Source organism: Mus caroli, unplaced genomic scaffold (genome assembly GCF_978045245.1).
Source record: "Mus caroli unplaced genomic scaffold, Mus_caroli_1 scaffold_19, whole genome shotgun sequence".
Taxonomy (NCBI): domain Eukaryota; kingdom Metazoa; phylum Chordata; class Mammalia; order Rodentia; family Muridae; genus Mus; species Mus caroli.
Genome location: NW_028227274.1, coordinates 17,286,984 through 17,359,072, shown reverse-complemented (window position 1 = coordinate 17,359,072; position 72,089 = coordinate 17,286,984). Strand labels below are relative to the sequence as shown.

The following is a 72,089-nucleotide window of genomic DNA, read 5'->3' as shown; positions in this document are numbered from 1 at the left end:
GCAATGGTCTAAGACTATTTCTTTTCACTTCTTAATATGTTCTTGTCCACTGGGTCAGAGAGCTCCATAAAGAAACACCAAGAAAGATATTTCTGACGGTGCCACTTTGCTGTGAGTGTGGTGTATGTGTAAAGTGTATTCATGTGCAGTGCACATAGATAAACACATCTAGGCTAGAGGAGGATGTCGGGTGTCCTACTGTATGACTCTGCACCCTGTTCCTTTGAGGCAAAGTTTTCCACTGAACCTGGTGCTAGGATGATGTCCTTCATGCCCCTTGAGATCCTACTTTTTCTGTTCCCCACATTATAAGGGTTACAGGAACATGTAACCACACCAGACTTTTTACATAGGTGTTGGGAGCCAAACTTAGAGTCTCAATATTACACACCATGCACTCTTACCCTCTGTGAGGCACCTTACCAGCCATGTCACTTTGTGACATCCCAGTTAGAGCAGAGGAGAAGGCCTTAGTTCCCAGGTATGTGCATTAGTGATGGTGTGCTCCATTTCCCCTGAGCAGCACTTCCCTCCATTTCGTGACCCAGTCTCCTTCCTCTTAGTTCCATGTTTCAGGGTGATAGTTTAATTATAATATTCACACCAAGGCCTAAGTGGTTCAGATGAAGCTGCAGACTTCTTAAGACTGATTTAAATATCAGTTTAAGAATGTTCATTTGTCTACTGATGAAGGCACAAGTCCATCTGTTGGAGGAGAGAGTGGGAGGGAAAGGAGAGACGAAAGGGCACAGTACCTTGTAGACAATGGGGGAGACCTTACCCTATGGGTTCTTCTCTGTCCTAGTTCTACATTCTGTGATGTGGTTAAGTGTGGACTGTGCTTCTACAACTTGTTTATAAATAAACATCCAAAATGCCCTAAATCTCATATCTGACTTAGAGAAACCCCAGTCTTTATTTTTTTCACATAATGCTAGGAAGAGGGAGATAGCCTTAGCAATTTTGTTATTGGCAATTTTTCACAGAAGTTTTATGTGCTGAATATTCTCTGAAAAAAAAAGAAGGCTAGCAGATGGTCACAACAGCATCAAAAGGCTCTTTGACAGTATTTTCCTCCAAGAGAGGAAACAAGGGACTAGGTCCTGATGTACTACAAACCACTGAACTGTAGTTTGTAGTTATCATTTTGTACAACTAGAGATATAATTTTAATAGAATAAATTAAAACTGTAATTTAAGCTGAAAATGTCAGTAATTTGAAACATATTTATACTTGATATAACTATGTTAAGTATTTTCTTTCTGAGACACGGTTTCATGTAGTCCAGGCCGACCTCAGACTAACCATATAATCAAGAGTAACTTTGGACTCCCAATCCTTTAGCTTTTGTCTCTTGAGGGCTGGGATTAAAAGTGTGTGGCATATTATTTTACTCATTGCTGGGGATAGAAGGCAGAACTTTTTGCATGCCAGGCAAACACTCTACCAATGGAGCTATATTCCTAGCCCAGAGAACAAATATTTTTAGCTTCAGACAATAAAAATGTGCATAGATGCCTCACATTTTGATAACAGTTGCTTTACTATAGCACACTTTTTGGTGTTGGTCAAGTGAAACTTGTAATAAGCGTCATGATGCTAAGATGCAGTGTGCTTTTAATTGTATTAGTCTGGTTGACACAGTCTTTTCCAGTTTCTATGTCTGTAATCCAAAAGTTTGAGTCATTTCATAGAGCCAATGCAATATACTTTTTGAGTTTGCTGAGGTTCTGTTTCTTGCATCATCTGAATAATAATGTCTTTGGTGACAGGTGCTGCTGACTCGAGCACCAATCTCTGTCTGTGACTGGCATGGGAAAACCTACAGGTATGTGTTTGCATCTGTAGTCACCAAATACTTACTGAGCACACACAGCATGTCATGCTTGGCATTTGAAAGAGGGATTGTGGGATGGCTAAAATGGACGTGAGGAATGGGACCTCTGAGTTCATATGCACAGCTTTGTCAGAAAACACAAGGCTTAAATTATACTTTTCACTGACTTTTGATAAGAAGTTCAGAAGAGAAAGAGGTAGAGCAGATTCATTTTCTTGGCAAATACAGAAATTTTGAGATATCAAAATGAATAGTACATTAGCCATGACAAAAATGAAGGTTCCTAGTTCTTTTGAAGTGGGAACTGCCTATATAAGAAGATGCTGATCACAGATAAGTAAGGGGCTCGTGAGTCCTGACTCTGGCTGAGGTATTTTTTAAAAAGTTGATGGCTGCCAGGGAGTGGAGAGTCAGTTTTCTTTAAGGGTGTGGCCCTGGTAGATTGACTGTCCTTCATTGGATGGTCCCATATCCATTCAAATGTGTGCAATAGAACAGACAGGGTTGTTAAGAAAAAAAATAATAGAGGACATGGAGTTGAGGTGGGGGTGTCTATAGGGTATGAATTGGATCCATGGAGAGTTAGGGAGAAGTTTTCAAATGATGCAAATACATTATATATATATGTATAAAATTTTTTAAGAATTAATAAAATATTACAATGACAATTAAAATAAAAACTAAGGCAAATATATTTGCTGGCCAAATGGTTATTTTGGCAGTATTTAACCTGCATAGTGAGAGGGACATCTACATGTTATGAGGCTCCTCATCCCTTTGTAGGCTGTTTAGTAGCAATGTTCATTGTGTTTAATTCAGATTAATCTGAGTAGAAAGTTTGGCTTTCTCCGGTTAAGTGCTTGCTGTCTGCAGATGCAAGGACTTACATTCAACTAAACAAGTAGTCAGAAGGAGCCAAGTTTCTGCCTTTCCATTTTATTTCTTTCAGTAATAGAATATTTGGGTCATTGAAGCACCCTGAATTGTGGAAAAGCCCTCATGTCAGAGAGTTTGGGAAAGTGAGCATGATGCTGTGATAGTCCCACATTTATTTGAAACAATTCATTCTATAATTTTCTTTCAGTGTGATAAAAAGGGTATGGAGGAGAAGTGAATGGATAGAGAGTTTAAGTTCTGGAGCATTTCCCAGGCTCTCTGGCATCTTATGGGGTACAGAGGTGGATGTGCCCACATGTATCATTCATTTCACAGAGCTCCCCTAAGAAAACTGTGCAGTGAGTACCAGTCTCTGAATTCCTTACTTGAAGCTTGGACAGGGTGAGCATAGCTAGCAATTGCTCACCATTCACTATTGCTAGTTCTTGTCTTTTCAAGATATGTCTATAGATGTGGAACTACACACTTATATAAATCTGATGAACTTGTACCCAATCTAGAATTATTTTGAGAATGGCAGGCCAAATGCCATAATTATGTACCAACAAAATGTATACACTGACACTCTCTGTGTAAATCTGGACTTTTAGTCACCATCATTTAAAGACATCAGGGAGTTCTTGCTAAGAACAGACTATCTTTGAGATCAGAGAGTCATTGTATCCCAGTCATCCCTCTCATAACCTTTGTCTATGTGAAATAAGAGAAAATGTCATTTTATAGTTTCTTCTCAAGACATTTTACCATTTACCCAAGGGATGTTTTCTGACAAACTTTCCATGGTTCTCCACAAAATTCGAAGGGATGATTTCTTAACACCCCAGTACAGAAGTAAATATGTAGCTCAGGCCTCGTGTCTTGTGATTTCTGCTCATAGGGTAGGACACTTTCTCATAGTGTATCAAGGCTGAATAGGCTGTGAGTGTTATTTAAAGTCCCCTACTATTTCTATGTCTTCTTTCTCTCAGCAAGGGGAAAAATGACTATAGTGTTCCTTTGAGATCCCTGTGAGAGATGACTTGATAATGTAAGGTACCATTGTAACAAATAGACCCTGAGATCCTGGCCACATGTGTTACTAGAGTCAATGTTACCATCCAGAGGAGGACTTCAAATCTCCATTGGTTCCTGTTTTTTCTAATGATGCTCATTGTGTTCAATCATTAAATGTTTTCTCAATCCAGAGTGAAGATTCATTTTTTGTGAAGATGACTTAACAAGAAACTGACACCTGTTCTATACACAAAGTTGGGGTGAATGAAATTCTGACATGGAATAAACACTGGTAATACAGGAATAAACCTGTTCAATGACACACTTTAGAAGAGGCAACCATCAAACAGAAGAAGATTCTAAATTTGTCAGCATTTCCTAAATGACTCAAGAGTTTATAATATTATGTGCCAGAATCCTCTAAAACTTATAAACCTAAAAGAAATTCTAATGTTCTTATGTGTTAAATTGAAGAAGGAGTTTGATGTTGGTTGGCTTTATTGTACAATTAATTTTATGTTTTAGTTATAAAACATTCTGTGAAAAATGAATTGATAATTATATGAATCTGAGAATCATTTCTTGGATTCCATTGTGTTCTGGATTCTTGGAAGGGTTTTGTTGACACAGAAAGTAACAGAATCATAACCACTTAACTTAGCCACAGATATTTATGCCATCATTACTTTTTGTGGTTTAGTGTAGGAAAAGTATTTTAAATTGTAAAGCATATTTTAAGTTAATTACTTGGTCAAAGGCTGTGAGTGAGATGTTTGAATTAATGTTTCCTGTGTTGAGAAAGACACTTCAGACCAGCTTGAAATACTAATAGAAGGCAACTTAATAGCAAACTAATGAACTTTTTATGCTGTTAAATTCTCTGCCTATGGGTTCAGTTAGTTACACTAGTCTTTTTTTAATGGGCAACTTTGGTTCTTATTAGTAGGAATTGAGACTGGGTTTTCCAGACTATTTTTTACATTAAAGGGGAAATGGTACAGAAACTCAATGTTTATGATTGTAAGCTGGGAGGTAGAGCTAAAGAAGAGCCAAATGAAGAGAGCCTTTTGCTCTTGTAAGCCACCATGAGAGAGTCCCCAGCAGAATGCTTGCAAAAGCTTCATTTTGCATCAGTCCTGCCTGGGTGCTTGCTAAACATGACATTTCCTTGATCTTGCCTTTTCTCATCTCAGAATGGCTCTTCTTGTCTGGCTTGAGATCAGGAATTTCTGGTTTACTGAGAGCAACTGGTTGTTTCCCAACATTGTTAATCTAGATGGTACTCAGAGAAATGCTCTCAGTCATCAGACACTAGAGCCTGGACTCGGTAGCCAAGTGTGGTGCCATAAAGGTGTCAGTGTGTGCTCTTTCTTCTCATTCAGTCTGTGGTGTTGGAAAACATGTATTAAATAAAGGCTATAAAATTTTATTTGCTTGTTATCCCACATCATCTCTTTAGCTTTGCCACATACACCCTAGCTTCACTCTTTCAGGTTAGACCCTGTTTGTTTTCATCTCTTCAGAAGGCTATCTATTGTGAGTTTACAAAACTCCATTTCCCAGTGTGAAACTGTTTTAGGATATTCTTGGAATACACCCCTTCATATTTGAGAGAAGAAAGTTTAGTCCAGTGGCTAAAGAGAAACTGCCTGGATTCAAATGCCTCCTATATCATCAACTATAAGACTTACTTTATGCCCTGGTCTTGTTGTCTTTAACATAGGATAATAATAACATCTATTCTATGTCTGCTAATATGTTCACTCTTCATGGTTGCCAAATTAATTGGTGCAAGAAGAACCTGTTAGAACTATGTAAAGATTATTTATCATCCATTGTGCTTAGACTACTAGTCCTGTCTCAAAAGGTGTTTCTATGGAATACCCAACACTAAGTCTTGGGGAAAAATTCTAAGAACCAGAGAATCAGGGACTTTCCTGTAAGATCATGTTTCCTAAGAACATCAGAGGCTATACTTGTAAAAATGTCTCACCAACATGACTACCGAACTGTGAGCTGAACAAAGAAGTCGCCAATAAAACTTCCAAACTAGTTAAGGAAAAGCCCACAAGACCTCAACCCTAAACAAGAACTAGAGGCAACTGAGTAAAATTGAGACTGGGTGGAATTGTCCTCACCAGAAAAAACATACTATTGGGTTATCCAGTGCCAAATGGTCATCACTGGAAATATGCATACAACTGACATTATATGGACTCAATGGGTTATGTTTAAGAATATGAATGTATATAAAAATATATATGTGCACTCAATAACGGTTGATGAAAATTTGAATTTGAAAAAGAGCAAGGAGGGGTATATTGTAGTGGTAAGTTTACCCACACAGCTTAGTGCACCTGACAGGTCATGTGTTTCCAGTCACAAGTCCAGGAACTCTTTGGATTCCTGATGGAAGACACACACATGCCAGTCAATTTTGCGATGCTTTTGCTAGCTCAAATGTTGGGCACTCCTAAATCTTCCCCCGCTACCCCAAGCCCAAACAGGAAATTGGGTAGTAGTTACCCACCCAAAGTCTCACATGGCTAGTTGGCTTTCTCTCCTACAGCTTCTACTTCCTACCCTTCTCCCCTGAGTCATGGCAATCTTGTCTCCCTTTTTCTAGTTCCTAGCCCATGCAAATCTAAAGGTCCCTTCTTCTCGCCCTTTGCTCAACCACTGACTGCTTGCATCTTTACTAACTGATCAAAAAACAATTATGGACAAGGACCTTCTACATTTGGACTCACAGATTCCCCATTAAGTCAAAGCATTAGAACCAATCCCCAGCACCTCACCATTTCTAGAGTTCACTGTTGCAATAGTGGTATGGCTGGCACAAGACTAACCAACCACTTTCAGATTGGATTTGAGGTTTGCTTCACAGTAGAAAATTTGTATCTAGTACTGTGGACCCCATCAAAAGTCCTTGGCTCAGAAGGATCATAAGACCTGGAGAACCTACTACTGTTGTTTTGCTAAATGAACATGTTGTCAACTGTCTTATAAATATTTATGTTTATAACCATAAATTAGTGCTGATGTCAGCCTTGGTCAGAGAAGTTTCTGTTTGTAGTGGGGGATGGCTAATGCTGAGACTCATAAATGGTCTAAGCACTGAGTATAAGTGACTGTTGAGTACTTAGCTCTAAACAGGACATCTATCTCACCCCTCCAAAGCTCAGATGGAGCAGAAGGATTTTAAGAGCTGAGACTTGAGGAGAAGTGTTATAAAATGCTGTCTTTCAATGTGATATGGTTGTTGAACTTATGAACTCACAGCTATGCTGGTTGTCATCACAAAGCTTGAGCAAGATGGAGCCAGTCCATCATGGATGGGAAAGAACTTCATAAAGCACCCCCCACCCCCATGGTTATCAATTGGTGGACCACTCCTGCCTTATCTGTTGTCGCTGGGGGAAGAATAGCCATTTTTCTCAGTGTTGTAGCCACTAGTAAGTTGTACTTGTTAGAGTAAATTAGCTCCCACCCATGCTCATATGAGCAACTCTAATTGAACTTAGTAGGTCATCAAACAAGCAGAGAAGCAAACAACAAGAACAAGACAAAAGACAAAAAAGTAAAATCAGAGGAGACTTGAGAAGGGCTTCAATAGGAGTTGCAGGGAAGAGAGTATGACAAGTGAAGGGTGAGATGACAGAAACACATTTAATACATCTGTGAAAGAAAATACTTCATTTTCTGTTGTGATAAAAATGCAGTGACCAAAAATAACTTGTAGACAAAGATGTTTATTTTGCCTTACAATTTCAAAGAAATAAGAGTCTATTGTGCTGGGGTGGCATGGCAGGGAGTTGCAGGAGCAGGAAGGCTATAGACCACATCTCAGCTGCAAACAGGAAACAGAAACCTGGAAGTGGGATGAGGCTATCAGCTCCCAAATTCCAACCCCAGTGATCCATTCTTCAACAAACCTCCATGCCCTACAAGTTCCATAACCTCCCCAAACAGTGACACCAACCAAGACTAAGTGTTCAAACATGTGAGCTAATGGAGATTTCTCATTCAAACCAATGAATACATGTTCTCTCTCTCTCTCTCTCTCTCTCTCTCTCTCTCTCTCTCTCTCTCTCTCTCTCTCTCTCTCTCTCTCTTCTTTCTCTCCTTCTATTTCTGTCTTCCCATGCACACGGGTACTCACACACACACACACATTCAGCAGAAGCATCACAGAATGGAGGGAGAGAGAGAGAGAGAGAGAACAGAATCTCTGAACCTCAGTAGAGAGGATAAGAAAAGTGAAGAAATTCAAGCAGTAACATATGACCAAAAGCTTGAGAGTTGCAGTAACCATTAAGGTTTCCTCACTGGGCAGATTGTAGAATTTTCAAAACTGTTTATTAGAATATTAGATTGGAAAATTTTCTTTTCTTGTTTTGCTTTCTAGTGCTCAACACCTTCCTTCATTTTCTAAATCTCCAGTGAGCCTGAATATAGCCCACTTCTCCCTTATAGGATAGTTTTGTGGTCAATAAAGGGCCTAGACTCTCTCTCATGCACACACACACACACACACACACACAGAGAGAAAGAGAGAGAGAGAGAGAGAGAGAGAGAGAGAGAGAGAGAGAGAGAGAGAGAGAGAGAGGATGGTAAATATCTGGAAAGCATATGGCAAGTTAAGGCAAGATTGGGAGCAGAAGGGAAGGCTGCTTCATGGTGGTTCTGAATCCAGGTGGTCCTGACCCAGGTGGCCCTGACTCCAGGCTGCCTTGACTCTAGGTGCCACCTCCCTCCTTTCTCCTGCTCTGTTTAGTTCATGACAATTAGTGGCCATTCACTTCAGGTCACTCATACTAACCATATTGCTTGCATATATTCTCCTATGTTCCACAGGAAACACCAGGTGGAGACTATTCACTATGCCAATAGATGGATAAAAAAACAGAGGCAAAGTTATACTAATTCTCTAGTTCAAGGTCTAGTTCAAGCGATGGCTAAGGAGAACCATGGCAGCAGGATCAGTGTGAGAAGAAGAGCTTCCAGATATTAGACACTGTGTGACATCCTTGACAACATCAGCCTTCTGTCCTTGGAGATGGGGCTGGGGGAGAAGGATGACCTATTTATGTCTGAGAGCAGGAAAGTCAAGAGTTTGGTTTGGATAGTCTGCAAGTTGGAACCAGATCCATAAAAATATTTTGTGTATGCAGAGAGCCTACACAGATAATATGACTAGTGGCCAAGACCATCACCCTCATGATGCCTATGGTTTGCTCCTTACCTGGACTTTACCTGTGACTAGGTCATGATGCCATTAAATAAAAACTCCATTTAGAGGAGCATGTTAAGTGACAGTAGGAAATAGTACCGGTGAAGCATGGGTGTTCAGATTAAAGTAAAACCAAGTGAACAAGCTGTAATTTCACTGTCACATAACAGTATCGTGAGAGGAGAAAATGACCTAAAACACAAAAGAAGACAGAAAACTGGAAGACAGCTTAAAGAAACACAGAAAAATAAAACGTACTGTTTGCAACTGATATTGAAATCATCACATTCCTGAACATGGAATCAGCCAATAATAGCGGCCTCTGTACTGGTATTCCAGAGGAACCTTTGGAAAACATAGCTTTATAATTTTACTTTGTTTAAATATTTCTACTGATGACTACAGTTTTGATTACTGGACACAGGCTTAGTCAGTATTAATATTTCCTTTTATCTCCTTTATAAAGATTTTGAGCTTATCCTCAAGGTACTGTTAATCATAAGTACATGATCTGAATGGGTGATTAACCCTGTGCCATTTTTTTCCTGCTTTATGGTAGACCTTTGTCAAAAGCAAATGTAACAGATTTTCAGGTAGAAAAAGTAACTCAAAATGACTTCAAAAGAGATAAAAAGGAAAAGAAATGTTTAAAACTTAATATACTAAATAATAAAAATATTTTCAGTTTAACGTGTCTCTTGCCATGTATATATGGTGATCGGGACTAAAATGATAGGCAAGTACCCTGCCAAAGTATCTACATCTCCAGGGGAGCTTTCTGGTCTAAGAGACATCATTGCAATTCTCCTAGTGTGAGCTGTGGAACACCATATATACATATGGTATATATATATATATACATATGCATATACATACACACACATACATATGCATATATATGCAAAATGGTGTCTATGTGCTTTTGTATGAAACAAACAAAAAACAAAACAGAACAAAAACCAGCTTCCTTCTAGGAGATGTAGCTTTCTGTCAGGATGAAATACAATGCAACACTGTGGCTAAAAGTCATCTTCCATTCAGCCATTGCTTACTTCCCACCAGCAGGGGGAAAAACTCAAATATATTTAGTTTATAAATATTCAGTATAAAATAGAATATACATAAAATGACCTAAGTAAAAACTACACAGCATCTCTATATGCAGAAGATCATAAACATTTACTAAATTTTATACAATGATTGGTTGGCATCCTAGCTTATGCTTGAGTTGGAAGACTAAACAACTGGAAGAAGTCAACTGCTCATGAGAATTTGGTCCCCTTCAGGAATGGGACCAGACGTGTGATATCCCTGTTTCTCCTCTCAAATGCTGTGGTTGAAGACAAACATAGTCATAGTTGTTGTTGTTGTTGTTGTTTGTCTTTAACATGGGTTCTGGAGATTCACACTCAAGTCCTCATGCTTGCACAGCAAGTGCTCTTACCCACTGAGCCACCTCCCCAGCTCCGACTCCAACCTTTTATTCCAGTTACATTGCCCTAGCTGGAATTAGTAGATGAGAATTCCATGTCACCACTCACTAGCTCTCTGACTGGAAGGAAGTTATTTAAATCCTATGGGTCTCAATTTGCTTGCCTATAAAAATGTGATAATAACAGGACCCATTTCATGGACTTGTTATGAGAATGAATTGAGATGATACATATAAAGAATTTAACAGTATATCTGATGCATAGAAGTCAAACAACAAATGACAGCCTTTATAATTAGGGTGATGCTTGTTGTAATGGAGATGATTTTTCTCTAGTCCACCCATTCTCTTACCTTTGACCCTTGGTTTTTGTTTAATGTGACCAAGAAACCTCAAATATCAATTTACTACCTCTTTATATCAGTTGGACTCTTGATACAATTACCTAAATAGAAATGACTAGAGTGTCTGCTTTTTATGGTCCCTATCTGGAGAATTTTTGTTGTTGTTTTTCACACGGTAGTTGTGCAAAGATTCACCCCATTTGCTGCCTTCTATAGCATCATATTTAGAAGTGACAATATTACTCTGAGAAAATCTGAAATCAAGACTTGAAGACCCCAAGTGTCTTCTGCACAGTACCATGGCATCTCCATCCATCTTCCTCTGTACTAGTATCCAAGATGAGGAATTCGGCATCTGTTCTGTTCCCTGACTCCTCTGGTCTCCTAGCCTTTTCTGCATAAAAACATACATCATGCCATTACTTACAAGAACTCCCTAACCTGGCTGCTTCATTTTGAACCTCTGCCCTATTCCTTTCATCAGAGTTAACTATAACTGCAATCTACTCTCTTTCCTTTTTCAGTTAACCTGTATTCTATTAGAAGAAATCATTAATGTGGGATGGGTTTGATGATTAAACAAGTGGCAGTAAAGTTCTTAGAATATGGCTTTGAATATAATGGTTGCTTGCATAAGAAACAGCCACTACTATCTTCTTCATGTAGAAGACATTCTCCTTCAAAGATTTTCTGGGAGGCAGAGAATAAGAGAGGGACTTCTCTCCCCACCTTCTGACATTCTGAATCAGAAGAGAGTCATTAGTTCTGAACAAATTGGAGTTTGAGAAAGAGAAACAAGCGTCATCAGAAACTCAAAGGTATGAGCTTGAATTTGGGATGACAGTGTCAAATGTCCTGTGTGACATTGCTAGGGGTAGCATCTTAGACATACAGTTCCCGTGGCAGGTCATCCCCAGTACATTCTTGTACTGAAACTTCCCTGGTTCCCTCCAGTTTTGTGAATCTGGTTCATCATCTTTTCTATGGATTTTCTGATTTGCTCACAATTATGTCAATGAATTACTTTTCTAGTTTGATAGCTAGTGTTTGCTTCTTTGCTGGATCCAGACATCTGGACAAGTATAGTTGTGTGTAGAGTTTGTTTTTCTAGAAATAATGTCTGATGTAGCCCAGGTTAGCCTTGAGCTTGAGGAAGAGCTTGACCTTCGGATTCTCCTGTGCCCACCTCTAGAGTTCTGCAATTAGAGGAGTATAACACTACTTTTTGGTGTTGGGGATTAAACCCAAGATTTCCTGTATGTGAGGCTATGTCCCCAGGCTCCGTTACAGCTTCTTGAAACACATCTTTCCACTAGAGCACATCTTTTTAAATTCTCACCCAGATACTCCTCAGTTTCACATTTCTGTGATGTTTCTGCCAAACCTTTTTTTTTTTCTTCCCTCAACATGATAATACTTTCTTGTCCTATATTTCTCTCAAGAGTTCTGCTTATATAGCCCAGGTTGGCCTCAAGCTTCCATTGCTCAAGTGCTGGGGTAATCTCTCAGACCATTTACTTTCATCTTGTTTCTCCATCCCGATCTTAGATTTAGTCCTCCCTCAATGTAAACCCCCCTCTGATGGAGTTCATGCAAGATAACATCTTTGGCTATTCTGACACAGATCTGACACCTGCTGTTCTGTTTAAGCCTCCAGTCCTAAACACCAGGCTCTGTTTTTGGCATCTTACCTGTCATCACCTGGATGAACAGATTCCATGCTTGAGCTGACTCTTACTGCTGGCCTCTCTTGGAAAACAAACATGTAAGCATAAATCACAAAGGTGTCATTTTAACTAGCTTTTCTGTTCTTTCCTCCTGTTGTGAGTGAGGGTTTTGTAACAACTGGTTTTGACGACTGAACACTGGCACTTCTAAATCTGTGCTCCTTTCAAATGTACAGATTCTTGTCTCATTATTAGTTTTAGGACACACACACACACACACACACACACACACACCCTCTCCAAAAGTATTTCTAGCCAAATGATTTCAGTTGAAATCAGCTAACTCTAGGACCTCCTTGATGACCTTACTTCTAAGTATGAGATGCTCTAAAAGTAAACAACTCAGAAATTGTGCCTTCCTTTGAGAGCCCAGTGATGTCTGGGAAGGACTATTACATCACCAGACAATCCTTTTGAACTTTTATTCTCCCAGCCTTGCCCTTTCCAGGCTATCCTCTTGATCTGCACGTTCCCAAAGACTTCACATGGGCATCTGGAGTGCACCCCACTTCCTACTCACAGGAAAGCCTTCACCAATTCCCTGGAACACCTGTCACTTTACTGAATGAGAATAAATTGAGTTCTTTATAAGTTACCCTTCAGAAATTACAGTCTTAATATCACAGCATTTAAAACAAACCCACATTAGTTTTAATAGTATCTAAATGGGTGCAACTCTATATCATACACTGGGGAAAAAAATGGAAGACTTCCTATCCTTTGTACTGTTTAGATTAACTTTAATTGAATTCTAGGTTTTAATAAAGGCCTCAAACCTATTTTGTTGCATTGTTCACTTAAAACTAAAGAGATCTTAAACATATTAAATTCTGCATATGCTTCCATTGGTAGTCATAGCAACATAGCCAGTGAGCATGTAAGGGAGATAAACAATTTTAGAATCCTTTTACATTATTTTTATCGATTGACACTTCTGCCCTGAGATGGAACTTTTGATCTTTCCAGGCCTCTCCTTTTTCCCAGCTTCTTCTGTGGAAACCCTTATTCCTGTCTGTTTCTGACTTTCGACTTTCACTTCATCTTTTTTAATGTAACTGTGTTTAATTAGAGCTGCTTTCCTGTGCAAGCATGAGAGTGTATTTACTGGAGAAGGAGCAACTCACCAGTGGCTGCACCACGGAGGACAATGACAGCCCATCCTCCAACACTCTTAAGTGTCAATAATCCCTCAGGGAGAGTTGGGGCTTCATAAGGCCCTTACGCCATCCTTGACAAAATGTTGAGCCCCAATCTTGTGGAATGTTGAGCCCCAATCTTGTGGAAGTCCTGTTGAGATAGTCCTTAGTGATTTCATGAGTGCCATGGCTATGCCATGTCTATAAGATATCTTTTTTTCCCTCTTTCTTCTTTCTGTCCCCTCTTCTGTAATACTCCTTGAGCCTTGGAAGGGTTGACATAGTTGTTCACTTAGGGCTGTGAACTTTACCATTGCCTAGTCTCAACGCTTTAGCCAGTTGTGGGTTTCTGAATTAACCATCGATTCCCTCAGTAGGAAACTTCTCCAGTGAAGGTTGGACACACCATTAATCTAAGGTACAGATACAAATGTTTAAAAGGCAGTTCAGTAATATGTATGTTGAACAAAACAAGACTAGCAGATTTCTTAGCACCTAAGAGCTCCTCATCTATGGGCATTCAGCCCGGTTTACAGTACATGGCATGAATTTCCTTCTGTGGAGTGGGTCTCAAGTCAATCCGAAAGTGATTGGATACTTCAGTCCCTATCTCTGTAGTATTTGAGAGTACCACTTGCCTGGTAGGTCATTATTGTAATTTGCAGGGTTCACAGCTAGGTAACACCATTAATGACTTTCCTCTTGCAGCAGTCTACATCTTCCAGAATTTCAAAATCGAGCCAGTAGTTTACAGATCAGCCACAGCCTGACTTCTCTATGTGCTGTTTTCAGCAATAGGGTTTTACTATCAGGTGTGTGTGTGTTTGTGTGTGTGTGTGTGTTTAATTGTTTTTGCTTTTACATTCCAAATGTTGCCCTGCTTCCTTGTCCCCTCTCCAAGAGTTCTTCATCCATTCCACCTCTCCTTTGACTCTGAGAGGGTGCTCTGCCCCTCCCCCTCGCCTCCAAACCCCGTTTCCTAGACCATCACATCTCTACAGGACTAGGTGCATCCTTTTCCACTGGGTCCAGTCAAGGCAGGTCACTGCAACATATGTGCCAGAGGCCATGGACCAGAACATGTATGCTCTTTGGTTGGTGGCTTAGTTTCTGGGAGCTCCCAGTGGTCTGGGTTAGTTGACACTGTTGGTCTTCCTATGGGGTTGCGATCTCCTTTAGCTGCTTCAATCCTTCTCCTAACTCTTTCACAGGGGTCTCTAATCTCAGTCCAAAGGTAGACTGTAAGTATCTGCATCTCTCTCAGTCAGCTGCTGGTAGAGCCTCTCAGAGGTCAGCCATGCTAGGCTCCTGTATGCAAGCACAACATAGCATCAGTAATAGTGTCAGAGTTTGATGCTCGCCCGAGGGATGGAATCCATGTTAGGTCCCTGGCTGGCCTTTCCTTTAGTCTCTGCTTCATTTTTATTCTTGCATTTATTTAGATAGAAACAATTCTGGGTCAAAAATCTATTAGATTCTTGATGGGCAATCAAAAGCAATAGGAATAGCCTGCATTACTTTGGAGGCCACTGTGGCCTCCCTGACTAAAAACATACGAGAGATAAAAACATAAATACATACATACATACATTCACATAGATTTATCAAAGGGTAATTTTCTAAAGTTAGAAAATAACCATTTATGTATACATATATCATTTAATAATGGGGCAGTAAGTAGCAGAATAAATAAAGATGCTACTGATTTACAGTTAACCATACATGGAAAACACATGTAATACACCTAGTTTACCAGGCATTCTTAGCTTTAACAACCCAGCATGTCAGCATGTGTTTATATTCTGTTTACCCTAATTACTTGTGGCTGACAGGAGCTACAGCTAACTGCTGCTGCCCAGTAATTCCAAAGAATACCTCAGAATATGACACTAGTAACAAAAATACCAGAACTCAGAATCAGAAGCATTGATTTTATAGAAATGTGCATTGCTTTCAGACTATTGAAAAGTGGAGAAATGGAGAGTAGCAGTTGTTGTAAATTGGGGTCCATCTGCAGTAAAAGTGGAGGATAGTTGCCTTAAAGAGGAAAAAACTAGGACTTGGAAGATACAAAGCAATATCTGCTAAATTTTGAAAAAATAATATACCTGTTACTATCTTGATATGATTAAAAATTCAAAAGGGGAAAAACACATAACATTTGTCATAGATTGAAACTGATGAAAGTCTTTTTTTTTTTCTGGGGGAAAACTCACATACCTAGAGATGTATTTAAAAAATTCTACCCAGTATAAAATCTCAAAAAAAAAAAAAAAAGGAAGAGGAAAAAATATTATTTTCTAAATCTTTTTCCTATTCAAAGAAATGAATTAAGATCTTTAGGCAAAATTGTCAACTTCATAAATTGTAACTGGGTAAATTTAGAATTATATATGTATTTTTCTAAATATGTGATAGTCTAAATGAAAAACAATTAAAGCTAAACTTGTATCACAGTGTAGTCTACACTTTTTGTTTATTTTTTCCAATGGAATTTATTCAAATTAAAGAGAACATTTTTGCCCTTCTGATCATCTATTCAAAAATAAATAAATGAAATGGCAAGCAGTGTGAGTATACTCATTCATTTGTAGTCAAGAGTATATCCCTAAATTGCTAAGCATCATCACTTTTTCTTCCAGAAATCAACAGATGTCTTGAGATTAGGACAAAGGCTGTGTACTCTCTATGACTTCCTAGTTCTTCCTTGGTTCTCCAAGATCTAGCTTGGAGAGTCAGTTGAGTGGGGATATTATAGGCAACTCTAAGGAGCTTCTCACCAAACGGCCCACCCTAGCATCGGTGATGACTCAATAAAGCTACACAAGTTGTGCGCAATTCCACTGAGGAAATACTCTACTCACTTTAATTATCATTTATATAACCCTAGGGGCATGGCTTTGCAAATCTTATAACTTTGAGGTTCCTGAATCTATTAAGTTTTGTCAACTTCTTGGGTCTTATGAGTCCTTCTTCTACATATGTTTTAATTAGGAATTATAACAGAAATGGGTCTTTAAATTAATAATTTTATAAGGTTTATAACTGATTGAAGTGCTGAGATCTAATTCAGGTCACTCATGGACATCACCTTTATGCTATACAAGCACATTGACCTGAGTTTAGATCTGCAGCTTAAGAATCTGGGTATTATAGTGCATGGCTGCATTCCCAGTGCTAGGGAGGAGGAGACACAAGGATCATTCAGGCTTGCTGGCTAACTGGCCTGGTGAAAGCAGCTTCAGGTTCAACAAGAGACCCTTTCTAAAATCATAAGGTGGAAAAGTGATTCACGAAGACATTGGGCTTCTACATACAGGCACACACACATACACATGCACACACAAGGACACATATACAAACCCTACACACAAAATAACTCATATTTTTTTGACTATTGCTTTAACAGTCTGTGGTGGACCCATGAAATCCATGCTTTTCACGACTCAAACCTCTCTATTTCTGTCTCTGGGAAGCACTGGCTGATGCTATTCCATTCAAATGAAAACAAAATGGACTGGTCTGCTTTGTACTGAGTGACAAGGCTTTCTCAAACATACTTTAATTTTTCTACTTTATCCTGTGTATTCTTGTATAGTCATAAATAGTATGCCCATTGATCTTCTTAAGAACATTCTAAATAAATTTGTGATGTACATGTATTTTTTAACCACATAGAATCATGTCTACACAGAACATACAATGGTTTAGATTGTGGTAAAATTTGTATGTACTCAGTCACTCTCCACAATAAACCATCTATTAGGTCATATTTTGTGGGAGGAACATTGCTTTCTTTATTATCTTTGGCCACTTCTCATTCATTCTGAATCAGCATCTTCCATTTAAATGAATGTGGCATTCTTGGAGTCTCACAGCACTGTATGCAGAATGGCAGGCAATCAAGCATACTTGCTTCACATTCTTTGTGTATTGCCTCTGGATAACCTCATCCTTGTTCCCATTTGGAAGGTAATTGGGAAGGGTGGGGAGGTTCTTCCTGATGACTATCCTTTCCAAGGGATCCACCCAATAGAATTCCACTCAAGGCTGCTTCTATTTTGACAGTTTTCTGTGAACTAGAGATCAACCTGCAACTGCCAAATGCAGATGGGTCGAGAAGGGAGGTGGGACTCCTCTACATTGTCATAGTTTAAGCATTACATATGGAAGAACAACTGTGTGGTGGCCATCTTAACCTGGAACACCTGGTTCCAAGTGCACAGAGTTGTGTAAACCATCCTGCATGTTTGAGAAAAGTAGTGCTTTGTACCACATCCTGATCTCTTGAGACACAAATGAAAGCACAAAACCCAACTTACCTTCAAAAGATGAACCTAGCTGCCAGCCTACCTACACAGTGCCTTCCTTTTCTTTCCTCCTAATCCAAGAAAAGGCCCCTAATCTGGAATAGAGTGGCTCTGACTACATGCATGGTATCAGCTCTTCTCAGATTATCCTAAACAAATCTGTCAGTGCTAATTCCCCTTTTCATGTTATTCCATAACATTTATGGTATCCTAATTTATCAGATCCGTTTTTAAAGATTTGTACTCTAGAATCAGCATGCCAGTCTAGAAACACACATTTCACTTTTAAGAAGGTGAATATGTAATGACTGGTCCAGATACAGATGGCATTTCACACTTGGCCAACAGATAAGAGGAAATTCGGAACAACATCAAGTCAAGAAAAAGAGCCAAGTCATGTGTTTTGAAATGATAGAACATGGGGTCTCATTCCTTGATTTCTTTCTCACTGTAGTCTTTCCTATGTGCTCACAGGCACGTTTCATTTAGCTATTTATACTTCTGCTGATTCACTGAGGTAATGCAAGGAACATGAACTAAATCATCATTGTTATTCTGGTTAATCTTTAACAATCAACATTTTGAAAAATTAAAACAATTAGGGAAAAAATCCTTTAGTCTGAATGTTTTGATTTGTGTGGTTAATTCTTCTTTCTGCTTCTATGTCTTAACTAATGTCCAAGACACTTTCTAGTGCAAAACTGCACCAAAAGACTGCTTTTCTGCTGGCTCTTTTATCTCCTCTAATTGTTCCTTATCTCTGAAGAGATCCCATGAATTTCTTCCTCTGAGACAGTGAATCTAAGACCATCTTTCCTTCCCTATCTTACTGGGTTACTTTCTCTGTACTCTATAAGCACATGGGGTTTCGGGTAGAGTAGTTCTCCACCCTATACTGTGCTGCGGTCTCCTCCTCAGATGTTTTTACTCACTATACTTTGACTAGTAAAACCCATGTCTACATCCAAAAAGACTATGTTAGCCCCAGAGGCTTAGAGAGGAGATGGTAAGTATCACTTGAGAAAATTTGCTCCTATGTGGACCAGTTTTTCCTTCAGTACATCCCCTTGTTCAAAGGCCTTCCCAGATTCCCTTCTTTCTAGAATTTTCCATTCCTCATGCAATCTAAATTCAAGGTAGATATTAGCTTCCATTAAAGGATATATTCTCATCTTTCTTAATTTCAGCAACATTAACAGTGGAAAATACACTTGACTTGTCTCTTTTATTAGTATGTATGTGTGTGCAAATGTGTGCATGCAAGCCTTATATGTATTTACCCCTGGAGACCAGAGATCAATGCTAGGTATTCTCAACTGATAACCACCTTAATTGGGGGTATTGTATTTTGCTGAAATTGGAACTCACCTATTTAGTGAGATTGGCTAACCAGCAAGCCTTAGGGACCCATCTGCTCCCCTGTGCATTCTTACAATTACAGACATGTGTCACCATGCCTAGCTTTTTTTTTTTTAAATATATAGGTGTTGAGGAACTTATGTCTGATTCTTGTGTGTCAAACAGTTTATGCCACTGTCTGTCCTTGTTCTGATGTCCATTTGGTTTATCTGAGCTCCTGGATCTTGGCTTCACTTTCATGTTGTATAGATCACCTGGTGTTCACCTCATTAACAAGGGTTAGTGATAGGGTGGTCTCCAGAGTATTCCAGTCTTTCTTGAATTCCCAAAACACTGCAATTTTTTGCCAATATATGCATGTGATTACATATTCCTTCTATTTTCATTCATACACAGACTTTTTTTTTCCTGTTTGACAGTACAGTACTAATCTTCATGTAGTTTCTCTGCCCTGTTGAGTTTGTGTTCCTTGCTTTTTCTAGCAGAATTTTAGACATAATAGACGATTATTCATCAGTGCAAGACATCAGTGTGGATAAGTTCTTGCTGATGACTGGCAACCTATTGAGCTCATTCCAACCTGAATTCAGACTCTGAGAATGGAATCTGGGCGTTCTCAAACTCAGCATTTTTTTTAATACTCAAATTCCATGACCTATGCCAATGCGGGAGGACTGTCTGTTAGCAATTGATTGCAGAAGCATCATAACATAATGATAATTGGTGGCCAGTGGCTAATTGAGGCTATTTCATAGAGGGTGTATGCTTTAATGAGTGTAGTTTCTTTTGTTTAATAGTAATCACTCTTAATCCATTTACACAAAAGAAATGATAGTTAACACAACTGTAAAGCAGAGAAGTGTGCTCTTAATGTTAGCTCTTCTAAAAATATTCTCAGGTTACTAGATTCTATACCTATTCTATACATTATATTAATCATTTTAAGCATATTATTACTGTATCTGAATGTAAAAAGATCTTATTCACCTTATTAATGAGAATAGAAATAAAACTGCATGAAATATTCCTTTCTAGTGAATGTTTTACTAGCGTATGACACAGCTATGAATATTAAAATTTTAAGTGTTCATCATTTTTAATTGAAATCCACCAAGAGAGTACAGAATTTAGAAATACAAGTGTCTTAGCTCATCAAATACTCCAACCTCCAGTTCTGAATATGTCTATCTTACAGGAGTTAATTTAAAACATTGCAAACATAAGATACCATCTAGCTTAAAAAATAATTGTAAATCTGCTCAAAAGCTGTATGTATAAAGGTGATTTTTGTAATGGGTAAACATTAGAAATGCCTTAAATGCTCAGCTAAATAAGTTGTGATGCATTTGTGTGAACAGAGTTTTGTTTTTCTTAAGCCACTTTGAATTAAGTATGTGTGCTAAATCAAGAGCCCTAAATTACCCCCCTGGCGGTGCTGACATTTCTTAGGTTTGACAACAGTTTTCATAGTAAACATGAGTGGTCACTTTATGTAAAATTAACTAGTAATCTATGTAAGAACCCTTGAGAAATCATTCCTAGTAAAATTTTCACAAATAACTTATCTTTAAATTTTAATAACCTTTTACTCAGATCATTTCCAAGTTCACTATAATTGATGGGTTTTTCTCTCTAGACAGTGAGAATATTTTCTCATGTTCAAAGTCAGCATTGAATGAAGTGCTGCTTAATATAGATAGTAAGGTTATAATTAAAAATAGATCTTAAATGTTCAACTTTGAAGAGAAAAGACTAATCAGAGGAAATAGCAGGAAATGAATGTATTTTTGTTGTTGTTTTGTGTTATGTTTTGTTTTTGTAGTGTACTAAGATCAAAAGATTCAGACTAGGAAGGTTGTTTTCAACATATTCCCCTGTACTGGGGCATTTAATCTTCTCAAGACCAAGGGCCTCTCCTCCCAATGATGGCTGACTAGGCTATTTTCTGCTACATATGCAGCTAGAAACACAAGCTTTGGGGGTACTGGTTAATTCATATTGTTGTTCCACCTATAGAGTTGCAGACCCACTCAGCTCCTTGGGTACTTTCTCTAGCTACTCCATCGGGGGCCCTGTGTTCCATCCAATAGATGACTATGAACATCCACTTCTATATTTGCCAGGCACTGGTGTAGCCTCACAAGAGACAGCTATATCAGGGTCCTGTCAGCAAAATCTTGCTGGCATATGCAATAGTGTCTGGGTTTGGTAGCTGTTTATGGGACGGATCCCCGGATGGGGCAGTCTCTGGATGGTCCTTCCTTCTGTCTCAGCTCCAAACTTAAAGGGGCAAAATAGTTTCTTATAGTTTTATCTATGCAGTATTCCTACCAGCCTAGTCTCTTAGAATAAATGGGGTCACCTGACAGAGTCCTTAATGCTGTTTAAAAATAACTGTGTCAGAGTTTTGAATTTTTTCTTAAGTAGCTCTTCCCATAAGTTGGCCACATGAAAAATTTCCATGAAATGTGTTGCTTGTATGCCCATAAAACATAGTTTAGGTTCATACAGAGATACACCTTAAGCTGATGATTAAAGAAATCCATACACCCTCATAGGCTTTCCCTTTATGACTGTAAGTTTGTGGCAAGTAAGAGATTATGCAGTATTTACATACACACTTTTCTCCTTTGTCTCTGAACTATAAACTTAAGATCTGTTAGTCACTTTGTTCTTAAGTACTAAGATCTTTAACATCTGCTGCAGTGTCCTTTTCTTACCCTTTAAGCTTTTATAAAATCTCCAAAAAGTGTACTTAGTTGTAGCTTCCTGAAACTTCCAATGTTCTTTTTTTCTCCTTGAATGGTATTCCATCTTGGCAGGGCACATAGCCTAGTATGTGAATCTTTCACAGGTGGAGGTGAACCTCAAAGCTCCAGAGCTGAGATTACACACCTGCACTGCCATACTTGTTTATGTGTTGCTGGGGATTAAACCTGTGGCCTAAGCTGTATCTCTAGCCCACTGCTAATTTTTTTTTTCATGAACACAGGGATAAGGCTTGCTTTCTCAAGGTTCCATCATTTAATAAAGTGAGTCCTTGTTGGTCTATTGGAAACAATGGCTTAAATGTCTGCTATGCCTCTATCCATAGAATTGGCCTAGCAAATATGAATTTAGTTACACCCATATACCTAACACTTAGTACTTGACAGTATTTAACATCCTCCCCCAATTTCTATCACTGCCGTTAAAAACAACAGACATGAACATACTGAATTAAAACAGAAGACACTAAGGTTTCCACTGCAAGAATCATTGATGTTTACAAACCCTGAATGCTACGACATCTTTACACCAGTTCTCTAAGCCACATTGTAATGCACAACTAATTAGGATGAATGGAATGATTTTAATGTGAGAAGTCAAGTAGAGTTTAGTTGTCTGGCAGTGGGAGGGGATAACAATACAAGAAGAACGTCTCCAGTGTAACAAAAAGAGAACTATAAGTGAACTCTGTCCTTGTCACTTTATTATTATTTTGCTTTTTTGATGAGGTTGATATACTTTGGACATTCCTTGTGATGTCTGGAGGACTGACTCCTAGGAGACAGAAAATAATAGGGGGCAGGCACAATGCACCCATCACAATGCACCTGTGCCATTAACTGGAATGTCATCTCTCTGGCAAAGCTGTAGTGCTCCATGGCTTAGGCTCTACCTGAAAGCTTTGATGATGAGGAGATAACTACAGATGGAAGTGATTGCACAAGCTTCTGTTCTCTGATTTGCCAATGTGCCTGACCAGGAATTCCTTTTTTTTTTTTTTTTTTTGGCATCGGGTTTATGCACAATTCCTGTTTGCACCCGGGGGGCAAGGCAGGTTATTAAGGCCAAGAAGGAGGGAAGGCTGTGGGAGGACATAATAACTGGGAGGACTTCACAGCCTCTACCTGGGGGTAAAGGGAGGAGGGCTGCACATGAAGGGTGTTGTCTTTTAACTAACTCTGACTATGTGTTAAGTGGCAGGAGAACTTTTGAAAGCTGCTTTGAGGAGGAGCCAGTGGCTGGGCATGGGGTGTCCTGGGCCTTGCTCTCCCCACTTGTAGGAAACCCTCTCTCCATGCACAGGTAACTGGAAGGAGAGGACAGCCAGGGAAGAAAGGCAACCTGTTGCTCCTCCTCCTGTTGCTTATCACTTGCATCCTGACTCTCTTCCAAAGCCACCTCAACCTTGCCAACTTGGCTGCAGAGCATCTTGACAATTGCCAGCATCTGCTTAGCCTCCCTGTGCACTTCAGGCCATCCTATTAGCTGCTCACCGTCCCTGGCCACTGGGACCGCTTCAGATGGCTGTGGCCTGTGCTGCCCCAGGGAGCACCTTCTCTAAGCAGCTCCTTTTCTTTCTCCTGGTGAGTAATATCCAAAGGACTAAGGAACTAGGCAGGCTCTTACCTTCTTCCTGCCAGCTGGCCTTGAAAGAATCGAAGGCAGGGGGAATAGTTGGAGGAAAACAAAACCTGATTTGAGAATAATTTAGAGCTGAGGGGCTTGTGATCCAGGATGAGGAGGGATAAGCTTACTCTCCAAGCTCCCATGCATATGGCATGGTAATGTCTTTCAAGGGAATCTCTTATTCAGTTTGGCTGTGATTTTTTTTTTCCTTAGGAGTAGTGAAATAAGGTTTTGGCATTTGGCCCAGAAGGTTCTAAGACTTGCTTTAGCTACTAGGCATTCATAAAGCTCATGTATTTAACATGCTATGCCACTGAGCAGCAGAAAGAGAAAAGGATTGTGGGTGATGATATGAATTACTGAAGATGTTCTTGGTTCACTCAGGAAGAATGGGGAGGACTTTTAATGTGAGAATGTGGTTTGACTCCACAAGAGAAGTATGACAGTCACCACACTAGGCATGAAGCTGCCTTCTGCCTGGGTTAGAACTGTTTACAGGATGCCATGTTTGCTTTGGGGAGAGGGGTGGAGTTTCTCACATCTCAATTCTGAAATCCTGAATTGTGACTTTACTCTTTTCTTTTTTAATTAATTTTGTATTTTACCAAAAATACTTTAGTTATAAATTATATTTTCAGAATCTGGGGATTTTTATAAATGAGTACAAACATTTTCTCCACGTGAATAATTATAGTGCAGGGCTGATGGTCAACTTCTCATCCTACCGCTACCAGAGACCGGAGCACATACAAGCCACCTGGAGTTAGTGTTTGTTAAGTAAAAACTAGTTAAACCCAGATTTTTCTTGCCCTTGGTCCTGATCCCTGCCCAGCCCATTATCCCTTGATTCATCCTGTACCCTTTCATGCTAGAACCACATATTAACTGGAAAGGTAACAACTCCTTCCAAGTCGTTTTTAGACCCTAGTTTAACTTAGAAGCAGGGGATGCTGATGTTCTGGAAACTTCCACTGTTTCTGTCGAGAGATTGTGCTCTCCTACAGTGGGGTCCTAAGGCAGCGAGGAACTAAAATGATGACAGGCTTGGAGATGTAGATAAATCCTATAAAATATATGTGGACTCATTATATACAGAGGTACATGCATATATACACACGTATATACATACATATATATGCAGTTATGCATTTGTTTCTAACTGTGATGTACTTTTCTCACACTATGCATGTAGAAAATTACTAACCCAAACTTTATCCACAGCGAGACCTGAGGCATAGTCTAGTGCAATTCTTGGCATTATGATGATGGTATTTCTAAATGACTAGGATTGTCTGTTGCTTTCATAAGTGGTTATTTAAATTACAGCTGTATGCAAATGTAACCTATAAAATGGCAGATGGCCACATTACAGGACTAGCATATTTGTAAAACAAATGTACAACCTATTTTAAGTTGCTATGACACATCTCGCATATCATAGCAACTATGGAAATTGAGTTAGAAGGATATAGCATCTTCAATATGAACATTAACCATCTGGTTTATCCCTACATAAATAACATGTCCCATAACTTTAGTGTATGGTCTTCAAGATAAGGCGATCACAAATTGATCTGTATGATTCTGTGAAATCTAGCTGTGTTCTTTTTAAAAATTGACATGGAGTTATTTTAATAAAGAGAAAAGAAAGCAAATAAGTATAATGTGATACAAAAGAAATAAAATTGTTTTGAATTTATAGAATTCTCTGAGCTTAAAACTCACTTAAGGAAAAAAATATAGTTTGTCTGCTTTGGAGTTCTTAGATAAGTTTTAAACCAATAGCTGTGTCTTAAATATGATAAAAGTTCAGAGAGTTCTGTAAGTTTGTGTCACTTAGCATGGTGATTTGAAAATACTTAGATTTTGAAGGTTTTTTCCTTTTCTAAGACAGTCTGAAAAGTAATTTACTGACAGTGGAGTGGTTCTAAGTGTCATTTATATGAGCTTCAAAAATGCTTCTAATATTTCTCACTTCTTCAATAGTAAACTCAAATAGCAATAATAAAAAGACTCGAGAGCTGGTGTATCCTTGCTTATAGAATTCCAGAATCCAGTACTTTTGCAGGCTAAAGATCTGTGAGGTTTTGGAGCATTAGAGGCAATACTCTACAAATTCAATGGATCATAATACATTCTATTGCAATTATGTAATAATGATGTAGTCCTAAGAACTGTTCACTTAATTATTTCATTGATACTAAATGACTTCCCAAAGCCAGTTCCTCTATGCATATCACTTTCTAAATGAATATGAAAAAATAGATAATTAAAAGTTAATTTTAAAATTAATAGTAATTTTATAAATCAGACAAAAATTGTAACATGAAAAATGCGATCAAATATGATATTTGTTCTTTTTTCTTTTTTTTTTTTTTTTGAGGTTCTGGTTTTATTTTGTGATGCCTGTCAAAAAGTTTCCCTCCAAGTTCCCTCTCATCTTAAGGCTGAAACACCTGTAGGCAAAGGTGAGCATCTGTGTTAACTTGCTACAATTAGCTTTCGGCTGGTCTTGCAAACTTTAGGATGAAAGCTATGCAATTGCTACTCTGCATTAAAGCTAGCCATACACAGAAAAGGAGCTCACATTTACTCATGGTAGTTGAAAGTAGTCAAACTATCAGCTTTCACTGTATATCTTTCTTGCTAGAAAAAATAGCAAAATCAGAAAGACTTAAAAATTATCGTAGTTCAAACAAAGCCAAGCCATCAAAACCAGAAGCATATTTTAAGTTCTGTCATCTCCTCTGCTGCCAGATGACCAATGTCAGGCTTTTTGCTGATGAAACATTAAAGACACCTCAAAGTTCAAATGTTCCATACAAAATCTGTATCTGTGGTTGGTAGCTATGAATAAACAGTTACTGAGAATTTATATGGTGTATTTCACAGAACAGCTTGAGAGACTCAAATATAATTCCAGTAAAATTTACTATCAGAATTTTCAAGGTTCATTAAGCACTGAGTTTATCAAATCTCAAAGCGATTTTATGTGAATATTATTTGCATTATTAATAAGAAATATTGCTTAAGCATAGACTGGGTTTCTCATCGGTTACAACAGAACTTTTATCTTATTGCCAAATACAATTTAACTTAATCTCAAAATCTACTGGCATCTTCTTGTGATAAATGCACTATAAAACTATATAAGTCAACAATACATTATGAAACAGAAACAAACACACACGCACATACACACACCCCTTTCTACGTCCAAATAGCTCTCAATTTCTGACAGAGTCACCACATCCTCTTCAACTCATTATACTTTAAAAATGCAAGGGAAAAATGCATTCAGTATACCTGATTTACCAAGCATTATATTAGCAACAGGGTCTACTGTGTAGTTTTGAACATGGTCCCATACTCTGTTCCAATCCCAGAATCACTGGGAGTGGCTTATAACTCTGGCCAGTATCAGGAAGGAGGGTCTTACCACATGTCCTTAGTTTGAAAAAAAAAAAAATCAGTATTAAAGCCTCAGGCTCCAAGTCAGTTCTTACCACACACGTTACTGTCACACTGTCGTGAAGTTGAATCATTCTAAGATAAGGGCCTGTGTAGACAAACCTGTGGGTACTAGGGAAAGTGGAAGCAATCCAAATCCAATAAGATTCAGAATAGTTTATTTCTTAAACTCACTCATGGTGAAAGTAATGGGAACAGTGTGGATGCAGTTGAGGCTTGTCTTTTCTGGATGAGGTCCTTGATTCTTCCTCAGCACTGCTAAAGGAAGGAAGGAAAGAAAGAAGGAACAAAGGAAGGAAGGAAGGAAGGAAGGAAGGAAGGAAGGAAGGAAGGAAGGAAGGAAGGGAGGAAGGAAGGAAGGAAAGGAGGGAGAAGGGAGGAAGGAAGGAAAGAAGGAACAAAGGAAGGAAGGAAGGAAAGGAGGGAGAAGGGAGGAAGAAAGGAAGAGAGGGGGAGGGAGAAAAACGAAGGGAGGGAGAGAAGGGGGAGAAAAGATAGAAGGGAAGAAGGGAGGAGGTAGGGAGGGAGGAAGAAAGGAAGATGGAGGGAAGGGAGGGAAGGAGAGAGGGAGGAAAGCAGGAAAGGATGGAACAAGAGAGAAAAGGAGGGAGGGAGGGAGGAAGGGAGAGAGAAAGGAATGGAGGAAAGAAAAGAAAAGGGAACCATAACTTCACTAGTTTAACTTTCACAATCCCTACATTTAGAATAGCAGGTGTTCGGTGTCCTGCCCTCTTTCTGCTCCTCCTATGCATGTAGTTGTCATTCCTGTAAGACTTGTTCCCTCCCTGTTTAACCTGATAATTGCTGTGAAATGTCTTCACTGTAGTGAATCTGGAAGAGTGTCTCAAATCACCCAGCCTGATCCTGTCCAGTGACCCAGCCTTCAGAATTCTAGAAGACGGCACAATTTACACAACACATGACCTGCTTTTGTCTTCTGAAAAGAGGGCGTTCTCCATCTTGCTCTCAGATGGTCAAGGGCAGGAACAAAAGAAGCTAGAAATTGTACTGTCAGCAAGAGAAAAAAAGGTAAAGCATGTTAGGGCAGGATGTCCTTTCATGGCCCTTGTAGCACCTGTGAGGTTGACATCATCAACCTGAATGATTCTCTTGCCTTTTGCAATCAATGTTCTCCTAACTGAGAGCCAGACTGTTAAAGAGAGTGGTGTTTACACTAGTTATATGGTTAGTATTGATGAACACTATGGCCAGGGAGCAAAGTAGGAATATCAAAAGTTTCAAATAAATTTTAAGGCATGGCAGGAAGAAGAGCCAACCTGAAGAATGAGAATGAGGCAGGGACCGGTTTCAGGGACCAGTGAAGGAGTCCAAGCAGTGCCGCTCCACCCTGTGGCCTCCTTCCAACTGAGTGGGCTGGTGGCACTCATCCAAGAGACATGATCACCTACTTAGAAACGGCTGTAGGACCCCGGTCTTTAGAGTAGATGTGTGGCCTGGCCAGTAGTGTTCTATGGAGGTGTTTTGATCATAAGCTCACTTTCACCTGTTTAAGGGTGATGAGTCCTGGGCATAAAAAGATTACTAAACTTCACATCTCACTTTAAGTAAACTCAGAACAATGGCGTAGTCATCTAAAACTCCTGATTACATTTATAAATAGATTCCCCAAGTACACCTGTTTTGATGTGTGACTCTTTCTTGAGTTTAAAATATGTTCCATGCTTATAAATATTATTCTTTTTATCCAAATTTCATGAAAGATGTTTGAATAAATGATGTTCACATTTTTGTGGAGGTATATAAATGCTTATAGACAAGGTTTTAGTGGATTTCTTCTGTACCATTCTAAAAAATGAAGCCAATTCTTAAATATTTCCTAATTGATCATCTTTTGGGGAGACAGGGAGAGTCTACAGCTTCTCAAAGAAATTTATATCAATGACTAACCAAATTTTGATTGCTAATTGGTTACATCAGAAAACAGGAAGAACTTGGGAATATAATATGAGGTCAGTGTGTATGTGAGTGTGTTTACTGAAAAATATGATACAAATGTTTTGGAGATTATTTATGATATTGTCATGTACCATTCTTATTTATTTTCCCCATTTAGTGGTGAATGGGAAAAACCACAGTTTTAATAATGCTCAGTGATGTTGTATTTTTTCATTTTTCATAAAATATAGGTTTTTAGGAAAAGACATACCAAAGAGCCAGTACACACCCGCAGTAAGAGAAGATGGGCTCCTATTCCATGTTCACTGATGGAGAACTCTTTGGGTCCATTTCCACAACACATTCAGAAGGTCTGTTATATGTTCTTTTATTTCATATGTATTACATATTTTCACCATTAAACGTTCCTGTTTAAAAGGCACTATTTTAATGGGCTGGGGTTGTGGCTTAGTATGTGTGTCCAGCATGCACAAGGTCTCAAGCTCTATCCCCAACACCCAATAAAATACATGAATAAGTAGTGTACAATACACTGAATGAGGGGTTTAAATTATCAATTGTATTGAAATAATTGACCCATCAAAATGAGGAAAACACAATGACTCCAGGGGTTTTTTTCATCTAAACACTAGATATTCAAACATTTTATTTAACTATTTGGGGTAGGGAGCACATATGTACCATACAAACAAATGTTCGTGAGTCAGCTGCTGTTAGAAGCCGTTGGTTCTCTCCTTCCACCATATGTGTTCTAAGGTTCAAACTCAGGTAGTCAGACTTGGTGGCAAGCACTTGTTCTCTTGAGTCATTGCACAACACTATGCTAGATTTCTAAGCAATTTCCAGAGATTACATCTACCAACTTTGCATAACTCAACTTTAGCTTAAATAAACAAGTATCTCCCAAACTACCCATTTGTTGATGTTGTGTAGGAAGTGAGATATCTCACTGCTACACAGCTAAAATGCAAATACAGGGCAGCTTTGGAACAGTCTAAGATCTAAAGAATTATTTGTGCAAGAGGTTGTACTACTTCAATAGTGATCACACAGTTTTTAATGCCAAATAATTTGAAATCACAGAAAGGTTTCCAGGATTCAGAACTTCATGGAGAATAAAACATCAGGGATCAAATAAGGGACAAAAGTCTGTGACTTCACACATGGAAAAATGAAGATAAGATTTTGAATAAAAGGGCAAAGGAACAGAGGAAAGAGAGAGAGTGATTTAAAATAAACTCCCAAAAGAGACTAGCTTAAGATATTGATCATGACTTATCTGTTCTTTCTCCAAATTGTTTCTTCTTTTTATAGATCCAATCTGATGCTGCCCAGCATTACAACATTTTTTACTCTATCAGTGGACCAGGAGTAGACAAAGAGCCTTACAATTTGTTCTACATAGAGAAAGACACTGGGGACATCTATTGTACCCGAAGCATTGACCGTGAACAGTATGACCAATTTTTGGTAAGATTACTGAAATATTTATTTAACATTAGGTCTTTATTGCTTTAATATTTACACATTGAATTTTTAAAAGAATAAATACAGTGTCAAATAATTTATTTATACATATAATATTATTAATATTCAATATAAACTGGTGCCAGACTGAAAAAGAGACAGTTAGTTTAACCAGGGAAGCAAATGTGTAGAGGACATATAGAAAATATAATGACAAATTTTCAAGCACAGATGCTTATCTATGGAGAAGTATGCAAATCTCTGGAGAAGTAACTGAGATTTTCACTGGGCTTAAAGTTCTTTACAATAAAATGATTCCATTATTGTCAGCCAAGCTTTTATGTTGTAAAACATATGAGACCTAAAAAACAAGATAAGCAAAACTGCCACTTGGGCCCATGCCCAGAAAGTCTGACTTAGTTGTTTTGAGCTGGGCTGTGTGTATCACTCATGGGATTCTGAATATGTATATACATTGGTTGAATCCACCATTTCAGGCCTTGCTTAGTCTGGTGTTACTCTATTGCCCCCTGCCCCCCATCCCCCACACCTTTCTTAAGAAAGTTAATTCTTGAATTGTCTAAGCATCTAGAACATACTTACCAGTCCATCTTATTCTTCTACCTAAAGATAAATCCACATATTTATTTAGTATTGTAATATTAACTGCTATATAAGAGTCAGCCCCATGGCTTAGGAGGATGACATTGACAGACACTGCTTAAGGCTTTACAATTGCCAATTCTCAGTGAGGGCAGTAACAGTGCTCTTTGCTGTTGGAGTTTAACCAAGAGAAATGCCTGCAAGGCAAGTCCAGGCAGAAATCTTTGCAGCCTTTCTTCCAAGTTTTATCCCTAGCAAGCCACCTGTGAAAGAAGATAACTTCTGAGAGGAGTGGAGGGCTCCCAAGAAGATGATGCGTTTACAATAAAAAATCTGTTTGGAGTCAGGCAGCATGGATGGGCATCCTGTCAACATACCAATGCAGAGGGGAGGCCAAGACAGGAAGATTGTGAATTCAAGGCCAGATTGGGCTGTTGAGTGAGAGTCTAACACAATATCAAGAGAAGAACAGAAAGAAAGAAAAGAGGGAAGGGAAGGGAGGAAAAGGGAGAGGAGAGAGGAAGGGAAGGGGAGAAGGACGGAAAGATAAATCAAAGAAGAATTAATAAAGAAGAGACTAGTCTTTGTTCTAGAATATCTGTACATGAACTCATTAAGGTAGAACGAGTTTTAAAACACCATACAATATTTCTGCTGTAGATATTTCATGACTGAGAACAGAGGTGGATCTGTTGTGACACTTGATGTATTTTATGCTTCCTCCAAGGTTCTCTAGATTAAACATATTTTGCTTTTACCCAGATCCAAAAACCATTTTTAAGAATGTCTATTGAAGGTGTAAGAGAGAGAAGCCAAGTTTCATTGTAACCATTTTATTTTTAGTGTTTAAAGTGCTGGGAGTAGATTCCAAAGGCCATTGGCCATAGCTGGTGAGCAAGTGCTCCGTTGTGGAGCTATCTTTAGCCCAGCATGGTTGTCACTTTCATCTCTACTTTTTTTGGTTTTGGTGATTAAACACAGGGTCTTATCTGCATAAGCTAAAGGTATATATCCTATACCTAGTCCTACTGCAATCACACTTACTTTTCTATCTACATACTAGTGAAAGCTACTGCAAGAGACATATGGGACACTTACTGCTTAGACAATGCCTTCCCCAGAAGCAGAGCAGTTACTGAGAATGTACTCTACCAAGACATAAGAAGCAAACTGTTGTGCATGGTGCAGGAACTACTTCATTGAATATCTATCAGCGTTCTGATAGGAGCTGGTTTCAACCTGTTGTTTTTCTTTGCTTCTTTCTATGAATACTGTCAGAGGGAGGGAGAGACTAATTGAAACAAACCTCTTTGACATTAAGTTTTACTATTGTTTGACACTTTCATACATTTATACAATGATTTTTTTTGTCATTCTCCTTTTTTCACCCCAAACTCTTGCCTTCTCAGCCACACCCATCTTTCCTCTGAGTCATCTTTCTGTGTGTGGCCACTGAATTACTTTCTTGCCCTATGCTTTGCTAGTTTTATACTTTTTATGTTGAATAAAATAATTTGGAATCTATATTCAATTAGGATTTGGGCAATTTTACCTTAAGAAATACTCTGTTTCTCTGATGTTTATGTCTAAATTGGCATTCAGAATGCCACTTGTAAAATATAAGGTTTAAAATAGAATTTACTAAGTAGTAAAGTATTACAAGAACTTGTAAACACAATGTAAGCTTAAATCATTAAATTAAATTAAATTAAATTAAATTAAATTAAATTAAATTAAATGTAAGCTTAAAATCATTGTAAACACAATGTAAGCTTAAAATCATTAGAAGCAGGATTTCCTTGTCAAGGGAAAAGGTTTAATTAATATGTTTATAATTATATATCAATATTTTAAAACAATAATCCATTTAATTATTTTTAACTTATGATAAAAGACTGTATAAATACATTTGTTCTTTTCCCTCTTTTTTATTTAAAAAATTATACAATATATTCTTCATTCTCCATAACTCCTCTAAAAACCCCACTCATTTCCCTACCTATCCAGCTTCATCTGTCCATCTTAAAAACCCATAGTAAAACAAAAAATAAAGATCAAAATAGACAGACAGATAGACAAACCCCTAAAAGCCAGAAGTTATCAAAACAAAACAAAACCCCACTGAATAAAGCATGGTCTTTGTTTTGTGTTGGCCAACTGCTCTTGGGCATGGGTTCTTCTTTGGAGTTTGGTTTCTATACCCAGTGATGCTCCATTGGAACTGCTTTTCTTGCAGGTATCAATTGCAGACAGCTTTTCTATTAGAGATAGTAAGTATTCTGTGTCCATTTCCCATTCTCAGCACTAGGGTTTTATCTGGTTTGAACCTGTGTAGGCCCCATGCTTGCTGTCAGAGTCTCTTTGAGTTCAGATGAGCATCAGTCCTGTTATGTCTAGAGGACACTGTTTCCTTGGAGAAAAACTGATTCTTTCCCTCCTACGAGGCGTCAATAACTAATAGTTTCTCAGCTAGGGGAAAAGAAATGAGCCTTCTCCCGTACCCATGCAGGGATTTTGTCTGTCTTGATCATATGTAGATCTTACGCTTGCAGTCATAGACACTGAGTCATAGACACATCCAGCAGTCCTGGTTCTAATGTTCTTTTCAAACAGTTCATTTTTTTTCAAGACATATTCTATGGCTTGTTCCTCAAGTATATTTTAAGTATCTGTCACTGTTCCTTGTAACTCGATGAGCCACAACCTCTAGGAATCTGTTTTCTTAGTTTATAGGCTGCTAATATCTATTATACCTACCACAGAGGTGTTATAATGCTGAATTGACAATATTGCATGCAAACAAGAGAACTCCTTAGAGACATACAATATACATACTCTAGAATTTTGTAGTAGGGGTTTTGATGAAAGTGCTTGGCCATCTACTTTTATTTAATTTATATAAATGTGAGATTTAATAATAAATTGCTGTGTTTAAAAATAATTTCACTTAACCAACATAATCCACCAGAAAAATTAAAAATGGAAAGGCTATAAAAAAACAGGCCCATGGCATTGAAAAGGCATTCTTAATACATGACTAATATTATTACTATTATACTAAGATTTCAATGCATTATATTGTTTTTATTATATAGAACAATGACATCTACTTAGTACATAAAAACATTACTTGAGGTTTTTAAGTGCTGCTATATGGACCAATTAAGAAAATATCTATATTTAGTTCCTCTATTATATAAGCATGAGCAAATTCTATGAGAGGTCAAGCCCAGCCTTCGTGTTAGGTGCTTTTCTAGTTTCAATTTTCCTGTTTGGAACTATTTCAATTAGGATTTCTTTGGAGAGACTCTAGACTCTAGACTAGTGAACACTAAAACCAATATAGTATGTGACACAAGATCACTGAGTCCAAATTAGTTGTAAAAGCATGCCTGATGTACTCAATTATCAAGAGATGAGATGATTATTTGAACCTACAAGTGCTTCCTACATGGTGGGAAAGATGGTCACTATTGGAAGAGTGAACAGGCAGGATGCACTGTAAGCGATGGCAGAATGGATGGAAGTAGGGTAATCCTTTGGGACAAAGTAGGCCAATCAACACAGGAGGCTCAAAAAGATGGGGTAGTTTGTTTTCCTAAGAGAGAAAATGATGATACAATAGAAAGAAAATTTTAATTAAAACTAATCCATTATTAGGCATTCTGTTGCTGTGTTAGGAACTTACCTGTGACTCTGAAACTTCATGTATGATGAGAGTTGTAATCTATTAGACAATTTTCTGCTTTCAACTAGTCTTAAATTTCAAAACCAGCATTTTGAGAAAAACGCATACAGCCTAGGGGAGAAGAGAGGGACTGATGGAAGACTGAATAGTGTAATATTTGAATATTCTAAATATGGTGGTGAAGATGTAGTGTGACAATAGGGGTGGTAATGGCGGTGATGGTGGTGACAGTGATGAGGTGATGATGGTGACAGTGGTGGTAGTGATGCTGATATGTTGCAAGGGTTATGGTGGTGATGTTGGTAGTCTTAGTTAGGGTTATTATTGATATGAAGATCCAGCATGACCAAGGCAACTTATCAAAGAAGCATTTAACTGGGGGCCTGTTGACAGTTTCAGAGGGTTAGTCCATAGTCATCATAGTGGTGGGTGTGGTCATAGGCAGGCAAGCAAGGCACTGAAGCAACAGCTGAGAGCTCACATCTGATCTGAAAGTTGCAGGCATAGTAAGAGGGAGACTGGGCTTGGAATAGACTTTTGCAACCTCAAAGCCCACACCCTGAGACACACTTTCTCAGTGAGATCACACATACTAATTCTTCTTTACTGTCCACAAACTGGGACCAAACATTTATATATATTAGTCTATAGGGGTCATTCTCATTCAAACCACCACAATGGTGAGGACAGTGGTGGTGATGGTGATAGTGGGGCTGGGGGTGTTAGGATGGTGCGATTAGGTCACAGGGATTAGTGAGGATGTAATTAAACAAGTACTTATTGAACACCCATAGTGCACCATAGAGAGAGTACAAAAACATCTGGGTAGAATTTATATGAAAGAAAATAAAAAAAGAACAAACCTAAATCCTGTTGTTTGGAATCAAGATGCAGCCCATTGTCATGTAAAGAATGCAAATATGTTTTTATTATCATTCTATTATAAATGCATGTTTGTAAAAAAAAAAAAAGAAAATACAGGCAGAGGTATCCCCTAGAATTAATTGTGATATAATATATATGTATATTAAAATTGAAACACATTTGTAAGTTTTGCTAGTAGATGTTATGAACACAACTACAATGGGTGTATCTGGGTTCTAACAAGTTAAAAACCACAGTTAGTTCTGAAAGCACTCATAGCTCATGAAACTGAGAGCACATGGAATTTTGGTAGAAGAATAATGAGAAATAACTTTTCAAGGGGGTGAAGGTACAGGGAGCACACACAGTGACTATGTGTTCTGTGCCTAGAATCATTTTGTAGCTGCACATACCTGTACATGTTTTTACACAATACCTCTGCTCTACTGCGGAGCTTCCTTTTGTGCATGGTTTGTCACCTAAGAAGCAGCTGATGGTGTTTCTTCCCTTCCAGGTGTATGGATATGCAACGACTGCTGACGGCTATGCTCCAGACTACCCTCTCCCCCTGCTGTTTAAGGTTGAAGATGACAATGACAATGCCCCATATTTTGAAACCAAATTGACAGTTTTTAGTGTGCCTGAAAATTGCCGATCTGGTGAGTTCACATTAAAAAAACCAACATTCATTAACGTGGTGTGTTCTCGATTCTCTCCTTGCAATTTGGATTTGGGATCTTGAGCTCAGGTCATCAGGCTCAACAACAAGCCATTCAGCCAGTTTCATTTTGCTGGCCTGACATTTTACAGTAGTATATTAAAAAGATCATTTATACTTCAAAAGTACTGTATGGTAAAATTACCAGGCATGGTGGCACAAACCTTAAATCTCAGTACTCAGAAAGTAGGGATCGGTGATGTCTGGATATTCAAGACCAACCGGGATGTCATAAGGGCAGCTCTGCCTATATAGAGAGATACCTTCTCAGTAAAAGTTTAATTTTATAATTTCCTTTTATCCTTTTTTTTAGTATTTTGAATTACATATATTTTTTATTTTCCTAATAGAATGTTTTTTTTTAATTAAGGGTCAAGTTGTTTTGAGCTAATTTTCTAAAATTTAATTTTGTAATTGATATAAGTTAATATCCTTTTCATATCATGACCAGGCTTCTGGTAAACTTTATTTAATTCAGTTCTCCCTAGGGTTAGAATTTGGTGTTTGGAAGTTTGATACGTAGAGATATTGTAGTGCAGGAATAATGGCTGGATGGTTCATTCAGCTGGGATGGTTCTAGAAGAATGGACTTAGCTGGGAAATGAGAGAGAATATATGAAGCCAAGATCCACTATGCCTGTGGAAGAACAACAGAAAACTTCTCAGTGTTTGAAAGACTTGTAAGAAATTGTAGTTATTGTGGATTTCTGCTGTTATTCTGCTGCTGGGTCTATGGGCAGATATCATGTTGCCCTCTTAGAAGCATCTTTAAAATCCTCATGTCCAGTCAAAGAATATCCTCTGACTACTGTATCACATTTAACTCATTAATCACACTTAATTCTGTATTAACGACTGCTTGCATGAATGGGAGGAGAGGTCCTTGGTCCTTTGAAGGCTCAAAAGATGCCCCAGTGTAGGGGAATTGAGGGCGGGGAGGTGGGAATGGATGGGTGGGTGGAGGAACATCCTCATAGGAGCAGGGGGAGGGAAGGGAAAGTGGGAAAGAGGATAGCATTTGAAATGTAAATAAAGAAAATATCCAAAAAAAGGAAAACAAAAAGAAAAAAATATAATATATGGAAGGAGTGCTACAAGAAAAATGAAAGAAAGAAAAGACAAATACTTTCATTAGAACAGATGAGGTTGTGCTCATGGCTGGTGAGCCCCTGAAAACATGTTGAGGATCATTCATCAGTTATCTGCATTAGTCATTAGAGATGGGCAAATCAAAATCTTAGCACAAGATATCTCACATTCTCTAAGATGACAGCCATTAGGAAAAAGGGACAGTCATGGTGATCATGAGAAGACACTTGAGTCTTCTCAGCAGACCATGGGGCAGGTGGAGACGGGTGGAAGCATGTCTGGTACTTTTCCAAGCACAGTTACCAATGATGTGAATCAACGGTTCAATTCCTATAACTGAGATCTATGTCCACAGAGAACTTGAATATAAATGTCCATGAAAGGGTTAACCATAATAGTGAGAAAGTATACATAATTCAATGCCAGTCAGCTGCCAAGAGATAAATAAAATATGGCACATGCAGACAGACATTGGGTGTTTGGTGGCAAAAGTCTCAGGTAACACTGTAGACAAGGGGGCAGGAAGAATGTAAGAGAGGAGGGGATAGAGAGCCGTGTACTTCTGTCTCCGAACATGGCATGACATTGTAGTTACATACATGAACTCACACTTGCTGTGGTAACCCGCACCAGACCTCCACATGATCGAGAGAGTTAAAAATTCCACCATGGAGCAGGGAGAGTCTCTCTCTACATACCCTGTCCCTAACTAAGGAGCTAATAACAGCTAATGGTTGTTAAGGGCTGGCTGGCCATTGTAGGTTGCCTGTGCCCCAGTGCATGCCCCCACCCCCAGCCACACACATATGGGCAGCATTAATTGGACTTAGTGAGCTATAAAAAACAGAGCCATGAAGTTGGTCAGCAGATACATCATTGGGAGAACTGGAAGGAGGGAGTAGGGATTGGATATAAATAAGATACATTGAATACATGCATGAAAATTTCACAAATAAAAATAAACACACACAAAAAAACCCAACTGCTTGCATCTAAGAATACTTCAGCACATTTATTTTTATTTATATTAAATATATTTATTTATGTTAAAGTGAAAAAGTCAATGTCGTTGCTATGAAAAGATGTTATATTAAGTTATGCTACAAGAGCGTTTTCCTTTTAAAAATAGTCCGTGAACTATTGTTAAATGCTAATTGTAGATAGTGAGAAAAAAATTTGAGAGTCACTCTTACCAAAGGTCTTAAATCCTTGTATGTAAAATACAAGAAATGGTTTTCACAGTATATACCTTGCTGAAGTTCAAAGGAAGAGGGGCTTGGGAAAAATCTGTAAGAACATTTATACAATCCTCAGATTATGTGTAAAAAACACTGGGGTGTATGTGTGTGTGTGTGTGTGTGTGTGCATGTGCGTGTTTTGATAATCTACCGCAATGATGTCTGTATTTTTTTGTTTATAATTCATTGTATTATGATTTACATTTTGACAACATTGGCTTTATCTGAACAGGGACTTCAGTGGGACAAGTGACTGCCATAGACAAGGATGAGCCAGGAACTCTACACACTCGTCTGAAGTACAAAATCTTACAACAAATCCCAGATCAGCCAAAGCACTTCTCCATCCACCCAGACACAGGTGTGATCACTACCACCACACCTTTACTGGACAGAGAGGTAATGGATCAGTGCATTATGCACCAGTCACTGTTCAAGCTGGTAATTACCACCAGGATGATTACAGTACAGCCAACATGCTTACTCCCTAAGCTTTCTTCCCAAGCTATGCCCAGTGACTCTTTAGAGACTTCTTTGCATCTGCAGAGATGCTGAGATAGTACGAGGATAAGACAGGTCTGACTTGCTCTCATTGTGCTGATGTGAGGTCCTGATAATACTGCTTTAATTTGCTTCACTTCTGTTTTTGAAAAAGTAATTTCATTACAATGTATGCCATTTGTAAATTGATGAGAAAGCCAGAAGATTCCCATTTGTTTCCTTCCCCATGCCTGCACAGGTCCAGTGTGGCAGGACTATTGTCTTTTCATAGTTCCCCCTCCTTACCTCAGAACCATTCACGTGTGTGCGTGGGTATGCACACAGACACACACAGACACACACACACACACACACACACACACATCTATCTATCATAGGAATACTATAGTGCAAGACTAATGTCTGGGTTTTCATTAAGCTGGGAAGATTCTAAAAGAAGGAATCTAGCTGGGAATTCAGAAGAACATATGAAATCAAGATTCCTTAGGTATATTGAAGAACAAATGAAAACTGCTCATATATATATATATATATATATATATATATATATACATATATATATATATATATATGTGTGTGTGTGTGTGTGTGTGTGTGTGTGTGTGTGTCTATGTGTCTGTGTCTGTGTAATATATATATATATATATATATATATATATATATATATATATATTACACACACACACTCATGAGAGAGACAGGAGGACACACACACACACACACAGAGAGAGAGAGAGAGAGAGAGAGGTTCTTTACAGTCTCACCTTTTCCAGAATGCGACAGTCTGAGCCACGCACTATGAAGCCTTTCCATGCTGGCTGCTTTCTCCTAGTAATCCGAACTTCCCCCATATCTTTTTATGGGTCAGTAGCTCATTACTTTACAGCACAAATTATTCTTTCATTGTCTGGATATAGGAGTATACTTACTCATTTCACGGCTAAAGAAACTTTGGATTTTGCTTACGTTTTGTCAGTTATGAATGGGTAAATTGAAATTTTAAATGCAAAAAATCAGCTTCTGGGAAGCTGTTTGTTTCACTGTGAGTAGAAAGGAAGGTTTTGCTTGTGCCTGGCTTTGAGAGTATAGTTTACCATGGCAGGGAAGGCGTGGTGTGAGGTAGCTGTTCACACATCACAGTCAGGAACCACGGAGAGCTGCATGCTGCATCTCTGCTGTCTTTCTCCATTTCTCCTTTTATTTACATAGTCTGGGATCTTAGCAAAGAGGACGGTGCTGATCCTTAGTGCACAGGATGGTATTATCCACACTCAGTACTCTCTCTTCAGTAAAACCCCTTGACATTCCCTTTCAGGCATGCCCCGTATGTCTCCTGGGTGATTCTAAACCTAGGCGAACTGACAATTGAAATTAGCTGCATTATTTGTTCAGTTTCTTGTTTTGTATTGGATTTACAGAGTTCTTTTAAAAAAATATTCAGGCATGGGCATGCAGTTGTGTTAACACACACATATATACATTTTTAAAGCGTATTTGTAATATAACAACAACACACAGAGTATATATTATAACTGTCAGTGAGTGGAAATAGATGTATTTACCAATATACTTCCTCCCTTCCTTCCTCTTCCTCTTCCTTTTCCTCTCCCTCTCCCTCCCCGTCCCCCTCCCCCTCCCCCTCCCTTCCTCCCTCCCTCCCTCCCTCTCCTCTTTTCTTCTTTTACAGAAATGTGACACTTACAAACTAGTGATGGAGGTACGGGACATGGGGGGCCAGCCCTTCGGTCTGTTCACCACAGGAACCATCACCATCTCACTGGAGGATGAGAATGACAACTCGCCATACTTCACCCAACCTTTTGTGAGTAGATTTGTATGCTTGTTGATCTAGATTCCTTCATATTTTAAAAAAAAACTTCTAGAATATGCCAGCTTCCTGAAAACAGACATTTTGTTTTAAATAGTAATCACTTAAAAACAAGTCAGAAAAGTGTGGGTTTTGTAAGAAGAATAGCTGAGGTGATCAAGTTTCTGATGTGAGAAAGTGCCTTTGCTCTTAGCCACTGAAGAACACTTCTGTTCTGATGTACCTCATGGGTTCAATGTTTTCTTGGTTATTATTGTCAGTTTGGGGATTCTTTTAAATGCTGAAGAAGAAGAGGCTTTCTCTCCAGTACTGTGCATTTCAAGTTATGAATCAGAAAAGAGATCAGCCTTATACACTCTGCTTGGGTCAGAATGAAGTCCTGCCCAGAGCTCCTCCTGTCTTAGGCCTTAGCTAGCAAATTATATGAGACATAGTAAATGATGAGATTGCCAAGGAAGGATTGTTTTTCTGACTTTTAATGAGTAACTCTGCACTTTCATGAATCTATACCAGAGCTCTAGTCAGAGAACAAGGAATCTGATATGGTGATGGATAGATACTTCATTGTAAACGTGCTCATTCATATACCTAGATCCAATCCTTTTCATCTTACATCTTGTCTTAGTAAAGTTTTAATTACTTTGAAGAGACTCCATGACCACAACAACTCTTATGAAGGAAAATACTTAATTGGGGCTGACTTACAGTTCAGAGATTTAATCCAGTATTGTCATGACAGGAAACATGAAGGCATACTGGCAAACATGGAGACAGAAGAGTAGCTAAGAGTTCTACATCTTGATCCACAGGAAAATCACCTCACAGAACTTAAGATATGGGTAACCTTAGGTGAATGGAAGGAATTTGAAAACAGGATAGGAAAGAAAGAAGTTAGCTGGGCATAAAACTTTATAAATTCTTTTACAAATTATGAGCATCTCTGACTCCATATTACATTCTTTAAATATAATTTTAAGTATAAAGACTGTAACATAGAAAGGCAATTTTTTCCCTCAGTATACTACAGAAGTAGAAGAAAACAGAATTGATGTTGAGATTCTGAGAATGATGGTGCAAGACCAAGATTTGCCCAACACCCCCCACTCGAAGGCGGTATACAAAATCCTAAAGGGGAATGAAAACGGGAACTTCAAAATCACAACGGATCCAAATACAAATGAAGGGGTCTTGTGTGTTGTCAAGGTATGTAAAATCGTAAAGCTATTCTTTACAGCCATACAAACCTGTGTTTCAACATTGATATAAAAATTATTTCTGTCTATGAACCCATCTCCGGGGAGTTAGAGGCAGTTAAAGGACACATGGGGAGGGGAGTCACTTGTCAGTGTTGTAGCCAGTTGATGTGTCATAATAAATACATTAAAAATTAATGCTCATAGACACAGACATAGACACACACACACACACCATAGTAATGCAGTATTGTGATGGAATGATTGACAGTGGTTTACACAGATCCTTTCTAGTATTTCACTCTTCCTAAGCAGAAACTCATATCAGACACACACTTCAGTCCTCTATAAGTGAGGCTAACTAAAGCAGAGGAATGCTGAATCTGACGGTGGCCTTGGTGGACAGTACTGAATGTGCATTCTCTGGCTGCTCTCTGAATCATTGTGTCCTAGTCCCGATGTCTTTCCCCTTTAATTCCCCAGGGGCAATTCAAAGCATTCCAAAGAAGTTATTTTTCTGATAAGATTCTCTTAAAATGTTTTTAATTTTTACACTGTATATTCTTTCTTTCTCCCTTCTGCTGGTCTTCTGTATTTCTTTCCTTCACTTTTTCCTTTAAATTTAACTTGTTTCAGGAGCCTTACTGGGATTAGACACAATGCTGCACTCCTATTAGTGTTTAAAGTTACAATAAAAAGATGAAGGTGGGATCTTCCAAAGCAAAAAAGTAGGAAGGAAAATGGTCACTCTCAAAAATTGATTATCTTAACCATTTTAAGAAGATAATTGATTTTTTTGGACTAGCACCAGCTTTGGGCAACATTTTAAAAAGAAAGAATTGAATTCTCTGTCTATTAAATCTTGGAATCACTAGTGTTCTGTATACCAATATGGGGACTGATCTGTGTATGTTTATTAAACAGCCATTGAACTATGAAGTCAGCCGCCAAGTCACTCTGCAAATTGGTGTCCTTAATGAAGCCCAGTTCACTAACGCTGCCAACGCACAACCCCCAACAATGTGCACCACAACTGTCACTGTGAAAATTAAAGACAGAGATGAGGGCCCTGAGTGCCAGCCACCAGTCAAAGTCATTCAGAGCAAAGATGGACTGCCAGCGGGCCAAGAGCTCCTGGGCTACAAAGCGGTGGACCCAGAGACAAGCAATGGTGAAGGCTTAAGGTAATGCACTTTCCTGAAAACTCCTGCATCTTCCTTGGAGCATGAACTTATTTCAAACTTAGCAATGGTCTGTGTGTCTCCGCTTTGGTCATTCCATGCTTGCTTTCTGAAAACCTAGGTATGAGAAGGTAGGAGATGAAGATAATTGGTTTGAGATTAACAAAATCACCGGAGACTTGAGAACTGTGAAAGTACTGGACAGAGAGTCGAAGTTTGTGAAAAACAACCAGTACAATATTTCAGTAGTGGCGACGGATGCAGGTGAGTGCCATTTTCTAAAAGTAAAACATGAATATAGAATGTGTCTAGGTCAAATCTTAGTTCAGACACTGCTTCCTCTAAGGTTCTAATTAATAATCTACAACAATGTGTTCAGTATGATAGCTCATTTCAGTCCGATCACCCATGTAGTCCCCTGTACACCCCTCGGGCAGAGCCACAGGAGAGTGAATGATCAAAGTCTAATTTTGAGTACAGGTTTGTTTATTTCTGCTGAGGAATATAATTAAATCTCATAATGCCTTGTCTAGAGACTTTTTTTTTAATTGTCCTAGTGAGGGTTACTATGGCTATGATGAAACACTATGACAAAAGCAAGTTGGAGAGGAAAAGACTTATGTTATTCACAGCTCCTTTTAACAGTTCATTATCAAAAGCAGTGAGGGAGGAACTTACACGGGGCAGGAACCTGGAGGTGAGAACAAAAATGCAGAGGCCATGGAGGAGTGCTTGCTTATCATGGCTTGCTTAGTCTGCTTTCTTATAAACTCAGGACCACCAGCCCAGGGATGGCTCCACTCACCATGAGCTGGTCCCTCCTGCATCGATCACTAATTAAGAAAATGCTCTACAGGCTTGTCTGTAGCCCAGTTTTATGGAGACATTTTCCGAACTGGAGTTTCCTCTTCTCAGATGACTCTAGCTTGTGTCAAGTTGACATAAAGCTAGCCAGGACACTTACCATACAGGTCTTTTCATGTATATGTTTTTGGTTTCCTGTTTTTATAGGATGTTCGTGTGTGCAAATGTGTGTGTCTCTGAGTCTATATATGTTTCTTGTGCTTTTACTTGGCTTCTTCTTTTCTGCTTATTTTGTCCTATTCTGTTTTGCTTGTATTATTATTGTTTTAGATGCCTGTTTGTTTTCTAAAGAGAGAAAGGTAAAGTATGGATTTAGGAGGGAGGGGAAGTGGGGAGGAGTTGGAAGGAGCTGGGGGGAGAGGAAACAGTAATTGGAATTTATTATATGAAAAAAAATCTATTTTCATTTAAAGAACAACCATGAACTAGTTCTACTCTATAGAGTGTTTCCTTCGGATACTGTCAACTGTCAAGGGATGATCTTGAAACTCTTGAAATAAACTCCTGCCTCCTGGAACCATATTAGATAGTTTAAGTAAGCATATGCATATTAATGTGCTAACAATGTTTGCTAGTGTACACATGTACTATTATGCAAAACATTATATAAATCTATGCCATAGAGATAAATGAAATAAAAGTTAAAATGAGTAATAAAGTATTACCCATGTAAGACAAATCCTCATAGAGATTTTAAAAAAATTATCATCTTGGGGTTTTCAGACAGAACTAAATTTTTTGCCTATTTGATTAACTCAACAAGATTTCTGGTGTTTTTAGATGTACACGCTGAGCATGTAAAATGTATTGCCAGACAGTAACATGGGCTATTTCTACACATTTTTTGAATTTCTTCAAATTAATAATATATAGCAATTCCCCAGATATTATTGGCTATATAGCCTATTTTAGCTACATTTTTTTAAATATAAAAGTATGTGTTTGGGTATAGGTGTATGCATGTAAGTGCAGGTGACCCAAGAGGCCTTAGGAGTTGCGGGTGGTGGGAGCTACCTGTTATGAATGCTGGGACTTGAACTTGGATCCTCTAGAAGAGAAGTACATGCTCTTCACCACTGAGCCATCTCTCTGGCCCTTTTGTTGGTTTTAAAGCAAGCGGTGTAGCTACTGAGAGACCAAAGGTTAACTGACGAAGACTGCTTCCTGTTTATGCAGTCAGGACAAGCTGACTCATGGCCACTCTGCCCATTAAAGCTTTTCTCACCTCTCAGTCCTGCTGCCTTTGGGATGGAAGTACCAGGTTACACATCCTCTTCATGACCATGGAAACGAGAAGTCATGAGATGAGGTTGGGTCTTTCTAATAATGAAAGCTTTACTGCTTTATATTCTAAGCATTAAAGAACTCTCCTATCAGCTAAGCTAATCCAGCTTTCAAAATCTGAGCGCCCTCTTACTGTGAATGTCATTACCAAGTAAAGTACCTGCATATTACCTTTCTCTTTGATCCACACCTCAAATGTACTCTGTGTTTGTTTTATAGAGTTATCTTACTATAAGTTCCAAAACTCTGCAGAATAACAGGTGGGCGGATATTAGCTGAGAAACATACTGATTTAATATACTTTACAGTTCTGGATAATGTGGTTTTTTTTTTTTAAGTTTGCTATTCCTATAAGTAAAAATGAAATCTAAATGGCTTACACATATAATTACTCTGTGAAACAGGACTCTCTATCTACTTACATTTAGATGTTTAAATTCTAAGCGCAGGATCATGGAAACTAGGAGGCATGCGATGAGGAGTTGGTCCTTCTAATAATGAAAGCTTTACTGCTTATATTCTAAGAAGAGAGTCTATGGTATAACATTTTTTTCCAGTAGAGAATGTTTAGATGTCTCTACACATTGAGAGAGTTTGGAGGATTTTAGGGTAAAGCAGAAAGAGGGGTGAAGCCCTGGCACTAGATGAAAGGAAAATAAATTCTTATTTAGAGAGGGCAAAATTACAGAGAGCAAAATATAAGAATGAAACTTTGTTGCTTAGTATTGAAAGATACTGAGGGTAAGCATGGTAGGATGAGTATAAAAGAGCAAAGCTTAGGCAAAGCACACCCCAGAGTCATACATAACCTAGACATGCCCTAGAAAAGATGAGGATTCAAAAAACATTTATGAGAAAATTAATGGTAATCATGTATTCATACATTTAGATTAATATGTGTGTGTGTATGTGTGGTGTGTGTGTGTGTGTGTATGTGTGTGTGTGTGTGTGTGAACTTGTTTTGGTGCTCAAAGGTATTCCTAGATGATAATTTAGGAAGTCCTAATGGCCCCTTAGAATCTAGCTTATGTCCCTGTATTTCTCTTGTGCATCATTCTTGTCTGTCAGGCTGATCTCTCTGCTCTCAGTCTAGAGAATGCTGTTTTATGTATCTTACTCCTAGAACATGAGAGTAGCAGGGCTCCTCTAGCCCTACCCTGAAGCACATGTTCCTTAAATTATTCAAATGAATAGCAGTGACAACTCCTGTGATTATTCTCTGCTAGTCTTTGTTTGATTCATAATACTGCAATTTAAACATTATTACACACTGGAAATAATATAATAATTATCACATATGCTGTATTGTTACGTTGAAAGTGTGCCTTCACTTGCTCTCATTCATATTTTTTTCTTCTAAATTGGTTAACAGCTCAAATTCCCTCTACCCTCCACCCTACCACATCTCCGGTAAACGTCCCTTTATCAAGCATGAAGATGAAAATTTGGTACATATCTGTTTAAGGCATTTTAAAAAGTTATGTGTGTGTGTATGTGCACGCACACCTATATGCATGGCCTTTAGAAAGGTAGAAGGTGGCATTGGATCCCCTGGAGTTAGAGTTACAGGCAGAACAAGGCTGATCTAAGGCTTTCACAGAGACCCTGATTAGAGGACAAAGGGGACCTAGTTCTGTCTCCTTGCCCAGGGACAGATTTGGCAAGATCCAGTCTATGGCTGGGACCAGGGTCTCAAAGGAGTTAAGCTTTCAGTTCTTGACAACTTGTTCTTCTCCCCACCCCCACCAGAGAGATCAGTCCCAAGACCTCTGTGTACATCATTTCTGACACTTGAGGTATACTATATTCACCACGTGCGTTATTAGCCTTCTGCTGAATTTGTCTCATTTCTCCCCTAACAACTGTATGTAAGATCCTTACTTCTTATTAGACGTGCTTGGCATAACATGTTGCTTGTGTAATAATTCCTGACCCCAGGATTCCTATCTCCTCTAACCTTTCTTCTGGTTTTCTCCTTTAGAAGCCTTTCACTGAAGAATGACCAGTTTGTCCATGTTACCCATTTATGACATGAATGTTAAGATCTAAATTGTGGTCCTGGGCAGGAGTAACATGTACTCCTCCCCAGTATGGACCAGCTAACGTGTCATGGTTAGACTTGTTGTTCCTCTGTGGTTTGAGAAGCATGTAAACCTCCAGGTTCAGGCTGTGAAATTAGCTACTAAGGATTTTACAACTTTGATGTGTACTTGGCACTTAGAACAACTGATCTCAAACCTTATGAAAGACCTTCTTAGTTTTAGTTTCTGAAAAAAGTCTTAAAATTATTACTGAGTGGCTATCATATCAAAGTGGTAAGCATTTTCTTATTTGAATCCAAAAGTAACACACATGATGTTAGAAGCTAATGGGCATACCACAACTCAAGAAGAAATAGAAGAAATAATAAAGAGCTCTATTCATTCAGGTCTGACTTATAATATTGTGAGCTTCAGGATATGGAAAACATAGTTTTGACAGCTACTGACTTCAGAAGCTCTTTCTAGAAGGGCTATGGACTTAGATTTTAGTTGGTGCATGTGCTTCTTAGTTCTGTGGCTGGTACTCCCCACTCATTGACACTTATCAATCAACTCAAAGGTAATTAAAGTAAGCTGTTGGACTAGACAGATCTATGTAGCTGCCTCTTCATGATGTTCCATTTACTATAAATGGAAAATCAGGCTCTGGTGTCTTGGCAAATTTTCAGAGAGTTTATTTTCAACTCTGCTTTGACTAATAAACTTCCAAGTGATGTCGAGCATCTCCTGTTCTGTTTTTATCAGCATGTTTCAAACAGAGAATCATTAAATATAAATAATGATAAATATTGGTTAAATATAGGCTTAAGTGAATCTCAATCTGCTATTAGAGTAACCTATTTTTATCTATCCTAGCTGGCCGATCTTGCACAGGAACACTGGTGGTTCTTCTGGAAGATTTTAATGACCACCCACCACAGATTGACAAGGAAGTGACCATTTGTCAGCAGGAGAAGGATTTTGCTGTTTTGGAACCTATAGATCTAGATGGGCCAGATAATGGTCCACCTTTTCAGTTCCTTCTGGATAATTCTTCCAGCAAACTTTGGACTCTAGAATCACAGGATGGTAAGTACTTATGCTAAATATTGCAAGAAATCTCAGTTCAAGATTGCTAATGGCCTGTGCATGTACCTTGGTTAGTCATAATAAATACATATGCACTGTCTATCTGTGTACCAACTATCTTTCATATATATATATATATATATATATGTATATATATATATATATATATATATACACGTGTATATGTACATACATACTTATGTTATTCATCTTGGAAAAATAATAATTCTTTAATATCTATTTTTATTTGTTATCTATCATCTATTTACCATATGTCGCTAATTTATCTGTATATCTATTATCTATTTGTTTGGTAATTATCTATCTAATATTTATCAAATATCTAATATCAGTTATCAATTGACAAGATATGACCATTTGTCAACACAGGTAGATAAAATTATCTACCGATGTATGCATGTGTCTATCTGCATGCCAATCATCTATCATATACATATATGTATTACACTTAGATCTTTTGCTCTGAATATCATTAAAGAAAACACAGAAACCAATTTTAAATCACTGGAATGACATGTTAATTATACATAAGTCTTCTTTCTTTGTTTCTTTCTTGTTTGGTTGTTTGTTTTGTTTTATTTTGTTTTGTTTTGAGACAGGGTCTCTCTACATAGCCTTAGCTCTCCTGGAACAAACAATATAAACTGAGTGGTCCTCAAATTCACAGAGACCTATCTGCCTATGCCTCCTGAGTGCAGGATTAGAGGCATGCAGCACAATGCCCAGCCTGGAGATCAGTTTACCTTTAGATTAAAATAATGTCAACACTTTCCCTACTTTTCTGAAACATTAAATCATTTTTAAGAAAGAAAATGAACCACTAGAGTTTTTATTGCAGATTAAGTCTTTGAATGTACACCAAGTAAGAGCAATATTTTTGATGAAATGTCATATTAATATGTACTCTATCTACCCTTTTTCCTTTAGGTAAACGTGCCATTCTTCGTCAACGACACAATCTTAATTATAACTATTATTCTGTGCCAATCCAAATACAAGACAGGCATGGTTTTTCTGCAAAACATGTATTATCAGTGCGAGTGTGTGACTGTACAACTCCAACAGAATGTAGAATGGGTGTTAAGGAAGAAAGGGATGCTAAGCCAAATGTAATCCTTGGGAAATGGGCCATTCTCGCCATGGTCCTGGGCTCTGCATTGCTACTGTGTAAGTATCATTATCTAAAGTGTTATGGAATACTTATGTGTTAATTTCCTGGAGCAAAAATCTTTCACAGAGAAGTTTGCTTTACTTCCGTTTTAGAGGTTTCAGCCCATAACTAACAGCCTCTGTCGTACTGTGTCCAATGACCAGTAGCATGTAACTAAGCAACCTACTTAATGGCAGTTAGAAACCAAACTGAGAGAAAGATTAGGTTAGGGTTGGCCCCAATGATGCAACTTCCTTCTGTTAAGGCCCAAGATCCCACCACCTCTCAACAGTGCTGTGAGGTAGGGAGGAAAACTTTAACACATGGACCACCTGGGGCAATTTATCTCAGCTATGATAGTCTAGTACAACATTAGACTGCAGTTCTTTATATTAAGGACACATGTAACTGTTGGTACATGTGCCTTTCAAAAATTGTGTACCTCTTCTGAAAGTGAGAATCTGAATCATAGAAGAAACAGCCCTAACAGCCGATTAAAGCTGTCTAGGTACGTTTCAGAGGACGTGTTTAACTCCTCAGAAGTTAATCATGAGACAGTGAATATTTCTGAAAAGCTATAGAGACATTTTAAAAAATATATTATTTTCAATGTTTTTGTTTTTTAAAATTTTTGTTTATTGTCAAATTATTTTAATATCTTCCAAAATTCAAAAAAAAAATATTTTACTTTGCTTTCTAATTCTTCCTGTAGGCATTTTGTTTACATGCTTCTGTGTGACCACTACCAAGAGAACAGTCAAGAAATGCTTCCCAGATGATGTAGCCCAGCAAAATTTAATTGTATCAAATACTGAAGGACCAGGAGAAGAAGTGACGGTAAATCAGAATTAAAGTCCCACTGAATTACATGGTGACCACTCCATAGTAATAGTAAAACTTAATAATTATTGATCCATACAGCACCAAGCAAAAATCAAAGTTCCCTGCATATTTTAATTCATTGCCCATTTGTATTGACTTTAAGGAGCAACTCAAACAATAAAAATGCATGTTCTACCTGTTTTTTCCATTTTTGTCCCTTGGCTTGAGGCCACATAAAGTGATTTTCATGGTATTGTCTATCTGTATGTCTTACAATCTAAATTTTTCTTTTTGTAAGAACATTGGTCATGACAGATGAGAGACTAACTTCTTTGAGACTTACATGATTGCATCTACAGTGAGCCAGGGGTTAGGACCTCAACATATGGATTTCTAGGGACAGAGTTTGGCCCACAATATCTATGTTATGATTCTTAGCATTATTCTGATTTTACATGTGAAGAACAGAGGCACAGCAAGTGACTTGTTTATAGTAAGAAAGAGTTGGTTTCTGTGTCATTGATTCATTTTCTAATTCTATCTTTAGGAAGCAAATATTAGGCTCCCCACACAGACAGCCAACATCTGTGATACAAGCACGTCTGTTGGGACTCTTGGTGGTCAAGGAATCAAAACACAGCAAAGTTTTGAGATGGTCAAAGGAGGCCACACCTTGGAGTCCCACAAGGGAGGAGTAGCAGACCCTGGCCGATATGCTTACACAGACTGGCAAACTTTCACTCAACCTCGGCTTGGTGAAGTAAGTGCCCAGTCTTCAAGTGCGCACTCTGTGCAATGCTAACATGATTTATAAACCAGGGTTTCCCAAAGTTCCCTTTATACACCTGGATCACATCTTTTCATCTCCTGTACAAGGATAGACACTGATGTAAGGAACACACTCAGAGTTTAATTAAGAAAATATAATTTGTAAAACTTTAGTACTAGTTTGTGTATACATCTTTGGGATATCAAAAGACTGATATCTTTTTCACTAAACATTATCAGAAAAACATCTTCAGTGAAGAATTAGCTATAGTATAATCAACAGATCATACATTGCCACTATTTTGCCAGTGTGCTCTAGTTCTATATGTAGTTATGATATCTTGCCTACCTCAATCAACCAAGATTGGTAAGCTTTAATCTTAGGTTCCACTCTACATGTTTTCCTTGCTTGTTTCAGATTGCTCAGACTGATGTGAGCCAAATGTTAGATAATTACAGATATATAACATGAATATATTACACATGTTATATATAACATTAATGTACTAGACCCTCATAACTATTTACAGTATAAATGTAAGAACCACAGTTCTATACTGGTTCTCCCCCACATATACCAAGCAGCTGTTGAGATAAATTTCAACTAAAAACATCTTGTGTTCAGGTGAAAAGTTGTAAGTTATTTATATGATCTATGCATAGCTTTAGTGTTTATAAATGTGTTCACTCTGAGCATTTATTTATTTGCTATATTTTAAGAATGAATATGATATAGACCAATCATGTGCATTTTTTATATGTAGGAATCCATTAGAGGACACACTCTGATTAAAAATTAAACAGTAAAAGGTAAATCCAAGATATCATTTTTATGGTAGTCTGTTTAGGTGTCTTTTAAAAGTCATAATAAACTGTGTTCTTTCTCCATACAGAAGGTGTATTTGTGTGGGCAAGCTGAAGAACACAAGCATTGTGAAGACTACGTTCGCCCATATAACTATGAAGGCAAAGGCTCCATGGCTGGCTCTGTGGGCTGCTGCAGTGATCGGCAGGAGGAAGAAGGGCTAGAGTTTTTAGATCAATTGGAACCGAAATTTAGGACATTAGCAAAGACATGTGTGAAGAAATAAGGTGCTGGTTAATAGAGCAACTTCTGTAAATGAATACAGAGGTGACACTGGATGTAAGGGGATAGCAGCTTGTAGTAGCAACTTTGGGTATTAAACAGAGGTAAAGTCATTTGTGGATAAGGGTGCTTTACCAATCATAGCTCCCCAAATTCTCCTTGTCTCCAGAACTTCCCTGTTGTCTAGACAGGACATTGCCACGGTTGCTTTTCTTTCTGTGCATGTATGCATTGCCCTTTCAGGACTGAACTGTATGTGCCACTAAAATTCTGGTGATGTTTGAAACTTAAGCTCTTTTGCATGCTATGCAAGACTCCATAATGGAGTTGGGTATTGTGGAAGCTTAAAATATGAGTTTGCATTGTATATATATATAAATTAAATATTTTTCAAGGACATGGGAAGAATTTTGCTTCTAAAATATTTCCTTTAGTGCCAAGATGTTTTCCCTTTTCCAGAGTAGCTTCAAATGAATTTTTAAGTATTTTTAGGTATAGCCTTTTGTGTACCTAAACAAGCTCCACTCTTACTGTACATTTCCCTCATTAGAAGAGCACTATCTTCATTTAGGAATCTCCATAGCTTAATACTTGGGTTTCTGCCCATATGGCTCTGTTATCATCGGGATCCTGGAGCTCCTATCTGAATGACATAGGTCAGAACATCATGCTCACAGCACCTAGAACTATAGAGATTTGTCAAAAATTACTGGCATTCTGATCTTTATAGACTTACAGAATATAGTGTATATATATATATATATATATACATATATATATATATATATATACATATGTTCTTGTTGGTCAATCTTAATGTGATATTATCTTACCACATTCATATGTACTAAAAATATTAAAAATTATATAAATACTTTGGGACTGGTAGCTCTTTAACTTGATACTGATCTACTATTTCAGTGGCTTTTAACTGGTCTGTGTCTTCAAGTCTCTCTCCAACTACTCATAAAAATATCAAGCTGTAACTCTGATATAAGGCTTAGTCCTTATCATGTGTCAATACTGAGTTAATGTCCATATTGGGACACAATACTCATTCTACCTTGGAAATTACTCAAAGAAGAAATTTCTGGAGGGCTAGAAATAATTTTAAGTAGATACACATTAAGATTATTAGTCCATTACAGCAACATCTATCAAATCTTATTGAATTAATAGATATTTTAACATGCATGAATAAATAGGGTATAACATTTTAATAAGATTGTTTTATTGCTCTGTAAAGAAAAACTATATATTTAAATGATATTCTATTAGTCCTTTGTGAGAAACTACAGATATGTGTCAGGTTACATCTCATGAAAACCTTACATTTAAACTAAACTTACCTTTTTAATCTATACCTTTCTATCTATTGGAAAAAAATAGATTTCTGTTTCACTTACGTTTTGTAACTAGTCTTATTGGTCTCTATTAGGATAGGTGCTCTTTATTACAAAATTGGATATTTGAATAAAATGAAATATAGCGTTAGTAAGGCTGATATGATCTTGTAAATTCCCCACAATGTGTGACTTTGACAATCACTATACAATGATTTGGGGTGATACAATTTTTATGTTTTGAGGTAAGTGTCACTCTGATAATGTGAATTTTGACATTTTAGAATCTAGGAGTACCAATTTGGAAATGCATCAAATGTCATAGTAAGTTATATTTTTCAATGTAGTTATATGAGCTGTTGGAAATTATTAGCTTAACATTCACTTGCATGTTGTTTGTGTCATCTTGCTCTTATATTTACTGAATTGTAGATGAGAAAATTTGCATCTAAATTAAACAGTAAAATTTATATCCATGGGTGGATTTCTTTTGCATCAAGAGAAGGCTTTCTAAAGTTTTAGAAGTCATTAGAAAATGTTGGGAATTGGTTTGTATTAGCAGTTTTAGCTATTTAAAATATTTGAAGACATTATTAAAACTTTTCTCAGAGGAATTATATTTATTGTTAGATTTATTTAGGCAACTCCCAGTAATTCTCATTTTGCATCAAAAATTAAATATTAACTACATGATGAACTAAATGTATGAAGCCCTACCAGGCTGCACAATTTAGTTTGCTAATACAGTACTGTATTTCATACAAAATTTGACTTAATTGTTGATTTAATAAATGAATAGTTATGAAATGTTTTTGTATTTCAATGTATATGGGGGACCATACAACCCAGCTTTTATCTTTTTGATGTTGGTTTCAAATATTTCATATGAGAGAGAAAAAAAATACCCATAGGTAAATCAGGAGGGATGTAATGATGCAGTTCCTTTGAGGACGCTTCCTCAAATCCTCTCTAACATATTAAATGTTAATTCTCAACGTTTAAAAATATTCCATAAAACTGGAAACCTCTGTGTGCATTTACTTTGTAGAGATGTCATTTGGAAAAAAAAATCAAAATAAATGCTTTAGAGCTGAGGACTTTCACTTCCCTTTTGGTAGTATGTCGGTCACTAAAGTGGTGTACTGTTTGAAATACAAAATGGAATGATAGCTATGGAATAGTCTGTATTATGGCATTGATCCATCTTATTATCTGCTTCTCTTATAAATCTACGGGAACATGATACATGACCAGACACTGTCTTTGTTTCTCCTCTTGGGGGGTAGAGAGGGATGGAAAAACATACAAGGAGAAAGCTTTCTAAGAATGGACAGACTCACACAGTGTGTAGAGCCCAATAAAATAAGTGAAAATACAATAAAGACTTTCTGGAATAGATGCTATCTGCATAAAGATAAAGATCATGCTGTATTACCTCAGACCCTTTTAATAATCAACAATAGCCATTTTAAGTTTTGTGTGTGTGTGTATGTGTGTGTGTACATGTATTGGTATAAGATCCCTCTGACATGGTCCTCAAATTACTGATGTATTCATAATGTATGCTATATGAAGTTAAATTGTTTAAAACTGCATTACTTGTTATTAAAGAATAGGAATAAGGTACCTTTTGATAAACAATATACAGAGTTATAAGTCATTTGTTCACTAGCTTTAGTGATAGAGGAAGCAAAAGTATGCATGTCCTTTTGGTCAACATTGGGCATGAGAATATGAACACATAGGATTTGAAATTTGTGTTTAGTTGTTGTACTGGCTAGTTTTATGTCAACTTGACACCGGCTGGAGTTATCACAGAGAAATGAGCTTCAGTTGGTGAAATGCCTCCACAAGATCCAGTTGTAAGGCATTTTCTTAATTAGTGATCAAGGTGGGAGGTCCCCTTGTGGGTGTTCTATAAGAAAGCAGGCTGAGCAAGCCAGGGGAAGCAAGCCAATAAGAACACCCTTCCATGGCCTCTGCATCAGCTCCTGCTTCCTGAACTGCTTGAGTTCCAGTCCTGACTTCCTTTGGTGATGAACAGCAGTGTGGAAGTGTAAGCTGAATAAACCCTTTCATCCCCAACTTGCTTCTTGGTCATGATGTTTGTGCAGGAATAGAAACCCTGACTAAGACAGTTGTCAATGTGCAACCATGAGTATATGGAACTGGGGAATTTTATTTCTGATATTTAGAAACTTTAATCCACATAACATAACACTATAAATTCCAAAAATAAATTTTAAGGCTACAGTTGAGGTATGAAGGGTTTTACCTGAAATTCATGTAGCATTACTTTCTCTCTGTGAATTTCAGGAAAAGTTAGAGAAGCTGCAATCCAAAATGAGAAAGAATGGAGGAGAGCAATTTAGGGGCAAATTGTTTCACATGTATGAGCAGCTAGGATTGATCTGCAAGACTCCTGTGCAAAAGACAACCCAGAGGGAAACAGAAGGATTTTCTTTCTTTGATTTTGTTTCCCAGAGAATGGTTAGAGACTGAGGGGTTACAGACTAGAAAATGTCTGCATAGCTCAGAGTTTCTCTTAGAAGGTAAGTCTATGAAGACATTCCACGCATGGTAGCTATTCTATGACAGGGACGGAACTGGCTTGTATGCGATCCTTTCTCTTACTGCTTGTCCAGGAGAGGAGGACCAACAGCACAACCTGGGAAATTCTTTTTTTTTTTTTGTATTTTCTTCATTTACATTTCCAATGCTATCCCAAAAGTCCCCCATACCCTGCCCCCCCACCCCCCACTCCTACTTCTTGGCCCTGTACTGGGGCATATAAAGTTTGCACAACCAATGGGCCTCTCTTTCCACTGATGGCCGACTAAGCCATCTTTTGATACATATGCAGCTAGAGACACAAGCTCTGGGGTGTACTGGTTAGTTCATATTGTTGTTCCACCTATAGGGTTACAGACCCCTTTAGCTCCTTGGGTACTTTCTCTAGCTCCTCCATTGGGGGCCCTGTGATCCATCCAATAGCTGACTGTGAGCATCCACTTCTGTGTTTGCTAGGCCCTGGCATAGCCTCAAAAGAGACAGCTATATCAGTGTCCTTTCAGCAAAATCTTGTTAGTGTATGCAATGGTGTCAGCATTTGGAAGCTGATTATGGGATGGATCCCCAGGTATGGCAGTCTCCATATGGTGCAGCCTTCGTCTCAGCTCCAAACTTTGTCTCTGTAAATCCTTCTATGGGTGTTTTGTTCCCAATTCTAAGAAGGGACAAAGTGTCCACACTTTGGTCTTCGTTCTTTTTGAGTTTCATGTGTTTTGCAAATTGAATCTTATATCTTGGGTATTCTAAGTTTCTGGGCTAATATCCACTTATCAGTGAGTACATATCATGTGAGTTCTTTTGTGATTGTGTTACCTCACTCAGGATGATGCTCTCCAGGTCCATCCATTTGCCTAGGAATTTCATAAATTCATTGTTTTTAATAGCTGAGTAGTACTCCATTGTGTAAATGTACCACATTTTCTGTATCCATTTCTCTGTTGAGGGGCATCTGGGTTCTTTTCAGCTTCTGGCTATTATAAATAAGGCTGCTATGAACATAGTGGAGCATGTGTCCTTCTTACCGGTTGGAACATCTTCTGGATATATGCCCAGGAGAGGTATTGCTGGATCCTCTGGTAGTACTATGTCCAATTTTCTGAGGAACCGCCAGACTGATTTCCAGAGTGCTTGTACAAGCTTGCAATCCCACCAACAATGGAGGAGTGTTCCTCTTTCTTTACATCCTGGCCAGCATCTGCTGTCACCTGAATTTTTGATCTTAGCCATTCTGACTGGTGTGAGGTGGAATCTCAGGGTTGTTTTGATTTGCATTTCCCTGATGATTAAGGATGCTGAACATTTTTTCAGGTGCTTCTCAGCCCTTCAGTATTCCTCAGGTGAGAATTCTTAAAAAAATATAAATGTTTGAGTCCTAGCCTGAATGTCCCAACAGGAATGTTGAAGTTTTGTCTTTTACTGTCTATTGTAATGCTAAATGCAGGCCCCTAAGAACTGGAGTCTGCACATAACCCCTGTGTACTAGCTAGTTTTGTGTCAACTTGACACAGCTGGAGTTATCACAGAGAAAGGAGCTTCACTTGAGGAAATGCCTCCAAGAGATCCAACTGTAAGGCATTTTCTCAATTAAGTGATCAAGGGGGAAGGGCCCCTTGTGAGTGGTGCCATCCCTGGGCTGGTAGAAAGCAAGCTAAGCAAGCCAGGAGAAGCAAGCAAGCCAGTAAAGAACATCCCTACATGGCCTCTGCATCAGCTCTTGCTTCCTGACCTGCTTGAGTTCCACTCCTGACTTTCTTGGTGATGAACAGCAGTATGGAAGTGTAAGCCAAATAAACCCTTTCCTCCCCAACTTGCTTCTTGGTCATGATGTTTGTGCAGGAATAGAAACCCTGACTAAGACACCCTGTGAACCTGACACCAAGTTAATTCTGATTAGTGAATAAAGATGCTGACAGTCAATAGCTGGGCAGAAGAGACATAGTTGGGGTTTAGGTTTTCAGGGCTTGGAACCACACTTGGAATCAAGAGGAGAAGGAGGAGGAGGAGGAGGAAAAGAGAAAGAGCTGCCATGGGCTAGCTGAGACATAAAATTATGGCCCTGGGGGTTGCCGAATAGTAATTAACAGCAACTCAAATGGAACACAGAAAATAGTTAGTAATAACTGGGAGTTTTTGATAGGAAAGTAGATTCTAACAGCATGGAGGGTAGACAGCTGCTTAGCCATTGTGCTGCTTAAGGCATATTGTAAATATAAAAAGTGTGTCTGTCTTTCAGTGATCAAAGTGGGGTAGAAGCCCTGGGCCATGATTTTAAATAATTTACACAGGATGCTGGGGCTGGGATGTGGCCCTCAGGTTTCTGATGCAGGTCACCTCAGGACTCTGGTCCTTCTGCTACCCTACATCTCAACTCTCTGCTTGTTCTTTCATCTTAAGCATCCTGTGATCCCAGACTCCAAGTCTGCCCCATTGAGTCAGAACCTACAGTTTAGGAAGAGTACCAGGAGATGTGGATGCACACAAAATTTTGATAAGCTCCATATGAATGATTGGGTGAGAGGAAAGACAGAACCTATTGCAAGTAAAGGAAGCCATTAGCTGATTAGAGTGAACAGGGCAGGTTGCCTAGAGTACCAGGCCCGAGGTAGGGTTATCGTCACTGAGTTGGCAACCCAGGTTCAAAACTATCTCTCATCACTTGCAATGTATCAGCCTGTTGTCTGTTGTGAAAAACTGACTTTTTTGAAGACTTTGTAATTTAACAAGACCATATAGTGTAAGGGACATAGGGACAGAAAATATACTCAATATTTAATAAGGGACATTTGTGGGGCATTGGGCTATGCATAGACAGTCTGGTCTCCAGTAGAGCTGAGGTCTGAACCCCGGAGTGGTGATAATTCACCTACATGGACGGTAGGCGTTCCCTCATGCTCCTGGAACTCTGTCTCCTGTTGAAGTCATCACCCCCACAGACCCCACAAGAGAAGTGTGGTTAGTCACTTAGGCTTGTGACCTTCAGGCTAAACTCCTCCCCAGTTACCTAGCAACAGTAAAGATAGCAGCCCACTATAAGAGGGGCTGTTTGGCCCCTCCTCACTCTCTCACTCCTCTCTTCTCTCTCTCTCTCTCTCTCTCTCTCTCTCTCTCCTTCTCTCCTCCTCTCCTTCTCTCCTTTCTCTGTGCCTTTCTATAATAAAACTCTAAAACCATAGACTGTCTCTCCTCATCAAGGCTGTGCTTACTCTCACCTGAGTGGGAACCTCTCTCCCTATGCCCTCTCTCCTGTTACCCCGGGGTACAGGGTATTGCCCGAGCCCCCTGTTTTGGGGGGCTTCCCCCTGTCCACCCCCCATTGAGTGGGGTCAGTGGCTTAGATGCCTACCCCAGGGCCAAGTGGAAAGCATCTGCCTGCCCAGAGCATAAGAGGAACTCTGGCCAGACATGGGCTATCCTCCCTCACCCCTCTTCCCCTGGCCCCTTTTTAGTTCCCACAGACATTTTCATTTACACTTAATAAATTTGTTTTTCCCAATCAAAGTGAAGAAAAATCACATTTAACAAAATTCAAATTTGATGTGTGGTTTGTAATTGTGTGGGAGTGTCTGAAAGTATGTATGAGAATGTGTGTGTGTGTGTGTGTGTGTGTGTGTGTGAATGTATATGTCTGAGTATGTGTGATTTGATATAAGTTTTGATCAGGCCTTTGAAAACAATTTATACAGTTTTTTTTTTTCCTCTGCTAACCAAGTTGAGTCACTCCAATGCTTGAAATAATGTTTCTGTTTCTGTGATGGCATTGATGACTAGGTGGCTTGCTGGGTCATCTTCCTAGGCTGGGTCTCTCTTTTGTACCGCTTGTCATTATGCATGCTTTAAAAAGTTTTATTTTGCAGAGAGGGGAGGGGCTGGCTGATACAGAATTCATAGGTGTGACTAAGACATTGACAAAGCTGGTCTTTTCTGTCAACTTAATTACATTCTGTAAAGGTTGCTCTTCCCCCACCCCCACCCCCAGGCTGGGAAACTGCAGAAAAGCAATGAGACAAAGCCCTAGGAAGATGACTCAGTTGGTAAAAGCACTTGTCATGCAAACTTGAAATCCTGAGTTCAAATACTCAAGGCCCCATCTAAAAGTAACCCCTCTACTCCTACAGCATAAATGAAAGGTGGAAAAAAGGAGACTTCCCACACAACACAGGAGTGCTATCTCATACAAGGTAGCAAGGGAGGAACAAAACCTGAGTTTGTCCTCTGACCTCCATGTGTGAGTGGCTACATTTATATGTACAAATGGGCATACACACATTCACACACACTCACACACACATACCCACTCAGTGATATGCACTTATTCATACTCACCCAGTAACACACATGTACTCACACACAGACATATGCACTCATGCATATTCATACAGTCACACATGTGTACTCACACACAATCATGCTCACACACATATACACATATTCTCAAACAAAAATACACTCACACACCACACATACACACACTCACATACACTTACATACACATATATTCACAATACATTCACATACTTTCACACAGTCACTAAAACTCTTACATGCTTACATACCACACATACTCACTCATATATACACACTCACATACACACTCATATAATATTCACACACTCTCATACATACTCTTACACACTCACCACACAACTCACACACAGACATATACACTCACACATAGTCATACACACTCACACACAATCTTATTTTTTAATTCATTGTTTAATTTGTTTACATTTCAAATGTTCTCCCTTCCCTGTTTCCTCTCCACAAACCCCTATCCCTTTCCCCCTAATTCTATGAGGGTGCTCCCCTACCCACCCAACCATTCCCACCTTACTGCCCTACCATACCACTACATTGGGGCATCAAGCCTCCACAGGACCAAGAGGCTCCCCTCCCAACTGATGCCAGATAAGTCAATCCTCTGCTACATAAGCAGCTGGAACCATGGGTTCCTTCATGTGTACTCTTTGGTTAGTGGTTTAGTCCCTAGGAGCTCTGGAGGATTTGGTGGGTTAATAATGTTGTTCTTCTATGGATGCTATTCAGCATCTTCAGTCCTTCAGGGGCTGGTTTCTATGGGTTCTCTCTCCTCTTTGTTGGGTATTTTTATGCATGCAACATACCACACACATTGACTCACACACCTGCTCACACACATACTCACCCAGCACACAGTCACAGACACATACTCACACTCAGACATACATGCACAGATAAGTTTCCACTAGGTAATTTAAAATTTTTGGAAGCATTGTGAGCCTGTTGGATAAAGGAGCTTGTCATTAAGCTTGATAACCGAGATTCTATCCTTGGGGCCAGATGGCTGAAGAAAAGAATAACTCCTTCAAGTTATCCTCTGACCTCCACACATGCCCCATGATGTGCTTACCCATGTGTAACATGCACAAAACATATGAAAAGTTATTAGTTCAATGTAATGTTAATAAAAGTAATACTGTTTAAAATGTTGTGTGCATAACATAAACATACTATATAAAAGAATTATTAAAATATAATGCAATTATTAATAGTAAATGTTAAATTTAAGTTTTGTGGTTTGATGTAATTATATTTAGAGTTGAACACTGAGTAGACACCTGTCACAAATCAGCATATATCTGCTGCTATTTCATGGTGTTTTTGGCAGAGATTTCAGACCATCTGTCTCCTAATGCCTATTTCTGAGTCTAATCCTATGGAGTGGATATGTGCCTAGCTAAGTCATGATTATTTACCAACCTCCTAAACTAAATGTGATAGTGTCTTAAAATCTGACCAATGAGAAGTAAAAATCCTGTGCTTGAGACTTCTGGGTAAGAGTCTAAAGAGAACTAATGTAAACTTTAAAAAAGCATTTTTCTACGTTCTTTACTATATTTAGTATGTGACAAAATGACTGGTACCCAAGAAGCCATTTTGCGACTGTCAGAGAAGAGGCTGTGCACCGAGAGTGGCAGAGCTAAGGACTGAGAAGACTAAAGCAAAGACTAGTGTACATGTTTGAATGCCAGCAGCCAGGAGGCAGGTGGGACTTTGGTTAGAGATGAGCCTGAGATGCAGAAAGAGATCCTTTTCTAAATAGATAAATAGGTAGATAGATAAATAAATAAATAAACAAACAAAGGAATGGAAATAGATGGACAAATGGATAAATATATAGATGATAGGTAAGCAGGTAGGTAGGTAGATATACAGATCGATATAGAGATGATAGACAAATGGACAGACAGACAGACAGACAGAATAAAAGCTCCCTTGTAGGTTTGTGGAACCTCAAACATACTATTAAGTAAGTTAATGAACTTCTGTGTATCACAGACATAAAATTTCAGTCTTATGTAGCTGATTCTAAGATGCTACAAATAACAAAGATTGGTTCTAAATAATTTTTGCCTAAATTAGAATTCAAAAAATTAATTTTTCCAAACCCCCTCCCCTCCTTTATCCCCTTCCCCCTGTTTTTCTCTCCCTTTCCTCCTCTCTTTCCTGTCTTTGTGCCAGTGTCTCATGCATTCCAGGCTCTCCTGGAATTTGCTGTGTAACCCCAGATGACCTTGACCTTGGGTTCTCATCCCTTAACCTCCCAGTTGGTAAGATCAGAGGAGTGAGTGCCATGTGTGCCAATAAGTCATTTTATTTTTATTCAGAGTTCAAACCAATGAGCCCTGATAATATTTTAGGGTTCTTCTGACCAACCTGAAAGCAAAGTGTGGGGGAGAATTAATCACTTACTGTAATAAGACCAGGACAATAATAGACAGCTAGAAGGTATTCTCTTGCTGCCCTACTAAACCCAGAAGTCTGACTTTAGAGGACTTAGGGGACTTGAAGCTTTCTGATGAGATACCATATGGTCTTTTTCAGGTCACCAAACCTCAATAATTTGACCTTTCAAGTGTTAAGACTAATTTTGTGGTTGACTTTATCAACCACATTATTGCATTCAGGAGACCATTGTCCTTGCTATACTTTAGCCCTTTACAACTGCATTTAACAGTTTCACTTCTGTTCTTACTTTTTGTTATGTTGGGGATGGTATTGAACCTTTAATTATTGCATTAAGTCAAAACGCTGAGTGGAAACAACTTTTGTCAGCATACACTGATTAAAATGCAGTGGATTGTATTCAATGTGCTTTGTTTCCTGCTCCATGAAAATTCCCCTTGAATGCCATGATATTGCTCTAGTTGCTTCTGTCTGACAGACTCCAACCTGACTTACAGTTTTATAGCTTTTGGCATGGTTTCACTTTTAGTTCATCAAAATTCTGTCTCCTTATATACAATACAATCCCAAATAATTTTCTGTACTTCCTTGAATAGACTTTAGCCTTAGAACCAGTAAAGGTAAGCTTGACAGAGATGGTGGAAGTTTCGGTCTGTGACAAGTCAATTTTATGGTTTCACTATATGACCAATGCTTATAACAGCTTTCAATGAACTGCATTGGAATTCTGTTGTTCTTTGTTACAGACTATATGAAACGTCTTATTTATTGCAATGGAATGGCTGGGATCTGTTTTAGACTATAGTAACATGTAATCAGCAGTAGCTTAAACAAAGTATAAATTAATTTTTCTCTAGTGCAAAGCAAGGCAAATGTTATGGTCATATGGAGGCAATTTAATCAATGTTCTGAAGTCATTCTACTTACTATCTTTTATACAAATCACTTTGTAAATACAAGATAACCAATGCAACTTTAACTATCACATCTGTGATTGTTGAGACAGACAATTAATCTAGGACTCTACAATTCCCTACAATATAAAGACTGGAAGATGTCTGGCAGTGGTGGCACATACCTTTCATCCCAGCACTTGGGAGGTAGAGGCAGTTGGATCTCTGAATTCAAGACCAGTCTAGTCTACTGAGCAAGTTTCAGGCCAACCAGGGCTACACAAAGAAAAACCAGCCAACCAACCAACAAAAAAAGACTGGAAGATTAAAGATAGGAAATAGATTTACAAATCTAATCCTTGCAGTTCTTTAGTTGTTTTAATAACAGAACTGGACAAAAATCATTACATGTACACAAAAGAGTCAAGGGCTTTCTTCTCTTTGGAAAAGTGCTTCATGGCTCAAGAGAGGCATGAGCCAGCATTTTTTTTGTTACAGAAGTAAAGCTGATAGCCAAGAAAAGGCAGAAACAACTAAAACAGCAGTAGAAACAAACAACCAAAATGCAGCTAGAAAACTGATGTTATATGAATAGGTGGGAAATGACGGTGAGCTGGGAGACCAGGTGAGCTGGTCATGGAAGAGATGAAGAGTCCATCATACTTGGGATCCAAGAGCTTGGCCAGAGGCCCAGGAAAGAAGCAAGGCAGAATCCCATAACTCTTCTTGGTCCAGGAAGGGAAGGATGACAAAATCATTAATTTCACTGAAGACCAAAGTAGAACTCATTTTATTTTAGAGTGATAATGGTTATTTAGATTAGATATTTTGAACATGAGCTATTTATGAGAGCTTCATGCAAATCCTTCCTGTTTCTAATTTAGTCATAAAGGACATACTAAATGTTCCTTTTGCTATTATTTAGTACCTGTACAATCTATTCCTAAGTTTTAGAAGTGCATTCAGGGCAGTGGTCAATTATTATAAAAATGACTAGTGCTCTGACTGATTCTGTGTGGATACTCAACTGTGCATATTCAACTTATGCTTGAGGACATGCCAAATCTTTTGTCTCATGTCTATTTCTTCCCACTCACTTAACCTCTTCTATCCTGACTCAGATACTAGGACTCTGTTGGGAAAGTTACACTAATATACTCATCATCATCATACCATCATCATCATCATCATCATCGACAGGGTGTTTTGTATTCCAGACAAGCCTCAGACTTTACATATAGCTGACGATACCTTTGAACTTCTGATCTTTCTGCCTCTGATTGCTGGAATTACAGGCATGCACCACTCACTATGCTCCATTTGAGGTGCTATGTATTAAACTTAGGGCTTTGTGCATGCTAGGCAAGCAGTCTACCAACTTAGCTGCATCCCTAATCCTGAGGCTCACTTTCTTGTGAAATATAATTAAGGAGAGAGAGAGCAACTTAAGTTCTATCTCAACAAAACTATTATAAAAAGAAAAACAAAGTGAGAAAAACCAAAATAGCCTCATGACTAACAGGTAGCTTATTTTCTACTAAGTGGATGTGGTTGAGTAGAGACTGGCAAAAGTACATTTCAGCTTCCAGGAAGCAGCAGCAGGCTGTAGACAGCCTCTTGAGATGAGCTTCAAGCAAGGACTCTGAATGCTTCTGAACACACTGAAATAGCCATGCAACACTTGATCTTTCAAATCCTGGAGACTCTCGAAGATATTTACAATTTAATTTCATTGGGATGAGAAATCTCTGTGGGTATTTTTTTTTTAATTTGAGAGAATTTCAGAGGATCTTAGGACAATAACATAACAATTCAAACTATTGACATCTATTCACTTCTTGGAGAAGAATAGAGGAGACTCTCTCTCTGTAGTTCAGGCTAATCTTGAGCTCCCGACTTTTCTGTCTCAGTCTATTGAGGGCTAGATGGCAGGGTTGGGCCATTAGATTCAGCTCTAAATTGTTCAATGACAAAGACAAGAAAGTTGCTTGTTGAAAATGGATTAATGTTAAAAGCACTTGTAATGACAAAGCCAAGTAAAAAGTTTTAGCATAACCCCGAGGAGAGATGATGAAGGTTTGAAGCAGAACTGTATTGATAGAGATGGTGAGAACAAATGCCCATAGATGTTCTATAGGTACCTTTGGTAGGATTTACCAATTAACCTAGAATATAAGAAAAAAAGGAAAGCAAAACTTTGCCTTGACTGCTGGCAACGTGTTGGTCTTGACTGAGAGCAGAAAGACTGATTTTTCAAGACCTTGGGGGTACCAAAGTTAAGAATTGTATTAGGCAGTTGGAATTTAGCATCCTGAAAGAGAATTTGTAACAGAAATTTAGACATATTGGTCTCAGCACTCTGAAAAGACTTAAAGTTGGAGTTCTGATGAGATCAATAAGGAAGTGAGAATACTGGGACCCACAATGGAAGACCAGCATTAAGTCCCATGGCACTGTGATATTGCAAAGTTATACAAAGAAAAGGCATTGACCAATTAATGGCAAGGGAGAGGAAAAGCAAAAGTCAAAAGAAGAATTTTTTTTTATTGGCTGGTGAAACTTTAATTCTTTTTCCCCCCAACTTTTTATTAGGTATTTTCTTCATTTATATTTTCAATGCTATCCCAAAAGTCCCCTATACCCTCCCCCCCCAATCTCCTACCCACCCACTCCAACTTCTTGGCCCTGGCTTTCACCTGTACTGGGGCATATAAAGTTTGCAAGACCAAGGGGCCTCTCTTTACAATGATGACTGATTAGGCCATCTTCTGCTATATATGCAGCTAGAGACATGAGCTCTGGGGGTACTGGTTAGTTAATATTGTTGTTCCACCTATAGGGTTGAAGACCCCTTCAGCTCCTTGGGTACTTTCTCTAGCTCCTCCATTGGGGGCCCTGTGTTCCATCCAATAGATGACAATGAACATCCACTTCTGATTTCTGCAATTTAAATATTAAGACAAAGCTGAAAAAGAAAATGTCTGTTCTGGTCAACTGTAAGAACATCCCTTTGTACTTGGGATGTAGTAACTAGCAGAAGAAGTGGGGGCAGAGTAAGGTCAGGGCTTTCCTTGTTTTTCTTCATATGTGACAAGGAAGATAGAGGAATCCACCTTTAGTTGGATGGTGTGGGAGAGACAAGGAATGTTTTCACACCAGGGACCTTGAGCCTAGATAAATGAAGACATAAGAGGAGAGCTTGCCTTAAGTCCTGAATGGGGTGGAGCTTACTACAGAAAAATGACCACAAGGAATGGAAGAAAAGATCACATACCTGGCCTAGGGGCCCAGGTGTTTAGTTGGACAGAAACTTCTAGAAGTTCTTTATAATGTCCAAGTGTTCTGTGAAACAGAAAGCAGGTCAGTAATGGAACAGGCAGATATTCTGAAGTTTGAACAGAGGAGAAGTATACATATACTGCAAAAGAAAAGCCCTAGGGAGATTCTTTTCCCTGTTTCACACTACATAATACTGAGTCCACACAGAAAGAAGAGGGCCTGGTGACTGTGCCTATCAACCATTACTGTTGTCTCTCCCATATTTAGCCATTATGACACTGAATCTCCTCTAGGCACAGTGACAGCTGCTATCCTGACTCTTTCTTCTGACAGCTGCCTCAGCAAAGACTCTGAAAATCCATTGTTGAGGGCCTCTCTAACCACACATACTTCAAAATCAAATCTTTACATTTTCTTAACAAAATTTCAACAAGAGCATGTGAAAGCTGGTCATAAAGATTATCAGTTAAGGTGATTTATAAAAACATAAATTGTAGATGAGTTGATGGTTCTTTAAACATGTTAATATCTTAAATATTAGAGTTATATAAATAAAATAATTGTATAATACATTACTGGCTTCTTCTACACTATCAGTTCTATTAATCGACTTCTTCATTCTGTGTAGCTTTTAATTTTTTTAGGATTACTGATCCATTCATCTACTTAGAATTTCAGTAAATATTTTTTACTCATTATGAAGTTTTAATATTTCTGAGAGGCCCTAAAGAATAGTAGAGTCTCAGATAGGCAGTGGTTATAGAATTTATCTACTGAACAATTTCCTGTTGGGCACAGAATTTAATGGCTTTCTCTGTGGTTGGTTAGCACTCCAGGCATGTGTCATCAAGGTTTCTTACCTTCTTCTACTGAAGTCAAGCGTTCCAGTAAATAAAATGTTTATGCCCAACCTTTCATATGAGTATTTACTATTTGTGATTTGAAATGTTGTTCCTTGCATGCACATCTAAAACACTAAAAATCTTATAATTTGAAGGTCCTAATTCAAAGCTTACATTCTGTTAATAATTTTTTTTTTAAAGCAAGAAATTTTCTTGGGAGTTGCTGTTCCCTTTTTTATTCTTAAATAACTATTCTATTAGGGGTTTCTACCTGACTATTGGTTGTATAGATCCCAAGTGAAGGACACAGAAACATTACTACTTATTAATAAGCTGTAGGCACTATGCCAGGCAGGTTCTGAGTTGTTCTAATTCTTCTGCCTGGTAAAATCCACACAGATTTCAGTGTCAATCTGGTATCTCCCAGGCTGCTTCTGCTCCATCAGCCTTTCCTCAGAATACACTTCTCTTGGCCACATGTTCTTGGTCTATCCTGTTTGATGGCAACATTCTCCTCTCTCTGTCTTCTTTGTCCTTCTCCCTTGTGGTCTTTTTTGAGACTTCTTACTTGATTCCCAGTCCCACCTCCCATCCTTTCTGCCCAGTCATAAGCTCTAGCCACTTATTGACGAATCCGGAATTAATGGGGAGAATTTTTCATAGTACATTGGCTAATACAGAGACCCGATATCAAGTTATTGTCAGGGTGAGGTAATGTATTCAGCTTCTGAGTGCACAGCACACAAGATGAACCCAAACAAATATGAAGAATTGAATCTGGCCTACCTTGCCAATATTTTGTTTCTTTATTATTTTGGAATATACTGTTGGAAATGCTAGATTTTATGATTATGTATGACAAATTTGTGCCCTTGCACAGCTTTGAGCAGGCAGAACAGACCTTGAGTGCTTGCTACCATGGGCTTAACATCCTATGTGGTGCCATCTGCTTTGGTTGCATGTGCAACTTTCTCCAGGAACTTAGAAGAATAGACTGCCTGCTGAGCTTGCTTTGCAACATAATCCAGCTGGAACAAAGGATGAGTCTGTAGGATTGCCCTATATAAACAGCAGTGCTGAATATTAAACTTGGAGCCTTGATCAAAACCTTGTCTTGGCTTCATCCTTCTCTCACACTCTGTCCTTTTCATTTCCAGTCCCCCTTTCAGGTAAACCCAGTTCATCCATGGCCACTGGATGGCTACATGTGGTGACTGAATGAGGGGACTGAAAATAGGGGTGGGGGAGGGCAGTGGCACTGAGAAACGCCATCTTGGGTGGAGCTCCACAGAAAACGGAAGAAGTAACAGTATCCTTCATAGTAAGCAATGAACAGCATTAAAGCTAGCACTAGTTCTAAAGTTTACTTTTTGGAGGCTGTTGTTGCAGGAGGTGCCTTAAGGGGATACAGCTAGGCTGAAAAAGTGTTGACCCAATGCTGACTTCACCTAGGGGGTGACAGCACAATGGGACAGGGGAATTCTATATAGGCATTTGTCCGCAGCCAAGAGCTGCATCAGTTGAGAGAAGCAGGGTTTAAAAAACAGATCTTAGAAAAATTCTTAGCTCAAGTGGCTTTATACTGTGCATGGTTCCCAGAAGTAGAAATGGTAAATATACAAATGACATGAGAAAGAGAGACAGAATAGATTTTGGAAAAGCAGTTGTCCCCTTTCCGGGACTCATTAGCAAAAGAAGCTATTTCAGAGCTCTCCTAGGGATAGGAGGAAATCAGGAGATGTCCTGCTTCCTCTCTGACTCCTACTGGAGACATCCTTAGTTCTGGTTATATCTAGGTCTCTTTGGAACATCAACTTCTCTTCCCTCTCTGTCTATTGTCTGTTCTTGGTGCACCAATCTGTCCATATTTGCCAATTTATGTCTGTTTTTTGTGTCATTGTTTGAGTAATTGTTGTTCTATGTTTCATGTTGAAAAGAAAAAATGGTTAAAACTTTATCTGCTGGCTGTCCACCCCTTGATTTAGTTTAACTTGTTTTAAAGGCAGTCTCAATTTGCAGAGCAGAAACTGATAAATTACCCTGCACTGTAGCTGGGAGTCAAGCATAGCTGGAGAAGCCCTGCTAGGTGCTGATTATCTGCCAAGCCATTCTTACAGACGCCAACAGCTTTTGGGCATCTTTGGTAAGGGAGCTGATGGCTGTTTCTCCTAGAAAAATCTCTGATTGTGATTATTGGGTTCAGCAGGTGACAAGGTGCTCCCTTCTTGAAATTATAACTAGAAATAGTAAGAATTTTGTCCAGTCTAAATCTATAAGATGCGTGAAGCCACTTCAGTTTTGTTTCTGACTGGTTTTAAAAGTATAAACATGTCCTATATGTCTTGGTTATAAATTATTGGTTTATAAGTTATTGGGTATGATTAAAAATTTGTAACATTGTAACATTTAAGCTAACAGAAAGTTAGCTTAAAACTGATAACTCGGGGTTGGAGTAATTCTAAACAATAACATGTGGCATGAGCCAACCCAGGGAAATAGGTCTCTAAAGATACTTTTAAATTGGGATATAATTTTATGTAATTCTTATCCTAGAAATCAGACTAAGATTAAGGCCAGTGTTTCTTTGAGGTATTGGAGGCTGCACCATCATGTGTTCATGTGCAGGAACTGGCAGCCAAAAACTTTGTAGCATAGGGGTGATTCACTTGATATTTTTGGAGAGACTGGATTGTTTGTTGGAGGTTGATTTTTGTTTTCCAAAATTATAGTTATACTCTAATATTGCAAAAGAAACCTAAAAATATAGTTAAACTGCCAGTGTTCCATTTGCTGTAGATTGCAGTTCTATCACAGACTCAGGGTTTTTTTTTAACTCACCCATATTTGTAATTAAGAAAAAAATCAAGCAAGTGGAAATGATTGCAAGAGTAGTAAAAGAGTTGAAAACAGATGTATGTGGGACGCCTGACTCGCCAGCAAGAAAGACACCACAATAGGATCCTTCTGCACACGTTTATTGGGCTGCGCATTGACTGTGTAGGCGAAAGACCCTGAGCCCTGGGCCTCTCACTCTTATATACTATCAGTTCCCATCCACTCACAGTAGGCCACATCACCTCACCAGGTACGCAGCTTCAGCTAATCAGGGCAGCAGGTACATATCTCCATCAGAATGGATTCACCGGTATCCTGGTATACCTGCGCAGCTCTCAAGATATTTGTGGTTTATATGAGGAAGTCAGGTGCAAGTCATACGACTTAGCTGCAGTTCCTGGCGCCTTTGGGACTGCCGCCACACCCGCTCCCCACAGATGTAGCACAGTACGGGCCTGCTGTCCCTTTTACACAAGCTTTATTGGATACAGTGGTAGAAGCAAATTTAACCCACCAAGATTGGAAAGGAGATATCAGTGGGAGTTTATCTGGGATCAAGTTAGGTCCTAATGAACCATTTCAGGAATTTGTGGATAGACTGCTAAAAGCAGCTGGTAGAATTTTTGGAGATCCTTAGGCAGGAGTTCCTTTTGTTACACATTGGCTTATGAGAATGCTAATGCAGCCTGTGTGCTGCCATTCAGCAATACTAAGCCAAGACAGACATATCTGCATACATTCGTCTTTGTACTAAATTGGACCCTCTACAATCAAGGTTTGGCTAAGGCTGTTGCCTTGCAGGGGACTACAGTACAAGCAATGCTTTCACAGCACTGAGGTGTTAAGGAATGTTTTGAGTATCGGGGTATAGATCATTTTTGGAAAGACTGTCCAAAAAATAGAGGCAAAGACAGGCAGCAGAATCACTCGCCTGTAATCTGTTTAAGGAGCAGAAAGGGTAATCATTGGGCCAGGCCTCAGGAAATAGGCCCAGATTAAGAACATTTACTTTTGAGTTTATGCAAAGCTCAGAGCAATCTTAGCAGAGGCTTGTGTGGCATTCCTTTTTTCT

The 72,089-nt window shown here is 38.5% G+C and overlaps 1 protein-coding gene across 3 annotated transcripts; it reads left to right on the top strand.

Annotated features, from left to right (window-relative positions):
• Positions 1–23,558: 23,558 nt before the first annotated feature.
• Dsc1 (desmocollin 1) lies at positions 23,559–52,606 on the top strand. Of its 3 annotated transcripts, none has more exons than XM_021150713.2 (16): positions 23,559–23,621; positions 26,048–26,132; positions 27,962–28,164; positions 29,283–29,402; positions 30,367–30,522; positions 36,189–36,333; positions 38,952–39,118; positions 40,908–41,042; positions 42,066–42,251; positions 43,166–43,425; positions 43,544–43,686; positions 48,468–48,680; positions 49,629–49,868; positions 50,564–50,688; positions 51,221–51,433; positions 52,335–52,606. In XM_021150713.2, exons 1-16 carry the CDS (start codon positions 23,559–23,561, stop codon positions 52,530–52,532), a joined length of 2,652 nt encoding a protein of 883 aa, XP_021006372.1. In that variant the 3' UTR covers positions 52,533–52,606. The 3 variants fall into 3 exon arrangements, with proteins under 3 accessions (XP_021006372.1, XP_085689540.1, XP_021006373.1); XM_085833414.1 differs by having other exon boundaries at positions 27,962–28,173; XM_021150714.2 differs by lacking the exon at positions 52,335–52,606 and adding an exon at positions 52,206–52,241.
• The last annotated feature ends 19,483 nt before the right edge of the window (positions 52,607–72,089 follow it).

Bases quoted from the DNA above. Each gene is read 5' to 3' on its own strand.
- Dsc1 (XM_085833414.1), top strand. From the start codon at position 23,559: ATGGCTGTGGCCTGTGCTGCCCCAGGGAGCACCTTCTCTAAGCAGCTC. The intron at 48,681-49,628 runs GTAAGTACTTAT...TTTTTCCTTTAG, and splicing joins GACTCTAGAATCACAGGATG to GTAAACGTGCCATTCTTCGT. The intron at 50,689-51,220 runs GTAAATCAGAAT...TTCTATCTTTAG, and splicing joins GACCAGGAGAAGAAGTGACG to GAAGCAAATATTAGGCTCCC.